We start from the raw sequence: 72,089 nt of genomic DNA, 5'->3' as shown, positions 1-72,089 counted from the left end.
ACTAAATCATCTGGACCTGAAGCTTTATTGGTTTATAGCTGACTGGATATATATTGTACTTGAGTGGCGGTAACAACAATCATGTCAGTCTCGCTACAACACAGATTAGCCTTATCTTCAGGATTAAACCTTATGAAGAATATGCTTAATTTATTTAACAATTTATACTGTCATGTAACATACATATGATGCACGTTTTGTAAGATCACTTACCTTCTTTACCTCTTTATCCTGTATTCATGGTGGCAGGGGGAATGAAAGGGTACACCCTGGACAGGGGGGCAATCCATCGCAAACTCCATGCACACAGAGACGGAAATCAAGCTTGGACGAGAATTGAACCCGGACCCTTGACGTGCAAGATGACTGTGCTAACCACTACACCACCGTGCCACCGATTTTTGTAAGACCTTTTAGAAAATTATTCATTCCCTTCCCATGTCTATTTAGTCACACCATATGAAAACAAACAAAATGTCAAATCATTAAATCAAATATGTTTATTGGGCTGATTGTCTAAAATAAAATGTTCAAGTGATGACATGACTTTCACACACACACACACACACACACACACACACACACACACACACACACACACACACACTCGCATGTGCACACACTCAACTGCATATACAGTAGAACCTTGTATTGCTAGCACAATTCATGCTTGTACATCAAAGCACTCATATATCAAGGTGAATTTAATAAAATGATTAATACAAAGAATAAAATAAAATAAATTAAACTGGACTTTACCTTTAAAAATAATTTTGGCTGTAGACACACACACACACACACACACACACCAGTTTACCGATAGAGACTCCTACTCTCATTAGCGTGCGGACACACACACACTCTCACTCTCATTAGCGTGCGGACACACACACACGCACACGCACACACACACACGCACACACACACACACCAGCTTGCATACAGAGCCAGAGAGAGCAGGGGAAAAATGCTTTATGTGCGCACACATGGTCACAGTGTTATAGTAAACAGTGACTATACGACACACCTACACTGCGACTGAGGATGGGAGATCCACAATCACTATTTTACAAAATCTTTAGTGCTACCAAATAAACATATAATATGTGTTTTATATTTTTTATTATCCTTGCTACTTTATTATTTCATAGAGGTGTTCATTATGTTTTAACAGGGAAACTACAATTTTATTATGAAATATTTAAATAAATAATTTAGGAGGACACATTATTTTTACTTAAAAAAAAAAAATCTAATATTCTTTGGATCACTGCATGTTAATTTGAAGTATTGTTGGCATTCTCCTTATAATGTGTATTTGTATTTAACATTTATAATTGCTAATTGATCAAATATAGTTCATACCTTTCTTCAATGAATATCTTATCACTATGGTAATATTTTTTTAGGGGGGTTTCATTTTATATATAACTGAAAAATAAATACTGCTATTAGATAATACAGAACAGTATTACATAGGAGTTAAATGTGTTATAGAATTTTAAAGTAATCAATTTATAATATAACAGTAAAATTCAGGAATATTATCAAAAGGAATGAAAAAAAACTTTTTAAGGAACAACACTGATTAATGTAGAGTCTGTCTGAAATATTTCTAGAGTTATGATTAATTTAATGCACCTCCTAAACCACACGTAAAACAGAGCATAAATAATTGGATTAATGGCAGAGTTAAGACAAAACAAGATTGATAAATACTGAAATGTTTCTATCTGTATTTCAATAACATTGCCCAATAAACTGTAAATAAAATATGGAAGTAAACACACCAGAAACACAGAGACTAAAATGCCGAGGACTTTAGCTGCTTTTCTCTCAGATTTCATTGAGTGTGAGGTGATTTTCTGTGTTTTAGTCTGTGTGTAATTATGAAGCTCTCTGATAGCAGTGGCATGTTTCTTAACAATCAAAAAAACCAGAGTATAGAATATGATTATGACAGAAAGTGGAAATATGAATGAAAATACAAGATCAATTACAGACCAAAACTCATTCAGAGGGAGAAAACACTCTCCAGGACAGTTTACAAAACTTTTGGCAATTCCATTAAAATATAAGAGTGCTACACTATAGACCAGCACTAGACACCAGTTAAAACCAATTATTAAACAGGTTATTCTCACAGAGACAATGTTCAGATAGAGAAAAGGATTTGAGAGAGCCAAATATCGGTCCACAGCAATCTGTGCAACGGTATAAATTGATATTGTGAGAAAACCACTAATCAACCAGTACAAGGTGCAGAAAACTCTCCCCAAAATCCAGCATGACTCAATAGTCCAAATTAAAATTGGAAGCATCACAAAAATGCCAGCAAATAAATCTGATACAGCCAGAGAGAGCACAAGCATGTTAGTCGGTGTGTGCAGCTGCTTAAAGTAAATAACAGAGATGATGACGAGCATATTTCCACACACTGTTAGCAGAACCACAGCAGTTGAACACACATACAGTAAGATATAAACTGCAGGAGATACAGATCTCTCTGGACAGGAGAAATGCTCACAGTGATCCGACTGGTTAAACTCTGTCACATTCATAAAAAAATATATTTCTCTAATCGCTAAAGAGTTTAAAGTAAATAGTAACTGTAATTTTGCATAATCAAATGACTTAATCAAATGGCTCAAGCAGCTCTGGTGGTTTTATATCTTAGAAATTATTTACACCTCCCTAATGTGAATGACAATATGATAGATATGATGTAATGGTGGTTGAAAGAAAATGACTCAGTTAATATCTCTATTGTGAGATACCTATTATGATTATATCAGATCAAATCATATCATAATGTCTGATTTTAACTACATTAAGCTTCCTCTTATGTTATCTTTGTGTTAACGGGTCGGTTTTACCTGTGTCTTTAATCAGCCATATTACCTCTAAAACAATTATTTATCATTTACTTTCTTACACTTCCTTGTCCCTTAAAATACAGTTTTTAATATTTTTGCTGTGACCCCAGGAGCTTTTACTTTAAAGAACCAAAAAAGAATTATTTAAATAAATAAAAGGTTGTTATGTTACCTATAAACTATTACTGATAGGTATTGGAACACATCTCTTAAATAAATTTGTTATATATATATATTTTTTTTTTATTATAATATTAAATACTATAGTAACATCTACAGTATGGTGTTATGGGTCAAATTTGACCCATATATATTTATTTAAAAAAAAAAGGGAAAAAGGTATTTTTTAAAAATAAGCTTTCCATTTATATTAAAGTTAACAAGTTAATCTCAAAACAACAAACAATCAAGAAAATCAAACCAATAGGAATGAGGCACTAGTTTAAAAAAAAAAATGTCTTTGTGTGCAAGAACATGCATGTGCATTTAGATGCATGTGTGGCAAAAAGTTCAATTCAATTCAATTCAATTTTATTTCTATAGCGCTTTTAGCTATTTTTATTGCCGCAAAGCAGCTTTACACAGTCAAAATAATTATGTAAGTTTGTATGAAATGTGAATTTGTATGAATCAAAATGGTCAGTTTGTCCCTGGTAAGCAAGCCGAGGGCGACAGTGGCAAGGAAAAACTCCCTGAGATGGTAATAGGAAGAAACCTTGAGAGGAACCAGACTCAACAGGGAACCCATCCTCATTTGGGTGAAACAGAAGGCAGTAAATGATCTGCATTGATACAGTGTGTAGGGTGGGAGGCAGTTCAGCTATAATAGCTGATGTTACTTGATGTTAATATGGAGTCCAGGTAGTTATTGAAGACCCAGGTAGACTTGTAAGAAGTTCCAGTCATGAACTATCGAACTGTCAAGTCCCCAGAGAAACAGTTGCCAACACCAGTCAAGGCCAGAACCATTTTCTAGGTAGAGAGAATCATCCCCAGACACCAGACGCATCCCAGAGAGACACACGGGGCATCCATGTGACGAGATCTTCAGCCAGAAGCGGGGCACCAGGATGGGTCAGACAGGTCCGGAGGGCAGAGGGAGTCTGGATCACTGGCAGCTCAGGAACGACATGTGTAGCTCGACAGAGAGAGAGAGAAAGAGTGAAAGGGGGAGACAGGAGGAGAGAGGAAAGAAAAAGAAGGGGAGAAAGAAAAGAAGAGGAGAGATGGCAGTTAGGTCACAGTCACACAATGTATAATGTGAATGTATATTAACTGTAGAGTGCAAGCAGAGACTCCGGCAGGACTAACTATGACATCATAACTAAAGGGGAGGAGCCAGAAGGAAACACAAACATGAGGGCTTCCTGACATGTAAAGCAAACAATCACCTCACCGTCAGCAAACCTGAGTGAGGAAGACAGCATCCAAACATACCAGTTCACCATAATACTCTACGTCCATGAGTCCCCCAGATCTGCTCCTTTACCTAAGGCTGATCTATTTATAAAAATGCTTGGCTAAATAAATAGGTTTTTAGCCTGGACTTAAACACTGAGACTGTGTCTGAGTCCCGAACACTATTTGGAAGACTATTCCATAATTTTGGGGCTTTGTAAGAAAAAGCTCTGCCTCCCAGCTGTATTTTTCATAATACGCGGTACTGACAAGCAGCCTGCATCCTTTGATCGAAGTAGGCGTGGCGGATCGTAAGACACTAGCAGTTCGCTCAGGTACTGCGGCGCGAGACCATTTAATGCTTTATATGTCAAGAGTAGTATTTTAAAATTAATGCGAAATTTCACAGGGAGCCAATGGAGTGAAGATAAGATAGGGGTGATGTGCTCATATCTTCTGGTTCTAGTGAGGACTCTTGCCGCTGCATTCTGGACTAGTAAGGCATTTGGACAGTAAGGCATTACAATAGTCCAACCTAGAGGTGATAAAAGCATGAACTAGTTTTTCTGCATCGTTTAGCGACAATAAATTTCTTATCCTGGCAATATTTCTGAGGTGAAAGAATGCTATCCTGGTAATATTATCTACATGTGCTTCAAAAAGTGACACTTTTAGTGTGTTCTTTGCAAATATATTTTTTTGCAGCAGAAGCAGAGTACGTTTGGCTTTTTGTCTTCATTGCTAGGGCAGACCTGACACCCCTTTCTTTAAGAATTAGGTAGCCTCAGTGGAGTTGTAGCTGTCTTTGTGAAAAGTGGACATAAGTATCACACACCAGTGTTTTTTTTTTTTTGGACAATATGAAACAACCGTGGTGGTGTCTTTTAAAGCAAATTTTGAGAAAGTGGAGCTCTGTCCTTCACCTGCAAAATTTTGGCAGGCAGCTTAGGTTTTCTTTTTTTTACTGTGCCCACCATGGTAAGTTTTCACCTGAAAAGTTCTTGTCCAAGGTCATAGCTAGTAAAGAAATTGTTCCATGTGATATTGTGACCCCGAGGTCCAGTAGTCATATCGAGGTTTTCCTTGATTTTTCTCAGGAATGCCACTTGCATGTTTGCTTGTGTAAATCTGCAGATTCCATGCATAGCTGGTTTTGTATCACCGGCTGGCAAAATTTTATGGCAAATTTTCCTGGCTTACTAGGCATGTACTTTCGGAAAGGCATTTTCCATGGAAAGGGAAAAAATGTTCATTTACTGTTACCTCTGGCCCTGGGTTGAACATCAGTGGAAGGAGCTGCACCCACCTTTCCCAGACCCCAGACATCCCTGTGGATTTTTCTCTAGTTTTTCTGTTGCCAAATCTAAGGACTCTTGATATCATTCGATATGACTAAAGTGACATTGTTGTCAAGAAAATATTTTTGCCTGTCTCCAATCCCAGAGACTATCAGTAGCCTCACTGCTGGATTTGTAAACACCAGCAAGAAAAAGAACACCAATATAAGCATCCAGGTATTCCTTATCAAAGTCATTCCACATGTCGCTATGAACCTTTTTTTCCTTCAATGTTTTTCATAGCAATCATGGCTTTCTTTAGTGACAATGGCATAAACAGATCAAAACATGTCTTGATGTCACTTACTCTTGTCACAGCAAACTTTGTGATTCCAGGAGTCATTTAGATAACATTTGCAGCAGCTGCCCTGCCAAGTCAGGTGGTACTGAACTCCAACAGATGTTACTACTTTTGGATTTGAATGTTTCAGCAGGAGTGAGTGCAGCTTCAGCATCGGTGACCTCCTCATCAGACTCATCAGATGTATCTGTACCTTCTGTTAGATACTCTACTGTACAATGTCTTCCTCCTCGGAAACCTGCTCATCTGTATCACTATGATGTTCTGTGTCCTCTGCCTTATTTCCAGAAACGATATGATCCAGAGCTTGGCTTACTGTAAAACTTCTCATTTTTTTGACTGCTGCAAACAGGAGATGTGTACTCTGCAAGTCAAACGCTAAACTAAATTTGTCTTATGCAAGCCTTACATGTCTGAAAATGTCTGTCTTTGTTTGTTTGTTTTGTCTGTTTAGGTAAGGGTACACACAGGCAAAGAGATAAGCCTTTTAAAGTGTGTTTATGATTTTTGTTTTGACCCTAACTATTGTTTTATAACCTTAAAATATACCAGGGTCAAAACTGACCCTACCAACACAAAGGTAATAATTTTTACCAGAGCATTTTATAAGTTTTACAATATTAAAAATATATATATATATTTAAATTAAATACAGTTACCTTTTAAAAAGCTACACTCGATGCTGCGTGAAAACGCTATGGGAACATCTTTCTGTGTTGGCGGTTGTGAAGCATGTGTGACGTCATCTGATGAAGCGAACCTGCAGGTTATAAATAGGAGTAAACCGGAAACATTCCTCAGATCTGCTAAAAGACTTGAGCACTGGCGGCACTGTGGATGATAGGGCATTTTTAGAATTACGCCGAGCCACAGACCTGTCCCTCCGTGCAACTTAGCAGACAGCCCATGCTATTGGCCATTCCATGGCTTCCATAGTTAATTCCGTTGCCACCAGGTTCAGGGAGGTGAGACTATATAAACAGCCCCTTGGAAAATTTCTTCCCTGCCATGCTCAAGAATCGGGACTGTCGGCCACCCAGTCTCAACCAGGTCCGACTCTTGCCAGGCGAGAGGCGCAGAAAGAGAGCGTTAGCAGTCGCACACCCCCTCGTAAAGACTGGGGAACGGCTCGCTGCCCTTCACTAAGAAGAAGTCACGCAGAATTCCTTTCAAGAATAAAATGTTTTCCCTGGCACCCCCAGGAGGTCAGTGTTCATCCTCCGCCACCACTGGTGTTTCGGGCAACACCGGTCTCCAACATGAGGTTAGCTCTTCGGTCATTTTCTGCCCTAGCATGGGATGCCAAACTCCTAATTCTTTCACATTTACTTTCACATTAACTTTTACAAGCTTGTTATCTACTGTTCCCTTTTAAAGGCTACACACGATGCTGCGTGAAAACGCTTTGGGACATATCTTGTCATGTTGCCGGTTGTGAAGCATGTGTGTACCAAACACGCCAAATTTTGGCTTATATAACCTCGGTCGGGTGCGTTCATCTGATGAGACGCACCTGCGGGTTATAAATAAGAGTGAACCGGAAACATTCCTCAGATTCTTTGTCTTCACTGACCTTGTTGTGTTGAGTGTGTCTGTGTTTATTATAATATGGCAGAGTTTAAACGAGATGTCCCTCAGTGTGTGATAATCCGTATCGGAAGGCGATCTCTACACTTTACTGCTTTGATTAAAGTGCTCGCACGTGCCCCGCATTGCTTGAGAAGCTCCGGGAGGCGGCACATTCCTGTGGCTTTAAACTCGTGTATCCGGCAGAGCTGTGAAAGACGGATTAAAAAAATCCTATCGCTCACTCCCTCGTTGGATCGGGAAATCACGCTACTTGTGAATGGGCAAGAATAAACATCCTCTCTTGCTTCCGCGGAGATATTGTTAACTTGGTCACCACTAGGTTCATGAGGCGACGTTATATAACAAGCGTTCGGGAATTCCTTTCCCGCCATGCTCAAGTGCTTAAGGAATGGAAACTGAAGTAGTCAGTCTGGGAGACCTACTGCTTAGGAAGGTTGGGGACCTCCACCTGGATGTGGATGGTTGTTCCATCACTCCATCCCCTGAAGTCTGTAACCTGTGCATCATCCTGGATCCTACTCTATCATTTCAGTCTCACATCAAAAGAATTACCAAATCTGCCTTCTATCACCTAAGGAACATCTCCAGAGTCAGGCCCTCACTCTCTGTTTCAGTAACAGAGACCCTCATCCACTCTTCCATCTCCTCCCGTCTGGACTATTGCAATGCCATCTTGTCAGGTCTACCAAACAAAGCCCTGGATAGACTGCAATACGTCCAAAATGCTGCTGCAAGGGTTCTAACAGGCACTAGGCCCTGGCACCACATCACTCCCATTCTCAAACAGCTTCACTGGCTCCCTATCAAATCCCGCATCAGTTACAAAGTCCTCCTCCTCACCTACAAATCTCCTCATGGACTGGCTCCCCACTACCTTACTGACCTCCTCCACCCCTACACCCCTCTGAGGTCCCTGCGGTCCTCTTCTGAGGGCCAGCTGATCGTCCAAAAAGTACCTTAAAACACATCTCTTCACAGGGGCCTTTGACCTCTAGTCCCCCCCCCTCCCCCACTTACATGCTTACATTACACACGCCCTATACTGTAAAGCGACCTTGGGTATTTTAAAAGGCGCTTTATGAAACTGAGATATTATTATTATTATTTCATGTAGTAGAGGTGGACCTCTCTGCCTCGCAAGTTCCGTTTGCTACTCTTTGACTCTTCCAGCTCCCCTTGGTCTGGACGACTTGGGCCCTGGATAGCTTTGCTCCCAGGAGTCTTGGCGAGGGTCCATCAACAGCGTTTCAAGATTCAAGATTCAATTCAAGATTCAAATAACTTATTAATCCCAGAGGGAAACTGCTTTTCATTTAAATTTTGTTTGTCACATACACAGTCATAACCAGTACGATATGCAGTAAAATGCTTGTACGACTGCCAGTGACCTTAAAAGGAAAATAAAAACTATATATAAGGAATAAATATTAATAAAAAGAAATACGAAAGAAAATTTAACTAGTAAAATAAACTGTACAAGTAAGGGCATAATAAAAATATTACAAAATATAGAAATATAGAAATATAGGAATATATATATAAACATTTTAAAGTGGCAATGGCTGTGCAAATATGCATGAAAAGTGTCTTGAGAAAGTGTCATGTGCAATGGTCAGATATATAAATATGTATTCAATGAATGTGTCCATGATTTTCCAGTCAATGTCAATGTTTAAAAAGATATTACTCCTATGTGGTGGTGTGATTAAGAGGCCTTATCGCCTGCGGGAAGAAGCTCCTCCTCAGTCTCTCTGTGTTGGCCTTCAGGGAGCGGAATAAGCTTTCCAGACCGCAACAGAGGGAACAGTCCATTGTTGGGATGGCTGAGGTCCTTCACGATCTTTCTGGCCTTGGTCCAGCACCGCTTGCTGTAGATTGAGTGCAGGTCGGGGAGCTTGGTGCGGATGATGCGCTCAGCTGATCGCACCACCCTCTGTAGAGCTTGTCTGTCCTGCATGGTGCTGTTTCCAAACCAGGTCGTGATGTTTTCCGTCAGGATGCTCTCTATGGTACGTGAGTAGAAATTCCTGAGCACCTTAGAGGGCAGTCTGAAGTCTCTCAAGCGTTTGAGGTGGTAGAAACGCTGCCGGGCCTTTTTCACTACGGTGTTAATGTGACAGGACCATGACAGGTCCTGCGTGATGTAAACACCGAGGTATCGGAAGCTGTCCACTCTCTCCACTGGGCTCCTGTTGATGATGGGGGTCTGGTAGTTCCTCTCCAGCTTTGTACTAAAGTCCGCTATCAGCTCCTTTGTCTTGCTGACGTTCAGGTGGAGATTGTTCCTCTGGCACCAGATTTCCAATCTCCTCCAGGTAGGCCGTCTCGTTGTTGTTTGTGATCAGTCCGACCACGACAGTGTCGTCAGCAAACTTAATGATGGCGGTGCAGTTGGTAGTGGCCACGCAGTCGTGGGTGTACAAAGAGTACAGCAGGGGGCTCAAAACACAACCCTGGGGGGCTCCAGTACTGAGAGTGAGTGAGGCTGAGACATGTCCGCCCATCCTTACTGCCTGTGGTCTGCCAGTCAGAAAATTGGAGATCCTCTGACACATTGATAAGCTGAGTCCCAGGTGCTCCAGCTTGGTGGTGAGTGTGGAGGAAATTATGGTATTAAATGCAGAGCTGTAGTCGACGAAGAGCATTTCAACATAATTCCCTTTCCTAGTGTCCAGGTGAGTGAGTGATGTGTGAAGGAGATGTTAGATTGCATCGTCTGTGAAACGGTTCTGGCGGTATGCAAACTGTAGTGGATCAAGTGTGTCTGGTAGTGAAGAGATGATGAAGTCTCTGACCAGGCGTACAAAGAACTTCATCACTAGAGACTTGTAAGTATTGAGACTTGTAAGTATTGCACAGTAATCTAGTATATGTATGTAATATTGTATTATTTTATGTAATCTTGTATTACATATTTTATTGGGAAGTAGTATTGCAGTTATCATATTATTAATATGGTAAGTGTTAATGTCCTGTTGTGTAACAGTTAGTGAAAAATCCACATACATGTGTGTATGAGTTACAGAGAAGAGTTGTAAACATTTATGGCCGTTGGGAGAAAGGATCTCCTGTGGCACTCTGTGGAACACTTGATAGCAATTAGTCTCTGGCTGAAACTGCTCCTCTGTTCAGCGAAGACACTGTATAGCGGGTGAGAAGGATTGTTCAATATGGATTGTACTTGGGATAGAATCCTCCTCTTCGCTACTACATCCACAGAGTCAAGCTCCATGCCTAGCACAGATCCGTCCTTTTTAATTGACTTGTCCAGTTTGTTCTCAGACACCTTAATGTTACCACCCCAACAGACCACAGCGTAAAAAATAACACTCGCCACAATGGTTTCATAGAACATCCGCAGAATGGTGTTACAGACGTTAAAAGACCTGAGCCTTCAAAGAAAGTACAACCAACTCTGTCCTTTCTTGTAGAGTGCCGTTGTGTTAAGTGACCAGTCAAGTTTGTTGTCCAGATGGGCTCCCAGATATTTGTATTCAGATATTGTATTTGTTTGTGCCTTTTATCAATAGCGCCCTGTTGGCCGACCAGAGTGTGGTTCTCTGATCTAATATCTTTCTTTAACAGCTCATCATGGGTGATTGCAATGAGGTGGGATCTTTTGTCTCAGGCGCAGGGGATAATATTTTATCCCCGGCCCGAGCTTGGAACCTTCACATTTGGTCCCTGAATGGGACCAGCTAAGTCAAGCTGGTCTTTCAGACAGCATAATTAAGACTATTCTAAGTGCTAGGGCTCCCTCTCCTAGAAGAGCTTATGGCCTCAAATGGAATGTATTTGAAAATTGTTGCTCTTCAGATTTACATCCACCGCATCAGCCAGTGGCGTCAGAGCAGAGCAGCTTTTAACTGTTTTGGGGCCGCAACTGGTGGAGCGGCTGCCACTACACTGGGTGAGAGATGCTATTGCCCTCTCCTATGAGGTGCGTGGGTTCACTTCGCCTCTATGAATCAGGGCTCATTCAACCAGGCGGAGGTATTTCCCTGCAGCAATTGTGTAAGAAGCAGGTAGACGCAGTTCACTGCCGAATAGCTTCAGTGCTGGGGTTTCGCCAGGAAAGTTGTCCTCGGGCTTGTGCCCTAGTGCTCTCAGGACTTACATAACTGCATTCTCACTGAAATATATTCCAAAAAGTTTCATAAACAAACCAACATGAACACCCTATTGTTTTTGAAGCCTTCTGTACTCCATCTTACAGCTTCGGAGCAGGAGAGACTTCACTTACTGTGTCCAGTACGTGCTCTTCAGATTTACGTCCACCGTATTAGCCAGTGGCTTAAGTCAAAGCAGCTTTTAGGGCTGCAACCGGGAGGCGGCCGCCACTACACTGGGTGAGAGATGCTATTGCTCTCTCCTATGAGGCGCGTGGGCTCACTTCGCACCTAGGAATTAGGGCTCATTAAACCAGAGGGATTTCCTTATCTCTTGCACTAGCAAGAGGTATTCCCCTGCAGCAATTGTGTAAGAAGCAGGTAGACGCAGTTCACTGCCTAATAGCTTCAGTGCTGGGGTTTCGCCAGGAAAGTTGTCCTCGGGCTTGTGCCCTAGTGCTCTCAGGACTTACATAACTGCATTCTCACTGAAATATATTCCAAAAAGTTCCATAAACAAACCAACATGTCAACCCTATTGTTTTTGAAGCCTTCTGTACTCCACCTTACAGCTTCGGAGCAGGAGAGACTTCACTTACTGTTTTCAGTACGTGCTCTTCAGATTTACGTCCACCGTATTAGCCAGTGGCTTAAGTCAGAGCAGCTTTTAGGGCTGCAACCGGGAGGCGGACGCCACTACACTGGATGAGAGATGCTATTGCTCTCTCCTATGAGGCGCGTGGGCTCACTTCGCACCTAGGAATTAGGGCTCATTAAACCAGAGGGATTTCCTCATCTCTTGCACTAGCAAGAGGTATTCCCCTGCAGCAAGTGTATGATGCGGAGGGTTGGTCCTCTCCGCACACATTTGTAAGATTTATAATCTGGATGTTCATGCTACTCCGGGCTCACATGTCCTCGAGTCAGCTGCCCAGACATACAGTAGTTCTGAGACCTTCTCGGCCTTGTGCGCACACTCTACACAACCTTGTTGGTACTCTCGCTCCCATAGTGTTTTCATGCAGTATCGAGTGTAGCCTTTGAAAGGGAACGTCTTGGGTTACTTTGCTGTAACCCTGTTCTCTGGAAAGGCGGGAACGAGATGCTGCGTCCCAATGCCGCACTGCCTACGTGACCGGATGTCCGTTCAGACAAATCTATCTGAGGAATGTTTCCGGTTCACTCCTATTTATAACCTGCAGGTGCGTCTCATCAGATGACATCACCCCACCAAGGTTATATAAGCCAAAATTTAGCGTGTTTGGTACACACATGCTTCACAACAGGCAACATGACAAGATAGTTCCCACCTTTTCAGGGAACAGGGTTACAGCAAAGTAACCCAAGACATTCTACTGGACCTCTAGGAAACTTTTTGGATAAGATGCACATGTTCTTAGGCTTTTTTTTCTCCAATAATACTCCTCTTACTGTTCTATAAGTTAACTTCCCAAACTCCAATCCTCTTTCCTTTTCCCTCTCCTAAACTCCTTCTCTTTAACTCTAAAAAGTTGCCCTCCCATGCACAAAGGTGGGAATTCTCTTATTTTCTGCTGTCACCTTTCCCAGTCACAAATATCACTACTATTCCTCTTTATAAATATGATCATTAACTCTTATCCTTTATCATCACTCTTCCTATTCTGTCTAAACTGTAGGAACTAGCAGGCCACTGAAAAGGAAGCAGTGAATCTGTCACCCTCCAGCAAAATGGTGCCATGCTGACAACGTGATCTCTCCTGGTTCAAAGCTCATCACTTTAGGGCATTGGATATGCATCAAATTCTGTCACTATGTCTGCATAGTCCAGACAGGATCATATTAACTTGTTGGTATTACGCACCAAGACCATCATACTGCTTCAGTTGCTCTTAATCTCTTTCATCATCCCCATATTAAGCATAGTGTGAAGTTAATAATAAACAACTGTTTTGGGTGTTCAGGCAAATGGTATTGGCTACTAAGTACCACCACACTGGAAGGAGACTTAATAAGGCTAATGTGACCATGTGGCAAGAACATTTGAGAACATTTTTTGTTACATACTCTCTATGTTGGTGAGAGGTAGCTTTCACAGGACAAGCGGCAAACTGGGCTACAGGTTTAAGATCAACTGCTGGTCTCAGTTTTACTCCCTCAGAGTGCCAGAGATACATTAATTCATTAATATAATTAATTATTAATAAACTATTTTACTGAATTCAATGTGGTATAACTAAAGAGACACTGGAGTCAAAAATAGTAAATTTTATCAAGATCTCAGAAAAATCTGTCTCATTGTTACATTATGGTACTTCCAAAACCTTTGAATACTTAGAAACAATGACAGGAATGACATTGACAAAATAAAGTTATACAGGTAATAAATATGAACTGACAAATATTTGGAATATCAAGGAATATTATTCACTCCCTGTTTCTCTTCGTATTATTCTCTCTCTCTCTCTCTCTCTCTCTCTCTCTCTCTTTGTGCGCATGCACTGGGTGTGAGGGAGTGTGCGAAAGGCTGTTTTGTGTCCTAGCAACTTTTCTGGAGACTGTTTATTTCTTTATTTTTCTTTAATCAGTAAATGTTTTTTGTGTAAATAAAAGTTTAAGGTGAGAGAGAGAGTGGGCGGGGCCCCATGGCCTCTGAGGCCAGTGTGGGGGAGCAGGTCGGGTGTGAGAACATCTACTCCACCTCCCGGATGAATAAAGCGGTGGTGGTGTTTGTAACCAGGGTCGACCTCGTGAGTGCACTGACTAGAAGTGGAATATGTGTGAGAGGAGCCGTAGTTAAAGTCATCTCTCTGTCTGTCCCTGCGGCGAGGGTGGTGATATCCAATGTGCCTCTGTTCATAAAGGACGAGGTGATAATGAAGGAGCTGGACCATTTTGGAAGTTTCGTTGGCCCCATGAGAGCTATCTTGCTCGGGTGCAGAAGCTCCAACATGCTTCTTGTTGCTAATATGTTTGCTAATAGTTTTAAACAATGAAGAACAGACAATAAATGTGAATTTTAAATGTAAAGAAGTGAACAGTGGCTATGCCGTCTTTGCCACCACGGAGCCGCTGAGGTGCTTTGAGTGCGGAGACGTGGGACACAAAAAACTGAGCTGTCCACACGGAGCCAATCAGCCAGAAATGGTCAGCCAGAGAACACCGGGAAGGCGGAGCTTACAGTGGGCTGCAGCGACACACTGCAGACACGACTTGATCAGGTCGGCCGTGAACACACCATCACCACCGCAGAGACACACACCGCACCAGGAGCTGATAACAACACCGACACCACTGTAAACTGTAATGTACAGATGTGGTCATTAAGACTGCGCGTGTTTTCCCGCGGGATGCCTCAATTTAGCGCGCGGCGCGCCGCGACTTGCCGTAAGCAACATTCGGGAATTTAAATAAATGTGTTGTGCTTCACTGAATATCCGCCAGATGGCGCATGGAAGGACTTTATTTAAACGCCGGACCAAATACTGTACAACGAAGAATTGTGTATAATTACTTAGTCTAAAACAATATTGTTTCCAATGCTGAAGCAAACATGAATTTTATTTTGCTTTACAACAAATATTTCATGATAAATGTGTGTATATGTGCTTCATATTTTTTTCATAATGATGAAATGAGATGCCCAAATTCGTGCTTTAAAATTCTCAATAAGTTTCTTATATATTTTTTGTAATGTTTTAACAGGGACAAAACAGTGAAAGACATGGCAATGTCACGGTTTACATGGTATTGAAATTAATTTAATTTCCTGATAGTAGGCTGATAGTCTTAACTATGCGAATGTCCTGATTCATGAATATGCCAACATATCTTATTTAAAACGTAAAAAATGTGTCGACATCATCAGAAGACATAAATGAACTATATATATTATATTATTAAGTAAATATTATTTTATGACCACGAGCTTCTTCTGGCATTTTATAATAATCATCATATTTGCTGTTTGTGTCCAGCATTTAATAATTATTTTATACATTATTTAACCACGGCTGGAAATAATAGCTGGAATGTGATGTGATTGTGAATTCATGACTGAAATAAAGCAGTTTGTCTTTTGTAAAGTACTTTCACTTAGTGTTGTACAGTATATACACCGCGACAGCGCGCGCAGTTACTCACTTCTCACCTTTCATGTAGGTCTGCTCGGACTAATTCGTTTTAAACCCCTCAAAAATGTGTGTGTATACAGCCCCAAACCTCTATCAGTTATTAAGAAAAAATGCCCCAGTGATTTCGAAGCTTCAGGAAATCTCCTGGCGCTCTGCGCATAACACCGGGCCAACTCATGTCGGAAAGAATTTATAAACGGGCTATTGTTTTTTTTACTCATAGTATTTGTTAATTTAATTTAAATGAGGTTTGGGCTCAGGACTTTGATTCGGCATCGTGATTCTCCCCTTTAACCTGGCCAGGGGTAGCTCAGTGGTTAAGGCATTGGACGACGGTTCGAAAAATCCTAGGTTCAAACCTCACAACCACCAAGTTGCCACTGTTGGGCCCTTAAGCAAGGCCCTTAACCCTCAACTGCTTAGATGTGTACTGAGATAAAAATGTAAGTCGCTCTGGATAAGAGCGTCTGCTAAATGTAAATTTACTCCATAGTTTTAATCAGCACTCAGCCGCATGCATGGAGTTTTCCAGAGCGCACCGGCAGAAGTAGACTAATGATTATGAACGCGTCGGGAAAACAGCAAGCAGACTGACTCTGACCATTTAAAAAAAAATATTGCGTTCATTTTCTGACGCGCTCAAGTTCACCAAAAACAATACAGAACAGCGCAGCTTATTTGCTTTCAAACATTTATAAAATCACGTTTTTTCGTTATTAAGTACGCTTAAATAAAAGTTGAGTCTTATTAAGGCATGTAGTCTTATATAGTTTTATTATATAGTTTTTGCACATTAATCAGAGTCCTCATCTGTTACATTTTTAAGGACAATAGTTTTTTTTCAGCCTGTCACAGCGTGCGCCCAAATCAATATCGCTCCTCGCTCTCTAGTTAGGCGGCCTCTCCTTCAGATATACGAAGAAGCGGGGCTGCGGAATTAAGCACGAATAGTGAAGAAGAGCTCTCCTTGCTAATGATCCCGGGTTCATCCGCGCTATAAAATACTCGGGGTTTGTTGGTTTACAGTGGATTTTACTATGCGGTGTGAATGAGACGCGCGCGCACAACGCGGAAGTGCGGCATGCAAACGGGGCAAATGGAACGCGCCCCAGAGACTTCAAAGAAGAGCAAGCGCGAGCGGACGGAGGCAGGAGCTGCTGTCCGCGGATGGCCGTCGTATTGATATTTTATAGCGCAGGGTAAAAACCCGGGATCATTGGCATGGATGAGCTACGTCCAGCTCTGTACCAGCATGTCATGTGGGCATTATAAGACTAAAAAGTGGCAGCTGGCACGTCTAAAAATAGACGCAGGTTAATTTTTTTATAGTCTAAATTAAAATCCTGTTTATCAATGCCTCCTATTTCTCATAATCCTATTGTTCTTTTAGTGTCACTGCGTGTGCTTACAATGCCAGACAACATTCAAATGCAATTTATTCACTCTCCCCAAGTGTGAATCAGCTGTTCTCACCTATACATATTAACCTATACGTTCTCACCTAAAGTGTTTAGGTAAAATTCCACCTATATAAGTGTGACAAATATGCAAAGAAAAAAAATAGGAAGGGGCAAATACTTTTTCATGGCACTTCACGTGTAGTCAGATTGTTCCACTGGGCTGAAACTGTAGCAGGTGGAGTTATAGCACTTTTCAAATCACACTTACTATACACTGATATTAATAACTTTAAATGATGAATTCTACGTTAATATGATCTCGGGCTTGCGCGGAGTTTAGTCCGAGATCAGGGAAGTACGTGATGTGGTGGAAAAAAGGGCAAATAGGCGGTTCTACACTGATTTGCTCCGCGGGCGAGAGTCCCTCCCTATATCGTGGTATTTTAGAGAATAACACCGGAATTTAGAGCACTGGCTGGGAATCGAACCCGGGTCTCCCGCATGGCGGGCGAATCACCTACCACTGAGCCACCAGTACCCGTCTGCATTGAAAGCGCCTAAAAACAATAAAACAATACTGTTATAGGCTAACGTCATACATCTTTGTAGTCCTTTTGCACACGTGCGTTACAATAATAATAATAATAATAATAAATTTGGAGAACTACTACTACTACTAATAATAATTATTCTGAATGAAAATGAAGAATAAATACATATCAGTTTGAGCTTGATACGTTTATGAGCTCTGTCGCTTGCCGTCAATGGGCGCCTAAGAGACATAACATTTTTGGCTTCAGTAGACACACAATACTTTAGACTAAAACACGACTGCCCCCTACAGGTATTGAAGGGCATTTTCACAGCTTGCCGCGCGCACTCGCGGAAAGTCGTGGGATCCCTTTTCCGAAAACGTGCGTTTTTAAAGACCAGATCTGTACAGTATCCACCGCTGACAGTGACCCTGCCCCCAACGTTGAGATGGAGAGGCACAGGAGCAACAAATCAGCAAACCGATACCGAAGAAAACACCAAAAGACAATTTCAAATGTCAAAAGACAATAAAATTGAATGAATGAACAATGACATAATGATGCACAAAAAGAAACACAGACACCCAAAGACAAGACCGCAGTTAAACTCAGGAAAAAAAAGAGGAGGGAAACCCATCACCAAAAGAAAAACACGCAGTCAAACGCTGAGTACAGCAGCACAGAACAGTGAGGAAGCAGGGTACAGCACAGCACACACACACACACATAGGCACAGGTACACAGACAGACATAGAAGAACAGGGAAAATGCTATAGGCACAGACACTCACACAGTGTGTGTTATAGAGAGCAGTTAAAATACATACAGAAACCTGATGTTAAAAAAAGATGCATAGTTAACGCACTCGCACCAAGGGCCAGAGCACCTAGAAAAAACAATCCTCCCTCCCCCCCCAAAAAATAGACCTAAAAACTGAAAAGAATTGTGTACAAAATTTTAATACTCTAGTGTATGCATGTGTATATGCATCTATAGGTGAATGTATGTGTACATAGGCATGTCTATAGGTATGTGTGTATGTATGTGTTTCAAATTATTATGCACAACAGAGTTAAAACATTTTATAGGTTGTAAAGAACTGAAAATAGGCTTTTGTTGAATTTGCAACATTATGAGGTCATATTTACTGAAATCAAAAGCTATTACATTAAAAACATCCTAACAGGGCATGTTACATCTTAACATAGGACCCCTTCTTTGATATCACCTTCACAATTCCTGCATTCATTGAACTTGAGTTTTTGGACAGTTTTTACTTGAATTTTTTGCAGGATGTCAGAATAGCTTCCCAGAGCTGCTGTTTTGATGTGAACTGCCTCCTATCCTAGATATTTTGCTTGAGGATGCTCAAAAGGTTCTCAATAGGGTTGAGGTCAGGAGAGAATGGTGGCCACACCATGAGTTTCTCATCTTTTATGCCCATCGCATCAAATGACACAGAGGTATTCTTTGCAGCATATAATGGTGCATGAAGATTTTGCATAAACTCTTTACTTTGCCGAGGTCATTTTCACACCTTCAGGGACCCTAAAGGGGCCTACGAGCTCTCTCCACATGATTCCGGCCCAAAACAAGACCCCACAACCTCCTTGTTGACATCGCAGGCTTGTTGGGACATGGTGGTTAACCACCAACCATCCACTTCTCTATCCATCTGGACCATCCAGGGTTGCATGACATTCATCAGTAAACAAGGCTAGTCTTCCTGTATGCCAAGGCCCACTGCAACCATTTCTGCTTGTAAGCATTGGTTAAGGGTGGCTGAATAGTAGGTTTATGCACAACTGCAAGCCTTTAAATAATCCTACACCTTGAGGTTTGCGGGACTTCAGAGGCACCAGCAGCTTCAAATACCTGTTTGCTGCTTTGTAATGGTCTATTTTGCAGCTGCTCTCTTAATCCGATGAATTTGTCTGGCAGAAACCTTCCTCATTCTGCCTTTATCTGCACGAACCTGTCTGTGCTCTGAAGCAGCCACAAATGTCTTAACAGTACAATGATCACGCTTAAGTTTTTGTGAAATATTTAATGTTTTTATACCTTGTCCAAGGCATTGCAATATTTCATGCTTTTCGGCAGCTGAAAGATCCTTTTTTTTGTTCCCATATTGCTTGAAATCTGTGGCCTGCTTAATAATGTGAAACAACCTTTTTCAGTACTTTTCCTTACATTGGGCTTATCTGCCAAAGTAATTATCACACATGTCTGAGATTCATCTCAGTGATCCAAAGAGCCCTGAGACACAACACCATCGATAAGTTTAATTTAAAACTAAACATGTTTATGACACTTACATTTAATTTTCATAATAATTTGGAACGAGGTGTGTGTATATATATATATGGCAAGCCGTTTAGGAAAATATTCATGAGAGAATTGAATGAAAAATCTATATATATTGAATGAAAAGTTTGAATATATTGAAGGGATTCTAAATATATTGAATGAAACTCGATATATATTGAATGAAACTCGATATATATTGAATGGATTTTGGATATATTAAATGAAAAGTCTAAATATATTGAATGGTTTTTGAATGTATTGAATGAAACTCGATAGGGTTAGGATAGAACCCACCAGGGGCGAAAGGACACTGGACCACTGCTACACAACGGTCAAGGACGGCTACAAGGCACAATCTTGTCCACCGTTTGGTAAATCCGACCACGCCGCCATCTTCCTCATGCCAAAATACAAACAAAGGCTAAAACAGGAAGTTCCGGTTCAGAGAAAGGTCGCGCACTGGACGGACCAATCATTGGCCGCGTTACAGGACGCACTCGATGACGCAGACTGGGACATGTTCAGAAACAGCTCCGATGATGACGTCAGCGTGTTTACGGAAGCGGTTGTGGGATTCATCGGGAAACTAGCGGACGATACCGTAGAAAAAAAGACTATTAAAACGTTTCCCAACCAGAAGCCGTGGGTGGATAAAACCATCCACGACGCTCTGAAATCTCGCACTGCTGCCTACAACACGGGACTCGCGTCGGGGGACATGGAACCATATAAGGCTGCGTCATACAACGTCCGGAAGGTGGTGAAAGAGGCGAAGCAGCGCTACGGGAGGAAACTAGAGTCACAACTCCAACAGAGTGACTCTAGGAGCCTGTGGCAGGGATTAAGGACAATAACGGATTATAAAGCACCAACATTCGGTATGATAAACGCAGACGTGTCTCTGGCAGACGAGCTGAACACTTTCTATGCTCGCTTCGAGGCTGCAGCTAAATTAGCTAGCGATGCTAATGCTAGCGGTGCTAACAGCTGCAGACAGGAAGTCACTGCCAGCACCGGAAGCGCGTTCATCATCACCGAGCATGACGTGAGGAGAGCCTTCAAGAGAGTGAACACCAGGAAAGCAGCAGGACCAGACGGCATCTCAGGCCGGATCCTCAGAGCCTGCGCAGACCAGCTAGCACCTGTGTTCACTGAGATATTCAACATCTCTTTATCTCAGTCGGTGATCCCCACATGCTTCAAAGAGTCCATAATTGTTCCTGTCCCAAAGAAACCTCATCCTGCTTCCCTCAATGACTATCGCCCTGTAACCCTTACCTCAGTAGTGATGAAGTGCTTTGAACGCCTGGTCAGAGACTTCATCATCTCTTTACTACCAGACACACTCGACCCACTACAGTTCGCTTATCGTCCAAACCGTTCCACGGACGATGCAATCTCTTATCTCCTCCATACATCTCTCACTCACCTGGACTCTCGGAGGAGGAATTATGTGAAAATGCTCTTTATCGACTACAGTTCTGCATTTAATACCATAATTCCCTCCACACTTACCACCAAGCTGGAGCACCTGGGACTCAGCTCATCAATGTGTCAGTGGATCTCCAATTTTCTGACTGGCAGACCACAGGCAGTAAGGATGGGCGGACATGTCTCAGCCTCCCTCACTCTCAGCACTGAAGCCCCCCAGGGTTGTGTTCTGAGCCCCCTGCTGTACTCTCTGTACACCCACGACTGCGTGGCCACTACCAGCTCCACCACCATCATCAAGTTTGCTGATGATACTGTTGTGGTGGGCCTGATCACGAACAACGATGAGACGGCCTACCTGGAGGAGGTTGGAAATCTGGAGAACTGGTGCCAGAGAAACAATCTCCTCCTGAACGTCAGTAAGACAAAGGAGCTGATAGTGGACTTCAGTACAAAGCAGGTGAGGAACTACCAGACCCCCGTCATCAACAGGAGCCCAGTGGAGAGAGTGGACAGCTTCAGATACCTCGGTGTTCACATCACGCAGGACCTGGCATGGTCCTGTCACATCAACACCGTGGTAAAAAAGGCCCCGCAGCATCTCTACCACCTCAGACACTTGAGAGACTTTAGACTGCCCTCCAAGGTGCTCAGGAATTTCTACTCCTGCACCATAGAATTCAATTCAATTCAATTTTATTTGTATAGCGCTTTTAGCAATTTTCATTGCCGCAAAGCAGCTTTACACAGTCAAAAGAATTATTTAAGTTTGTATGAAATGTAAATTTGTATGAATTAAAATGGTCAGTTTGTCCCTGGTGAGCAAGCCGAGGGCGACAGTGGCAAGGAAAAACTCCCTGAGATGGTAATAGGAAGAAACCTTGAGAGGAACCAGACTCAACAGGGAACCCATCCTCATTTGGGTGAAACAGAAAGCAGTAAATGATCTGCATTTATACAGTGTGTAGGGTGGGAGGCAGTTCAGCTATAGTAGCTGATGTTAATTGATGTTAATATGGAGTCCAGGTAGTTATTGAAGACCCAGGTAGACTTGTAAGAAGTTCCAGTCATGAACTATCGAACTGTCAAGTCCCCAGAGAAACAGTTGCCAACACCAGTCAAGGCCAGAACCATTTTCTAGGTAGAGAGAATCATTCCCAGACACCAGACGCATCCCAGAGAGACACACGGGGCATCCATGTGACGAGATCTTCAGCCAGAAGCGGGGCACCAGGATGGGTCAGACAGGTCCAGAGGGCAGAGGGAGTCTGGATCACTGGCAGCTCAGGAACAACATGTGTAGCTCGACAGAGAGAGAGAGAAAGAGTGAAAGGGGGAGACAGGAGGAAAGAGGAAAAAGGAAGAGGGGGGGAAAGAGAAGAAGAGGAGAGATGGCAGTTAGGTATGGTCACAGTCACACGATGTATAATGTGAATGTATATTAACTGTAGAGTGCAAGCAGAGACTCCGGCAGAACTAACTATGACAGCATAACTAAAAGGGAGAGCCAGAAGGAAACACAAACATGAGGGCTTCCTGACATGTAAAGCAAACAATCACCTCACCGTCAGCAAACCTGAGTGATCAATGAGAGTGAGGAAGACAGCATCCAAACATACCAGTTCACCATAATACTCTACGTCCATGAGTCCCCCAGATCTGCTCCTTTACCTATGGCAAATCTATTTATAAAAATGCTTGGCTAAATAAATAGGTTTTTAGCCTGGACTTAAACACTGAGACTGTGTCTGAGTCCCGAACACTATTTGGAAGACTATTCCATAACTTTGGGGCTTTGTAAGAAAAAGCTCTGCCCCCAGCTGTATTTTTCATAATACGCGGTACTGACAAGCAGCCTGCATCCTTTGATCGAAGTAGGCGTGGCGGATCGTAAGACACTAGCAGTTCGCTCAGATACTGCGGCGCGAGACCATTTAATGCTTTATATGTCAAGAGTAGTATTTTAAAATCAATGCGAAATTTCACAGGGAGCCAATGGAGTGAAGATAAGATAGGGGTGATGTGCTCATATCTTCTGGTTCTGGTGAGGACTCTCGCTGCTGCATTCTGGACTAGCTGAAGCTTATTTATGCATCTAGCTGAACAACCAGACAGTAAGGCATTACAATAGTCCAACCTAGAGGTAATAAAAGCATGAACTAGTTTTTCTGCGTCGTTTAGCGACAATAAATGTCTTATTCTGGCAATATTTCTGAGGTGAAAGAATGCTATCCTGGTAGTTTTATCTACATGTGCTTTAAATGAAAGGCTGGAATCAATAATCACACCAAGGTCTTTCACTGTTGCATTTGATGGAACAGAAAGGCCATCTAAAGTTACGGTGTGATCTAAAATTTTACTCCTAGCTGTATGCGGTCCTATGACTAGAACTTCTGTCTTATCCGGATTTAGCAGAAGGAAGTTAATTAGCATCCAATTTCTTATGTCCTGCACACATTGCTCAATTTTAGTAAGCTGTTTTTTCTCATCAGGTTTTGCTGAGACATATAACTGTGTATCGTCAGCATAAGAATGAAAACTAATACCATGCTTACGGATTATGTTGCCCAGAGGAAGCATGTGAAGGGAAAAAAGCAGTGGACCTAAAACTGAACCCTGCGGAACGCCAAACTCCACTAGAGAACATGCAGAATAATCACCATTTAAGTCTACATACTGATAACGATGGGTCAGATAGGATCTGAGCCAAGAGAGGGCTGTACCCTTAATTCCCACTACATTTTCTAATCTGTGAAGAAGAATAGCGTGATCAACGATGTCAAAAGCTGCACTGAGGTCAAGTAGTACAAGCATAGTTACACAACCCTGATCAGAGGCCAATAGAATGTCATTTACTACTTTAACGAGCGCTGTCTCTGTACTGCGATGAGGCCTAAATCCTGACTGATACAGTTCATGTATGCCATTTCTATGTATATATGAGCATAGCTGCTCCGCTACCATCTTTTCCAAAATCTTAGAGATAAAGGGGAGGTTTAATATTGGTCTGTAACTAGACATCTGACAGGGGTCAAGGTCAGGTTTCTTAATTATTGGTTTGATAACTGCTAATTTAAAAGATTTTGGAACATATCCAATGCTGAGTGAAGAATTAATTATTCTCAACAGGGGTTCTATTATTGCTGGTACTATCTGTTTAAGAAAATGTGTCGGTACAGGATCTAATATACAGGTTGATGAATTTGAAGAAGAGATGAGTGAAATTAGTTCATTCTCTTCAAGGGGAGTAAAGTATTCTAGGTTCTGATCTGACATGGCTAGATTAACATCTGCATCAATTACATTGTTCGGTTTCAAAACCTCAATTTTATGCCTAATATTTACAATTTTATTATTAAAAAAGTTCATGAAGTCCTCACTATTGCATGATGTTGTTGTGGAGATTTCTGCAGTGGTCTTATTTCTGGTTAATTTGGCTACAGCATTAAATAAGAATCTAGGATTATTTTTGTTATTTTCTATAAGAGTGGAGAGATATGTTGATCTAGCTACACTAAGAGCTTTTCTATAGTTCAGGATGCTCTCCTTCCATGCTATTTAAAATACTAGTAATTTAGTTTGACGCCATTTACGTTCTAATTTCCGAGCGGTCTGTTTTAAAGTGCGCGTGTGATCGTTATACCAGGGAGCAAGTTTCTTATCTCTAATAATTTTTCTTTTGACTGGAGCTACATTATCTAAGGTATAGCGAAATGTCGACTCTAAATATTCAGGCGCCTGATCGAGTTCTGTGGGGTCAGACGGTGATCTAATCAAAGTTGGGAACTCTGGGAGATTACTGATAAAACTCTGTTTGGTAGTTAATGTGAATGTACGTTTCATACGGTAGCGCGGCGCTGTGTGAACATTATTATTGTGACACACTTGAATTGAGACAAGATAGTGATCTGAGAGAACTTCAGATAGTGGTACTGTGAATAAATTTCTTATACTTAATCCAAATAATATTATTAAATCTAAAGTGTGACCTGCTTTATGAGTGGGTCCTACTACACACTGATTTACTCCTACCGAGTCCAGTATAGACATAAATGCAGTTCTCAGAGGGTCTTCTGGGTTTTCAAAATGAATATTAAAATCTCCAGCAATTAGCACTTTGTCTACAGAAACGACTAGATTTGAAAGGAAATCTGCAAATTCACTAAGAAATTCCAAGTACGGCCCTGGAGGTCTGTAAATGACAATTAGCGGGATCGACTGAGCTGACTTAATATAGTCAAATACAATTATGTTACTATAAAGAATTTCAAATGAATTGAATTTGTGTCCGTGTTTTTGTACAATAGTCACATTATCATTGTGAATAACTGCGACGCCTCCTCCTCTACCAGTTAACCGAGGCTGGTGTATGTAGCTGTATCCAGGAGGACTAGCTTCATTTAGAGCTACATACTCGTCCTGTTTAATCCAGTTTTCTGTTAAACAGAGTATATCAAACTCCTGATCTGTGATAATTTCATTAACTATAACTGCTTTAGATGCGAGAGATCTAATATTTAACAGTCCTAGCTTCAGATCAGAGGTGCCGGCTGCGCATTCAGTCTGATCCAAGTTTGTAGTCTTTATGTTAATTAAATTACTAAAACAGACTTTCTGAGTCTTTCTAAATTTGATTTTAGCTCGGGGAACAGACACAGTCTCAATAGAGTGAACCCTGAGTGACGACTCTATGCAGCTAGCAGACGGTTGGTTTATAGAGAGCATCCTGACGGGAAATATCACGACCTGGTTCGGGAACAGCACCATGCAGGACAGACGAGCTCTACAGAGGGTGGTGCGATCAGCTGAGCGCATCATCCGCATCGAGCTCCCTGACCTGCACTCGATCTACAGCAAGCGGTGCTTGACCAAGGCCAGGAAGATCGTGAAGGACCTCAGCCACCCCAATAACGGACTGTTTACTTTGTTGCGGTCTGGGAAGCGATTCCGCTCCTTGAAGGCCAACACAGAGAGACTAAGGAGGAGCTTCTTCCCGCAGGCAATAAGGTCTCTTAACCACAACCACGAACTAACACAATCTTTTCATAATTGATCAAATCAATCAATCTTTTTACATCCATAAACACTATGGACAATTACACGCTCACCTTACTTCATATCTACACTACATTTTGTACATCTTCATCCTGGACCATTGCACAAAGACACTTTAATAACTTTGCACACCTACCTTCACAACTACACTACATGTTTACGTTTACATCCTGGACCAGTGCACAAAGACACTTTAATAACCTCTGCACAAAGACACTTTCTTCTATGCATATTTGCACACCAGTACAGTATATTTTAATTTGTACAGTATATTTCTATTTTTATGCACATTATGTTTCTATTTTTATTTTCAGTTCTATTTTTTCCTAGTTAAATTAAATTTTTTTATTTAATTTCTATCGTATTCTTTTATTTATATTTATTTCTTATTTGTAACCTTTAATTCTCTTTTAGGGTCAATAGCAGTCGTATAATACATTTCACTACATTTCGTACTGTGTATGTGACAAATAAAATTTGAATTTGAATTTGATATATATTGAATGGATTCTGAATATATTGAATGGATTCTGAATATATTGAATGAAAAGTCTGAATATATTGAATGGTTTCTGAATAAATTTAATGAAACTTGATATATATTGAATGAAACATGACGTCATCGAAACACAGCGCCATCTTTAGGAGGAATGAGTGAGTCCGCGAGAAACTTGGTTGCTGCGATTATGAGAAATGCAGAGATGGTCAACACGTTAGTGAGTTTCATGTACGGCCCAAAGTCCATTTCTTCCTCCTTTCCCCGTCCGAGTACTTACACTAGTGTTGTATAAAGTGATGTTTGGTAGCGAGAGTGAAGACGGTTACACTCATTGATTCGTATTCAAAAACAAAGGCAATCAAGCCGAAGCAGTTAAGAGTCCAGTTGATGTGCAAACAACAGAATTAGGCATAAGGCGAGCTCCGTAACAGCTGACCGTAACAGCCTACTGTACTTTTACGACGAAACGCTGGGCTTAAATACAACACAAATTAACTGGGAAAACCAAACGCAGCTGTGACACATTAGGGAGGAAAAAGTAATAACAACACGTGGCGGGTTTAAACGTATTCGAATGTGGAAATCTGATATTGAGTGCGGCTTACGTTACCACTTTGGGCCGTACACACACTCACTAACGTGTTGACCATCTTTTCATTTCTCAGAATCGCAGCAACCAAGTTTCTCGCGGACTCACTTATCCTTTCTAAAGATGGCGCTGTGTTTTGATGACATCATGGTTCAATCAATATATTCAGACTTTTCATTCAATATATTCAGAATCCATTCAATATATATCAAGTTTCATTCAATATATATCGAGCTTCATTCAATATATTCAGAATCCATTCAATATATATCGAGTTTCATTCAATATATACAGATTTTTCATTCAATTCTCTCATGAATATTTTCCTAAACGGCTTGCCATAATATATATATATATATATATATATATATACAGTGGTGTGAAAAACTATTTGCCCCCTTCCTGATTTCTTATTCTTTTGCATGTTTGTCACACAAAATGTTTCTGATCATCAAACACATTTAACTATTAGTCAAAGATAACACAAGTAAACACAAAATGCAGTTTTTAAATGATGGTTTTTATTATTTAGGGAGAAAAAAAATCCAAACCTACATGGCCCTGTTTGAAAAAGTAATTGCCCCCTGAACCTAATAACTGATTGGGCCACCCTTAGCAGCAATAACTGCAATCAAGCGTTTGCGATAACTTGCAACAACTCTTTTACAGCGCTTTGGAGGAATTTTAGCCCACTCATCTTTGCAGAATTGTTGTAATTCAGCTTTATTTGAGCTGAACTGCCTTTTTAAGGTCATGCCACAACATCTCAATAGGATTCAGGTCGGGACTTTGACTAGGCCACTCCAAAGTCTTCATTTAGTTTTTCTTCAGCCATTCAGAGGTGGATTTGCTGGTGTGTTTTGGGTTATTGTCCTGCTGCAGCACCCAAGATCGCTTCAGCTTGAGTTGACGAACAGATGGCCGGACATTCTCCCTCAGGATTATTTGGTAGACAGTAGAATTCATGGTTCCATCTATCACAGCAAGCCTTCCAGGTCCTGAAGCAGCAAAACAACCCCAGACCATCACACTACCACCACCATATTTTACTGTTGGTATGATGTTCTTTTTCTGAAATGCTGTGTTACTTTTACGCCAGATGTAACGGGACACGCACCTTCCAAAAAGTTAAACTTTTGTCTCGTCGGTCCACAAGGTATTTTCCCAAAAGTCTTGGGAATCATTGAGATGTTTTTTTAGCAAAATTAAAAGGAGCTTCAATGTTCTTTTTGCTCAAAAGTGGTTTGCGCCTTGGAAATCTGCCATGCAGGCCGTTTTTGCCCAGTCTCTTTTTTATGGTGGAGTCGTGAACACTGTCCTTAATTGAGGCAAGTGAGGCCTGCAGTTCTTTAGATGTTGTCCTGGGGTCTTTTGTGGCCTCTCGGATGAGTTGTCTCTGCGCTCTTGGGGTAATTTTGGTCGGCTGGCCATTCCTGGGAAGGTTCACCACTGTTCCATGTTTTTGCCATTTGTGGATACTTCTCTGTGTCAGGTAGCTCCTATTTAAGTGATTTCTTGATTGAAACAGGTGTGGCAGTAATCAGGCCTGGGGGTGACTACAGAAATTGAACTCAGGCGTGATAAACCACAGTTAAGTTATTTTTTAACAAGGGGGGCAATCACTTTTTCACACAGGGCCATGGAGTTTTTTTTCTCCCTTAATAACGTAAACCTTCATTTAAAAACTGCATTTTGTGTTCAATTATGTTATTTTTGACTAATAGTTAAATATGTTTGATGATCAGAAACATTTTGTGTGACAAACATGCAAAAGAATAAGAAATCAGGAAGGGGGCAAATAGTTTTTCACCCCACTGTATATATATATATATATATATATATATATATATATATATATATATATATAATGTATAGTATGTATGTGTGTGTAAATATGTATATACATGTATGTGTGGCCATAATATTTGTACATTGTCTCAAAATAAAGTGTGTTAAAACTCAAAACTCTCTCTCTCTCTCTCTCTCTCACACACACACACACACACACACACACACACACACATGGTGTAATGGTTGCTGTCTTACTGTATGGTAATCTAAAATAATTATTTATAAACTTTTTAATTTTGTGAAGCTGCTTTGAGACAATGACCATTGTTAAAAGCGTTACTGTATATAATTAAAATTAATTTAATTAAAATATTTTTAGATTCTCCTTATAATGTAAATTTGTTATATAATAATATTAATAATAATAATAATAATAATAATAAGATTCTGTAATAAATATAACACAGCAAGCATATTACTTTCTATTCCATAAGACATTAAAAAATAAATTTAGCTAAAAGATGATAGTATACATCATATTGAGGTGCATTTTGTTTTAGAAAGTTAGTTTATTTAAGTAATAACAGCAAAAAGAGTGAAAAAAAATAATTTTTAAGAAAGAACATTAATTAATGCCGAGTCTATGTGGAATACTTGCAGTGTTACAATTATTTTAATGCATTTTCTGAACCATGGATAAAACAAAGCATAAATAACTGGGTTGATGGCAGAGTTGAGACAAAACAAGATTGAGACGTTTTGAAATGCTTTTGTCTGTAGTTCAATTATACTATCTAAAAAACTGTAAATAAAATATGGAAGTAAACATAACAAAAATACAGACACTAAAATGCCGAGGACTTTAGCTGCTTTTCTTTCAGATTTCATTGAGTGTGAGGTGATTTTATATGCTTTAGGTCTTGTGTGATTATTAAGCTCTCTGATAGCAGTGGCATGTTTCTTAGCAATTACAAAAACCAGGGTATACAATATGATTATGACAAAACATGGAAATATAAATGAATATACAAAATCAATTATAGTCCAAACCTCATTTAGGAAAATAAAACACTCGCCAGGGCACATTACAGAACTTGTGAAGTTTCCATTAAAATATAGGACTGCTATGGTATAGCCCACAACTACGCACCAGTCAAAAAACATTACAACACAAGTCATTTTTACTGATACAACATTCATGTAAAGAAATGGATTTGAAAGAGCCAAATACCGATCCACAGCAATCAGAGCAATAGTATATATTGATATTGTAAATATTCCACCAATAAACCAATAGATGGTACAGAAAACTGTCCCAAAAATCCAGCATGACTCAATAGTCCAGATTAACATTGGCGGCATGACAAAAATGCCAGCAAAAAAATCTGATACAGCCAGAGAGAGCACAAGCATGTTAGTCGGTGTGTGAAGCTGCTTGAAGTGAATAACAGAGATGATGACCAGCAGATTTCCACACACAGTGAGAAGAACCACAGCAGCTGAACACACATACAGTAAGATATATAGATAAGATACAGATCTGTCTGGACAGGAGAAATGCTCACAGCGATTAAGCTGATTAAACTTAGTTAGGTTCATAAATACAGCATTTCTCTAATGCTAAAAAAAATAAATAAAACTATGAAGTTATGCTTAAATGATTTATGGCTCAACAAGCTCCTACAGTTTTATAACTTAGATAAATTGATCACGCCTCCCTAATTTGAGTGACATCATCATATATGATGTAATGCCTTGTTGAAAGGAAAGGCCTTTACTAAATAACAATAATTTCTGCATTTCATGTGCTTTCGGAGAAATTAAATAAAGTTTCTTTCATATGAAGTCTATTCATGTTCACATCAATTTGCAATCATCAGTTACAATCACGTGTATATATATATACACACACAGTGGCTTGCAAAAGTATTCGGCCCCCTTGCACTTTTCCACATTTTGTCACATTGGAGCCACAAACATGAATCAATCTCATTGGAAACACGTGAAAGACCCATACAAAGTACATAATTCCAATTTTTTTTTACTAATAAATAACTTAACAATAACTATTAACAATAATAACTTTTTATTAGATGAAGGTAGGAATGAGTGTGAAAATATGGGATGTTTGATATAGTGGCGTGGGCGGGGCGGCGGCTGACGACCAGCATGCCTTGCGGGGATGTCGGTGTATTCACTGTGATGGGGAAAGGTGTTTTGGTTAGTGGCTTCGGCCCTGTTTGTGTGTGTGAGTGTATGACGTGTGAAATGTGCTCCAGTTCAGGCTGACGCTGAAGTGGATGTGGGCTCCTGAGTGAAGGTGCTGCTCATGCCTTACATGCTGTGTGCTAAATAAAGTACTCCCAGCCATTGCACTGGGCAGCAAATAAGATCACTCCTCTCTCCAGCATTCTTCCCGGCGTAGAAACGCCACATTGGTGTCAGAAGTGGGATGGAGAGTAATGGGTTCAAGCGCACAATGGAGGACCTTCTGAAAATCCAAGCGGGCCGCCGAGTAGCGGAGCGACTACTCGCGAAGAGGAAGCGCTTTCCCGACGGCGCTAAAGTGAGCACACCACGGCAACCAACGCGGAGCGGCGAGGTGAAAATCCCGGCGCTGGATCTCGGGGCGGAGGCTGGCGCTGCGCAAGCGCCGGAGCAAGAGAGAGCTCCGTGCGCCGTTAGCCGGCAAAGCGACCTGCCGCTGCGCGAGGCCGAACGCGCTGAGCCCATATCGGCGGTACATCACAGCGGAAGAGCCGAGCGACCGCCCGCAGCTCAGTGGCGCTCGGTTCGTGAACCTAGCCGGGGACAGGGCTACCCGTCGCAGCTAGGCAACGAGCAACTCTCCGACGTTTCGCGGCGAGGCCGAGGCACGGGACAGCGTACACCAGCAGCCGCAAGACTAGCGCCGGGAGGACGCGTGGTAAGCCGCGCTGGGCTCTATATCGACTGTGTGCTGGATGGCGTCTTACTGCGGGCGCTCGTGGACACCGGCTCCACTGTTTCGCTGCTGCGCTCTGGAGTACTGGGGCAAGGCGGGTGTGTTTGCGGATGGCCTGATCCTGCCTTCAACATCTGCACCGTTGCTGGGGGCTACGTAAGGGCGTGTCGCACAGCGCGAGTCCAGGTGGGTGGACGGACTTATTCCCACGGGTTCGTTGTGGGGAATGTCGAGGAGGACTGCATTTTGGGGTTGGACATTTTGGGTAGATGGGGTGCGGTGCTGAACTTGTCCAGCGGAACTCTTCGTGGTAACTTCGGGGTAGCCAGGTTGCTTGGACCCAAACCACAGCCGGACAGGTTAGCAGCACACACCCGGGGGGCGGAACTTCCAAAAGCAGACCGAGCGGGAAATCTGCGCGCTAACACCGGCACTTTACCTCGCCGGCCGGGCAGCAAAGCGCGTGGCCGGTACTGCGAGCAAGTGGAGCGCCGTCGCGACGTAGAACACTCGACGCAGGATGTTCCCCCCGTGCGGTCCTCCAGGCCCTCATGTGGTGGGGCAGTGTGGCGTGGGCGGGGCGGCGGCTGACGACCAGCATGCCTTGCGGGGATGTCGGTGTATTCACCGTGATGGGGAAAGGTGTTTTGGTTAGTGGCTTCAGCCCTGTTTGTGTGTGTGAGTGTATGACGTGTGAAATGTGCTCCAGTTCAGGCTGAAGCTGAATTGGATGTAGGCTCCTGAGTGAAGGTGCTGCTCATGCCTTACATGCTGTGTGCTTAAATAAAGTACTCCCAGCCATTGCATTGAGCAGCAAATAAGCTCACTCGTCTCTCCAGCATTCCTTCCGGCGTAAAAACGCTACAATATTAATCAAAAGCTGGCTTTATTCTAAGAACGTTGGTGAACAAGGAAAATTGGCAGTGAAAGAGGCGAAGCAGCACTACGGGAGTCACTGCTCCAACAGGGTGACTCTAGGAGCCTGTGGATGGGACTAAGGACAATAACGGACTATAAAGCACCAACATCCGGTATGACGAACGCGGAAGCGACTCTGGCAGACGAGCTGAACACTTTCTATGCTCGCTTCGAGGCTGCATAGCGGCGCTAACGGCTGCAGACAGGAAGACACTGCCAGCACCGGAAGCGCGTTCATCATCACCGAGCATGATGTGAGGAGAGCCTTTAAGAGAGTGAACACCAGGAAAGCAGCAGGATTGGACGACATCTCAGGTGGTATTCTCACAGCCTGCGCAGACCAGCTAGCACCTGTGTTCACTGAGATATTCAACATCTCTTTATCTCAGCCGGTGATCCCCACATGCTTCAAAGAGTCCATCATTGTTCCGGTTCCGAAGAAACCTCATCCTGCTTCCCTCAACAATTATCGCCCTGTAGCCCTCACCTCAGTAGTGATAAAGTGCTTTGAGCGGCTGGTCAAAGACTTCATCATTTCTTCATTACCAGACACACTGGACCACAGTTCGCTTACCGTCCAAACCGTTCTACTGATGATGCCATCTCTCATCTCCTCCACACATCACTTACTCACTTGGACACTAGAAAGGGGAATTATGGTAAAATGCTCTTCATCGACTACAGCTCAGCATTTAATAAAAAAATTTCCTCCACACTCACCACCAAGCTGGAGCACCTGGGACTCAGCTCATCCATGTGTCAGTGGATCTCTAATTTTTTAAATGGCAGACCACAGGCAGTAAAGATGGGCGGACATGTCTCAGCTTCCATCACTTTCAGCACTGGAGCCCCCCAGGGGTGTGTCCTGCTGTACTCTTTGTACACATATGACTATGTGGCCACTACCAGCTCAACCACCATCATTAAGTTTGCTGACGACACCGTGGTACTGGGTCTGATAACTGATGACAACGAGACGGCCTACCTGAAGGAGATCTGGAGAACTGGTGCCAGAGGAACAACCTCCTTCTAAACGTCAGTAAGACAAAGGAGCTTATAGTGGACTTCAGCACTAAGCAGGAGAGGAACTACCAGACCCCCTGCTCAATCTACAGCAAGCAGAGCTGGACCAAGGCCAGGAAGATCATTAAGGACCTCAGCCATCCCAACAATGGACTGTTCCCTCTGTTGAGGTCAGAAAAGCGATTCCGCTCCCTGAAGATCAACACAGAGAGACTGAGGAGAGACTTACATTGTATATTCTGTATAGTCTGTCCAGTCATGTTATTTTATGTTATTTAATTTTTTTATTTTATATTTTATTTCATTCTTCTTAGTTAAATTTCCCTTCTTTCATTTTTTATATTTATTTCCTTGTTTTAAGGTCTTTTATCTTAAGGTCACGAGCAGATGTCACAGCATTTTACTGCATATCGTACTGTGTATGACTGTGTATGTGACAAATAAAATTTGAATTTGAATTTGAGAATTGGTAGCATGAACAGAGGTAATGAAAAATTACAGTACATGCTTCACTCTGTGATGCAACAGTCTGGTTGGTATGATACAATTGGGTTTAGCACCTGGACATCCCTTTCAGACAGCTTCATATTGCATCCACAGTTACTGTTGGAAGTGGTTTGTCCTTCTTGGTGGTATGCTGACATTACCCTGGATACTGTCGCTCTTGATGCATCACAAAGACCTGCTGTCTTGGTCACAAATGCGCCAGTGAGATGCACACCAACAATTTGTCCGCTTTTGAACTCTGATATATGAATATAATGTTGTGTGCATTGCAATATTTTAAGCAAAACTGTGCTATTACTCTGCTAATTAAACCTTCACACTCTGCTCTTACTGGTGGAATGTGCAATCAATAAAGATTGGCCACCACGCTGGGCAACCCTTACCGGAAATAAAATATGGCAATATATTGTAAAATATAATGCAATATATTAAATAATACATTTCCATTTATAAGAAACTAGTGCTTATATGTATTAATGTATTGCAATATATGAACGAACCATATATGGATATTGCAATGCAAACAAAAGCGATTATATTTATATTTATAATTGTTTGATTAAAATTAAATTGGCAAATGGCAAACTTACTTTAAATTCAGTACAAATGTCATTACCAATAATGAAATAAAATAAAAGAGACAAGAGAAAAAAAAAAAAAAAAAAAGAAGTGAAGCAACGAGATAATGTTTGTGCTCAGTGATTTCTGTATACACTTATCATTTAAGGCCAATTCTATTTCTGATTATACATTTATGACTCAAAGTTAAACTTTTTCTCATGGCCAACCCAATTAAACCTAGAGTACATGTAATTTCTAATAAAGACATAATTTCTCAAACATCTTCTTACCCTCCAAATGTGTAAGTCGCCAGTGTGTTAGAGAAATATGCAGGACATTGCCAGGCCTCGGTGTCAAGTCAGCAAAACTGACCACTTGACCAAGCATCATTCATCCAGACCTTTAGGGGGTGGCGCCTACTTTGTGCCTTTTTTCAGACCTTTAGTGCACCGCCTACTTTGCCTGCCGCAGATAAAAATTAAGAAGACAAATGCGGCCAGTAAAGTAGGTTTTACTTTTTTGGATCAAATTTAAAATTAATTACAGCAAGCAACCAATTTTCCCTTTAATATTTTTATCTTCTTTTTGACAGATTTTTTTTTTTTCACAGGAAGATTGTTACAATGCTGTGGACTTTATGTAACTCCTGTGTAAATCATACTTAATGTCTTGGTTGTGTGACATTTTGTATCAGTATCATTTAGGCTCTTGATTTGCCCGATTTTGCTGGTGTCTGGTATATTGTGTTAATTGTGTAATTTATTATACAATAAAAACTGTATATTGTAGTTTGCACATACATTTCCTTTATGTATTTATTTTATTTTAGGCATTCGCTTGATTTACAAATTAGTGGTATTAGTAAAGTGTAAATTTTTAATATTGTTAACCTGCTGGTTTTAATGTTGTGGTGGACAGAGATCAGTATGGACACTGACTGGTCTCAGGTGAGGTTTGTTGTGGCTCATCATATGCTGTTAATTAAGAATTTTTTATTTGTTCAATAAAACTATAAAATTTCTTATGTGTCTCTTGTGTTTCATGCATAAGCAAATGAGCCATAAGCATATTGCATAAGCATATTATAAAGAAATAGATGTTTCATTAAATTCAATATACTGTAGTGTATATATTGATATAGACATGAAAAGACTATAAAAGTAAGTAAACAATGGGGTTAGCACACAACCTTTCAGTGTGCCAGTATTTTCAGGATTATATTGGATGAGATGTACTGTAGGGCCTAGCTGTAGTGTGCTGAGTGTGCTCTCATAGGGAACTAAGCTGTTAACTTACTATATAACATCTAATTATATAGTAATGGCTCAGCTGGTACCGTATGTTAATGAACTGACCTATAGTCCAAAAATTACATATGTGTTCTGGCCCTCTAGATGGCGAGTCAGGGCTGTGTGGACAATTAGAGAGATGGCATTATCTGTATATCTAGTCTGTAAGTGAACTGATTTAGGTCCAGGGAGAAGTAATGTTGTAAGTAATGTTGGCTTTGATGCATGATAGGACCAGTCTTTTAAAGTACTTTATTGTTGGTATTAGAGCTATTTTTCAAGTATCATTCATATTGCTGATGTTTGTTTTCTTTGGCACTGGAACAATGATGGCTGGCTTAAGCTATGCAGGTATGCATTTCTATTGTCAGGGAAATCACAAACTGATCAGCAATGTTCCTGAGCACCTGTCTGGAAACTCTGTCCAGGCCTGCAGCTTTAAGTTACGTTAAGCCTTTGTCACATAGACATTACAGCATAGTGAAATTCCTTCTTTGCATATGCCAACGCAACTGAGGTCAGCCATGATACATAAAGTGCCCCTGGAGCAAATAGAGTTAAGGGCCTTGCTGTAAACAGTGACAACCTGGTAAAGCTGGGGATGCTTTAGCCCTCTGAGCCACCACAGTGCACCCACAGCTTTACGTGGATTAATCCTCTGTACATCATAAAATTATACAGAAAAGTATTAACTCTATTTTGAAATTCTTCAAATCTATGTTCTGGCCCAAATTAATAACTTTTAGTTGTTTATAATAAAATCATTTAATTGAGTTCACATTAAATATCTTAACAGAAATAATAAAACTAATCCAAATTCAATACAAATGACCTCTTCTAACAATTACTGCAGTCTCAGAATTATTCAAACCCCTGTATAAAATCCCCCTATTACAAAATTTGTAAAACAGGTGTTCTCTTAAGCACACCTGATGCTATTATTGTACTGGATTGCTGTACTGGATTTAGAACACATAAAATACCTGGAATTTCTAGAGATTCGTTAATGGAGGCGTTTGTCAAGAGTGTTGTCCACAGCATTAAGAGAAGAAACCACTGACTAATAAGGACAAGAATATAAAAAAAATCGCAATGGTTTTAAATGTTCCTACAAATACAGTAAGTGCATACTTAACACATAGAGGTCTCCATGCCCACAGCTCCACTACTGACCATAAAACACAAGAAAAGTCCTATAAAAAACACAAAAGTTTTAGAATTCTGCTTAGTGGACTCATGAAACAAAACTTTAACCTTTTGACCTATAAATCATTATGTGTGAAGCCGAAAGTATAACCCTGTCTACAGTGAAGCATGGTAGTTACTCGGAAGTGCTCTTGGGCTGCTTTGCCTCTTTTGGCACTGGAAACCTGCACAGTGTTGAGGGAAGATGGTTTCAATCAAGTATATGGAAATCCTTAAAGAAAATGTCATGCCATCTGTAAGAAAGCTGAAATATTGCATCATTGGGCCTTCCAACAAGGCAGCCCAAGCAGATTTCAGTGTCCCCCTAGACTGGGTTCCATTACAGTTGCCTGACTGTAATCCAATGAAAAATAGTTGGTTGTTTTAAAAAAAAAAAAAATGCAGTAGCAGAACCCAAACCCAATAATTTTAATGAAATAGAGGCCATTGCTTATAAGGAATGGGTTAAGATCTCACACTGAGGGACCTTAATGTCTGGCTACACATCAAGGTTGCTGCGAGTCATAATAGCTAAAGGAGACTCTTTTCTGTCGACCTTATTGCATCTGTTTATTTTTCATGCATGCAAAATGTAGGTTTTTCCCCCCTTTTTTGGTATTTTTGTATTATTTTACATAATACGCTGCTGAATTTGATTGGAATTCAGAAATGTCTTTCATAAAAGAAACAGATAGATACTGTAGATAGATAGATCAAAAGATAGAACTAGTCTTCCTTCTTTATTACTTCATGAAGCAATATTTTTACTTTAAAGTGTGTTTATACTTCATTTATTTATTATTGTAGGCTTTGGGAGAAAATTTAATACATAGTATCTCTTTAAAAAAAGATTTTATAATACTGTTATTTTTTTATTTATTCGTATTATATGTCTATCTTACAAAAAGCAAATATTGATCTTAGCTAGTACAGTATTGTTTGCATTAAAAGAAGAAAAAAAAGAAATTTTAGGAAAGAACATTGATTAGTGCAGAGTCTATTTGGAATATTTGCAGTGTTACAATTAATTGTATGCACTTCCTGAACCACGGGTAACACAGAGCATATATAAGTGGATTAATGGTGGAATTAAGACAAAACAAGATTGAAACTTTCTGAAAGGTGTTTGCCTGTAGCTCAATAACATTGCCTAAAAAACTGTAAAGAAAATATGGGAGTAAACACATTATGAACACAAACACTAAAATTCCAAGGACTTTAGCTGCTTTTCTCTCAGATTTCATCGAGTGTGAGGTGATTTTCTGTGTTTTAGGGCGTGCATGATTATTAAGCTCTCTGATAGCAGTGGCATGCTTCTTTGCAATCATAAAAACTTGAGTATACAATATGATTATGACAGAAAGTGGAAATATAAATGAATATACAAAATCAATTACAGTCCAAATCTCATTTAGGGAAATAAAACACTCACTAGGACACATACCTGAACTTGTTAAGTTTCCTATATTAAAATATATCGCTGCTATGTTATAGCCCATCGCAAAACACCAGCCAAAAAACATTACAACACAAGTTATTTTCACAGATACAATGTTCATGTAAAGAAAGGGGTTTGAAAGAGCCAAATACCGATCCACAGCAATTAGAGCAATAGTATATATTGATATTGTAAATATACTATTAGTAAACCAGTAAATGCTACAAAAATCTTTTCCAAAAACCCAGCATGACTCAATAGTCCAGATAAACATTGGTGGCATTACAAAAATTCCAGAAAGGAAATCCGACACAGCCAAAGAGAGCACAAGCATGTTAGTTGGTGTGTGAAGCTGCTTGAAGTGAAAAACAGAGATGATGACGAGCAGATTTCCACACACTGTTAGCAGAACCACAGCAGCTGAACACACATACAGTAAGATATAAACTGCAGGAGATACAGTTCTCTCTGGACAGGTGAAATGCACACAGCGATCAGACTGGTTAAACTCTGTCAAGCTCATGAATATAGCATTTTTCTACTGTTTAAAGTAAAAGTATAATTGTATAAGTTGATCATTAAATAAGACATGGCTCAGCCAGCTCTTGTCCTTTTATACTTTAGAAACTGATCACACCTTTCTTATTTGAGAGACAGCATGAAGGAAATGATGTAATGCCTTATTAAAAGCCTTGCTGTACGGCCTTGTTGAAATTACACTAATTATTAGCAAAACGTTGTCTGCATATGTCATATATTACAAGTTAAATAAAATAAAAGTAGAATAAAATAGAAATAGGGCGGCACGGTGGTGTAGTGGTGAGCCTTGCACCTCCAGGGTCTGGGTTCAATTCCCGGCCAGGCTCGATTCTCGTCTCTGTGTGCATTGAGTTTGCATGTTCTCCCTGTGCTTGGTGGGTTTCCTCCGGGTACTCTGGTTCTCTCACACATTCCAAAGACATGCAGATTAGGCTAATTGACGTTCCCAAATTGCCCGTTCTGTGTGTGTGTGTGTGCCTGCAATGGCTTAACACCCTGTCTAGGGTGTACCGTGCCTTGTGCCCATGGCCTCCTGGGATGGGCTTCAGGCCCTCTGTGACCCTAATACAGGATTTCTGTTCTGATCTAAATAAATTCACAATATACAGTATTATATATATATATATATATATATATATATATATATATATATATATATATATATATATATATATTTTTTTTTTTTTTTTTATTTACATTTGGGGTTTACCTAAACACCACTCAGCTTGCTTATGAGATGGTGCTGACTGATTATGGGGTGCAGAAGGAGACTCCGGAACATTCTCCTGCATTTTCTTTGTTGAGACTATTGTTCTCCTCGAAGGTTTCTGAAGTGGCACGCTTTTACAAACTTAAAGCAAAGTGTATATAATTACCAAGTTAACCATTCCATAAACAAACATTGTTATTTATTTTATAGAATATCATTAACTGATGCCCCTAAAGTTACATGTTCTGGTAACTACTATTAAACACTTCTTCTTCTTCTTTGTCTTTGGGCTGTTCCCTTTCAGGGGTCTCCACAGCAAATCATCTGCCTCCATCTAACCCTATCCTCTGCATCCTCTTCTCTCACACCAACTAACTTTATGTCCTCTCGCACTGCATCCATAAATCTCCTCTTTGGTCTTCCTCTAGACCTCCTGCCTGGCAGTTCCAACCTCAGCATCCTTCTACCGATATATTCACCATCTCTCCTCTGAACATGTCCAAACCACCTCAATCTGGCCTCTCTGACTTTATCTCCAACTACTGTTAAACACTGAACACTACATTAAAAAAAACTTAAGTAACTGTAGATCAAGTAACATTAACTTACTATTTATTAAAAAAGAGAATAGTAAAAAGTAACTTTATATGTCAAACTACACTGGTTAACTTAGGACCAGCCTAATAATAAAACTGTAGCCAGCTGACTGATTTATACCTTCAAAAAACAAACAACAACATCCAACCTTACTAGTGATACTTACCTAGACATGCAAATCCACATGCTAAACCACAGATAGAATTTGAATTCCTTTTGCACCTCTATCTGAAGTATTGTTTGTCTACAGAAGCTGAAAATGTGTATCTCTCTTAGGCGCCTTTTGACAGCAAGCGACAGAGTTCATAAATGTGTCGAGCTCAAACTGTAAATACTGATATGTATTTATCCCTAATTTTCTTCTCTCCTTTAATGATATTTTGTTGACTGCGTTTTCTACATTCAGCATTATTAGTAGTAGTTGTGCTCCGAATAATAAAAAAAAAGACGAGGTACAACAAAAAATACAAAAATGTATGATGTTTACTTAAACCAATATTTTTTAATTGTGTTTATGCGCTTTAAATAAAGGTCCTTCTCAAAAAATTTGCATATTATGTTACGACCCAGTCTAGGGTTGGGCCGCACAGCGATATTAAAGGTGAATGAATAATGGTAAGCTAAAGAAGGAGTGTGGTACTGTTTCAATTCAAAAACGAAACACACGTAATGGATTGAAAATTATATATTGAAAAAGGTACTATACAAAATAACCGGTGTGAACTTCAGGGTGGACCAAGGCCAAAACAACAAACAGAAGAACTGATTAAGGAAAGCTCTAACTTCCCTACAAAAGAAAACAGAAATAAAACACAATTTGCTAACCTAACTCCCTATCCATAAACAGTTAAGAAAAAAAACCCTCCCACACCCAACAAAAAAATGGCAGCCACACCCCTACAACCGGTGAAAAAAGAAGAAATATATACATAAAAACACTAACACTTTACACAGAGACTAGACATTTACTTACATACAAAAGATACTAAGTTTTACAGACTGACTAAACCCATAGACCAAATAAATGAACCAAAAATCCACACATCAACCACCAGAAATAGCAAATACAACAGACAAAGAATATGCTGAGCAGTCAAAAGCCACCCCAGCACTGGCTTCTGGGGTGGTTAAATACTGTCGGCCAATGATGATGTCATCGGGGCGGAGACAATCACACGAGCCGAGGAGGAGAGTTGCAAGTCCTGGACTGGAATCAGGAAGGGACTGACCTGCACACATGAGACAATACATATATACACAACAAAAACAACCTGCCCCCCCAGCAGGTTGTAACAATTATGATAAAGTTCATTATTTTCTGTAATGTACTGATAAACATTAGACTTTCATATATTTTAGATTCATTACACACAACTGAAGTAGTTCAAGCCTTTTATTGTTTTAATATTGATGATTTTGGCATACAGCTCATGAAAACCCAAAATTCCTATCTCAAAAAATTTGCATATCATGAAAAGGTTCTTTAAACAAGGTATTAACCTAATCATCTGAATCAACTAATTAACTCTAAACACCTGCAAAAGATTCCTGAGGCTTTTAAAAACTCCCAGCCTGGTTCATTACTCAAAACCGCAATCATGGGTGAGACTGCCGACCTGACTGCTGTCCAAAAGGCCAACATTGACACCCTCAAGCAAGAGGGTAAGATACAGAAAGAAATTTCTGAACGTATACACTAAACAATAAACACTGCCCTTTGCAAAGTGAAAGTGAGTTGCGCATTTTTATTATTTTTATCTATTTTATGTTTTCCTAGGGAAATTAAATTTAGGCAGAGATGTCCGCTCTGTCGTGTTTATTCATCTAAAAACCTCCTACAGTATTTGCCAACAGTGCACAGAGTTTGATAAATTCACACCTATCAGGAATGAAAGGTGAGAAGAGATTCCACAGAATCTTCTGACACAATGCTTGCTCTGAAGGACTATACTCGAATATATAGAGAATATATATCAGAATATAGAGAATAAGAATCATATTTACAATAAAACAGTTAATTAAATAATAAAATTATATCAAATAAGGACTTTATCTTAAAGCCAGACCAAATTTATCATTCACTGCTGAAGTAGTTAAATATGCTTATAAGGTTACATTTTAAAAGTACAATTGCAAGTAAACTCTCAACTGCATGTAATGTTGAAACTTATTTGCATTGAATTTAAGAAAAGTAAATGTTAACACAGTGAGCCTTTATATTTTCTCATGTGTTACACACGCATAGCCAGAAAACTCTGGATGTGCTTCAGTAAAAGTGGGTTTGCCACAGTGTAATAAAACTATATAGGATACATAGCCTTTATAAGACTCTACTTTTATTAAAGTGCACTCACAATGACAACTAAATATTATGATTTTGTAAAATAATGAAAGTAAACAGGGTGCACCATTCTGTGAACTTCTGTATAGTTGTACGTATATCTGTACAACAACTAAGGATACTTTTGCCTCACAGATGTGAAAAATATATACTTATAGAAATTGAATTGTCTGCTTTTATGTAAACTAAAAGAAAACAAATTTAAGATTATGTAATTCGTATGAAATGTGAATTATTGGTACATTTACTGCTGTGGAGATGACATGATAGCAAGATCACATGATTACCTTCTTCACTACAGCTGAAACCAAAGACATCAATTTATAAATGAATTATTAAAATGGCCAGAGTCAGTCTCCTTGCTGTTTTTCCCAAAACATTCATAATCATTAGTCTACTTCTAAAACCTAAAACACTTTTCGCATAGGAAATAATTCCTAAAGAATAGGTTCCCCATTCAACGGCTACGTGGAAACCCTATGGTAACATCTTGTCATCTTGCCTGTTGTGAAGCATGTGTGTATCAAACACGCCAAAATTGTACTTATATAACCTCGGTCGGGTGACGTCATCTGATGAGACGCACCTGCAGGTTATGAATAGGAGTGAGCCGGAAACATTTCTCAGATTCTTTGTCTTCACCGACATTGTGCACTTATGCATGTCAGCAGGTCAGGCCGGTACTTCCTTGCACACCATGACGATTTTGCAGGCGTACCAGGCTGATCTACTAAATGATTTGAGCACGAGCGGCACTGTGAATCAGGAAGCATTCACAGAATTACGCCTGACTACTGACTACTGACTTGTCCCTACGCGCGACTAAACAAACAGCAGGTGCTATTGGCCGTTCTATGGCCTCCTTGGTGTCCGCTGAGAGACACCTATGGCTAAATCTGACAGGCATCAAGGATAAGGATCAAACACTCCTCCTTGATGCCCCTGTCCCACCCTCCGGCCTATTTGGCGAGGCTGTTAATTCCGTCGCCACCAGGTTTCGAGAGGCTAGGCTATATGAACAGGCTTTTGGGAAATTTCTCCCATGCCGTGCTCAAGAGTTGAGACTGTCGGCCACCCAGCCTCGACCAGATTTGATTCTCACCAGGCAAGAGGCGCAGAAGGAGAGCATTAGTAGCCGGGCACCCGCCCGTAAGGACTGGGGTACAGCTCGTCGCCCTTCACAGGCCGCTTCTAAAAAATCAGATTGCCGCGCTGCTTTCTTTTCAAAAAAGAAGTCCTGGGGGACCAGGTCTTTCAGCGTGAAAGCTACAGTACTGCCAGGCATATCTCTCTGGGTGTTAAGGACTGTAGATAAAGGCTACAGGATTCAGTTTCCTCATCGCCCTCCGCGTTTCAACGGCGAGGTCTCCACTTCCATGAAACCGGAAAGTGCGCATTTGCTGAAAGAAGTTGCTGGGGAATGGGGCCATGGAACATGTTCCCCTACCAGACAGTGAGTCATGCTACTACAGTTGGTATTTCTTGGTTCCAAGAGGAACGGGGGGCTGCGTCCAATTTTTAGATTTCGCGGGCTGTACCGCTACTTAAAATAAATGAATAAATACAACTTCAAAATGTTGACTGTCAAAGTGATTGCTCTCAAATCTTATCAAGCAATTGATTTGTGACAATCGATTGAAGGATCGACTTTCATATAAAAATATTGCCACAACACAGGAGGTTCCGGAGGTTCGCTTTCGGGGGTGAAACTTACCAGTATCAGGTCCTTCCATTTGTTTAGCTCTCTCACCCGCACATATATAAAATGCATGGATGTAGTTCTGGCTCTTACGACTCCAGGGCATCCGTATTTGAATTACATAGATGACTGGCTGACCCAGTCTCAGTAGCTAGCGCTTCGACATCAGCATGTTGTCCTAGCTCATCTTTGTTTCTAGGATTGAAACCCAAAAGTCAAATCCATCCTCAACACCCTTAAGGAAATCAAGCTAGACCAGAAAGTGACCATCACTTTTAGAGATCTTCTGCACATGAGAGCATTTCAGTTGTGGCTAAGACTGGGGATTTTACTCTAGGGCCAATCCCCAATAAGGGTTACGCGACAGGTGCTTCGTACCCTTCCTGTGTGTTTCAGACCCCGGTTTCTGAGTCCCACTCTAAGTTTGTCCTGTCATCGCAGATGCTAACCACAGACGCTTACCTCACAGGCTGGGGTGAGGTCTTAGATGACCGTCCAGCCCAAGGGAGCTGAAGAGGCCTTCTTCTAATGCGGCACATCAATTTCTTCTAAATAAGGGCTCTATTTCTGGCCCTAAGCACTTCCCCCAGCAGATGAGAGGCTATCATGTCCTAGTGCGGGTGGACAACATTATGGCAGTCTGATATATTAATTGCCAGGGGGGCCTGTGCTCGCGTCGCTAGTTAGCTAGCGCACCAGGTTTCTCTCCCTCAGGGCGATTTACATACCAGGGCATATGAATTATGAATCTGGGACACACGGAGAATGGACGTTCGGTCCCTCAAAGGGACCAATTAAATCATGCTGGTCTTCCAGCCAGCGTAATTAAGACTATTCTAAATGCTAGGTCTCCCTCCCCAAAAGAGCTTGTGCCCTCAAAAGAAATGTTTTTGAAAGTTGGTGCATGACGAAGCAGATAGACCCAGTCCACTGCAGAATTGTTTCAGTGCTGGAGCTCCCCATCTTGTCTAGACTTTGCCCCTGGGCTAGTCAGGGCCATTTTGCATTCTTACTGAACTATCTCTTGAAAGTTCCATTCTCAATATGCACCCTATTGTTTTGAAGCCTTTTGTCCTCCGCCTTACAGCTTCGGAGCAGGAGAGACTTCACTTACTGTGTCCAGTACGTGATCTTCAGATGTACGTCCACCACATCAGCCAGTGGCGTGAGTCATTTTTTTTTTTCAGCAGAGGTTCTCATTATATAATTAGTGTAACAGACTGCAGGTGCACTTACAGGGCCGCTGCCCTCCGCCATCACAGTGAAGCACTTTCTCCTGCAGGTGTGTTTTGTATTCTACAAGACTCACTGGGAGCCGGTATCGAAGACGTCCACTTCCCTGTTCCACAGTGATTAAATTTCAAATTTTTTAAAGGCTGATATAATTCAAATAATTATTAATTTAATTTGCTCCCATATAATAATGTCTTCATTTAAGAGACAACCTTTTATAATCCTTGCACAAAACAGCCTGTGTGCTGTGCTCATGCTTCCTTGTGATAAACCTCTTTGTCTCACTGAGATGTTATGAGGCAGGGGCAGTAGACCCTTATACTGTACTTTATAGTACATCAAAGTACAAATGTCCCAATTCTACTAACAATTATGTTTCTCTTTTCGCACCCTAATGTAAAAACAGGGCAATTTACTTAGCTGCGATATTTGCCAGTTGATTTCATCATATATTTGCAAAAGAGCTCACTCTGTGCTTACTAAGAGGCTGTTCCTGTTACATTTTTTGCATACTCAAATGTGTTATTTAAATAGAAATGCATAAGTGTACTTGTAATAAAGAGCAAACCCATCACAGCACTTGGATATTGTGACACATTGTGTTTTTTACCATGCATATCCATTCTGCAATATAAATTTAAAATGGCAGTTTACTGACAATAAAATGACACTGTACTATTATTGGTGTTATGTGGTTTGTATCCCATAGAGATGTTATGATTAAAAATAATTTAAAAAAAACAAACAAACAAAAAAAAAAACCATGCACAGCAACTTACACAGCCACAGGCTTGATCTTATTTGTCCTTTTGTGCATTAGACAATGCCTTTGCTTATGGCAGTGTGGCATTTTTGTTCATTCACCTCAAAATAAATGACTCAGTAATCTTATATACACATGCTCGCCATTATTTCATTAAACTATTCAGTCCCTCCATATTTAAGGTTGTATTTATATTATATTATCTGGCTTAAATGGTATTCCTGGCAACAATCCCTTTATTCAGACTTTTCATCTATGGCAGGACCATGCAGATACATTTAGAGGGTCAATCAAACCGAATTTCTAAAACCATGTACTAAATTTTATTTTGAGCATACAGTAACTTGTTGAATTATAGTAACCATACATGCCACATGGCTGCAGCTCGGTGCCTCTCTCTTTCACGCCAGCGCCTATCTTCTTGTCTGCATATGGTCTAATACACTTCACACAATCTAGGAACAAGACAAGTCACCATTCTAATCTATTCTAATAATTATCTTCTATAATTAACGTTTCCTTCACATAATTTACTTATAAGCCCATCTCTAGTATCAGAAGTTTTTCAGCTCATCTGAAAAGGAGCATCACTATCTTGGGCAGGTGGTGTTGTCTTATGTTTGATGATGGCCTGCTGCTTTTCTGGAAGTGGCAATGTGTAAATTTGTATTGGTAAAGATAAAATAGTAATTAAAATTCAAACATTAATTATGTTAAATGTTTAAGTAAACATTTAAGTGTTTATTACTGCAACTGTGTATAACAAAAAATACAAATGAACCATACACAGTTCTATTTTAGTTTTAATCTTTCTCTACTCTCTTTACTTATGAGATTAATTATTTATTTTTTTATAAATATTTTTTTTTTACAAAATCAGAAATAAAGCACACATAAAGCAATTCACAGTTAAAACTGTGTAAATTTTGTGTGAAAAGTAAATAACAAAGGTTTTAAATAATGATTTATTTATGCTTTTCCTTTGCTGCATAACTGTACCATTAGCTGGGACAGGCAAGTCTGTAAAAATACATATTTTTTTGGAAAATACACCAAGAGATACTCATATAATACCGTGTGAACCCCACTTACTGGCAGCTAAAGCTCTTGCTAAGTATTTCTTAGAGAAGAATATCATACAAGAAATGATCTTCTGCTAAGAGTCTCCCAGCGGCAACCCAGCAACTAAAACCCTGTTAGCCAAATGTAAAATGTTAAATGTCGTTGATTATGTGATTTTAACTGACTGATAACAGTTTACAATAAATAAATAAATTAATTAATTAATTAATTTTGGACAACAAGGCTAACGGGGGCAGAGGCATGAGTTTCCTTAAAATGCTTTTTAAAAACTGGTATATTATTATGCTGGTGTAAATTGACCTTGGGTTTAAGAAAGTTTGTGTGTACTGTAAAAAAAACCCTAATTCAGCTTTCAATTAAAACACTTTACTTAACTACTTGTAAACTAAGGATGAAATCTGTCTTTATATTTGAATTTTGCTCATGTACAAAAAAAAAACATTACCCAATTAACATTATACTGTATAGTTTTTATTATTACATGACGCTATTCCATTTTACCAGAAGAAAATATTAATAATATTAGAGTTTCATAGAAATATTTGTATTGTATTGTATTTGTAGTATTCATGACATTCTTAACATTCATTGATATTCATCATTTATATTTACGTGGTAAGTAATTTAATTATTCTTTTAAGCTATAAATCCTGTCATTTTTTGTAGTAAATTATTTTATTACACTGTTGTTCTTGATTTCTTTTCCAAATAACTAAAAAAAAAAAAAAAGTTGCTATTAGAAAATACAGTGCAATAATCCATCACACTAGACTTAAAATGTAACTTTAAATTATTATAAGAGTGAAAAAGACTTCTATAAAAGAACATTAATTAAAGCGGAGTCTGTCTGAAGTATTTGAAAACTTATAATTATTTTAATGCACCTCCTAAACCACGGGTAAAACAGAGCATAAATAACTGGATTAATGGTGGAGTTTAAAGAAACCAAGATTAGGAGTTTCTGAAAGGTTTCTCTCTGTAGTTCAATAACGTTGCCCAATAAACTGTAAATAAAGTATGGAAGTAAACACATTATGAACACAAACACTAAAATGCCGAGGACTTTAGCTGCTTTTCTCTCAGATTTCATTGAGTGTGAGGTGATTTTCTGTGTTTTAGGTCGTGTGTGATTATTAAGCTCTCTGATAGCAGTGGCATGTTTCTTAGCAATCACAAAAACCAGAGTATAGAATATGATTATAACAGAAAGTGGAAATATAAATGAATACACAAGATCAATTACAGACCAAACTTCATTTAGATAGAGAAAACACTCTCCAGGACACATTACAGAACCAGAGAAGTTTCCATTGAAATAAGGGACTGCTATGCTGTAGCCCACCACCACACACCAATTTAAAATAATTACAACACGAGTGATTTTTAGAGAGACAATGTTCATATATAAAAAGGGCTTTGACAGAAACAAATAACGATCTACAGCAATCTGTGCAACAGTAAAGGTTGATATTGTAAAGGTAAAACTAATCAGCCAGTAGATGGTGCAAAAAAAAATCCCAAAAATCCAGCATGACTCAATAGTCCAGATTAACATTGGTGGCATTACAAAAATTCCAGCAAGTAAGTCTGACACAGCCAGAGAGAGCACAAGCAGGTTAGTCGGTGTGTGAAGCTGCTTGAAGTAAAAAACAGAGATGATGACGAGCAGATTTCCACACACTGTTAGCACAACCACAGCAGCTGAACACACATACAGTAAGATATAAACTGCAGAAGATACAGATCTCTCTGGACAAGAGAAATGCTCACAGCGATCAGACTGATTAAACTCTGTCAAGTTCATAAACTCTCTATTATTTTTTCAAATCATAATAATAATAATAACTGTTAAAAATGTATAATAAATCTCCCAACCAGTTCAGGTGTTTTTATATTCTGCAAATTGATCACACCTCCCTAATTTGAGTGACTGAATGATAGGTATGATGCAATGGCTTGTTTAAAGGAAAAGGTTAACACTAAACATAGTGTTTTGCATGCAGTCATATAAATCCAAATACCGTGGAACCTTGGATTACGAGCATAATTTGTTCCGGAAGTGGGCACGTATTCCAAAACCAATTCCTAGTAAACCAAATTGAATTTTCTAATAAGAAATGATGTAAACTTAAATTATTTATTCCACAGCTCAAAAAAAAATAACATAAAAATAACTAACACAAAATATTAAGTAAAAATAAAACGAATTAGCCTACACTTAAAAAAAAGTAAAAATAAATCCAGACAGATAAGTGTTTCCTTTTATGTGCGCAGGCGCCGTGTGTGTGTGCGTGTGTGTGTGTGTGTGAAGCCCTCCCACATTAGAGAGAGTGTGTGAACCGGCACTGTGCCAAATTACTCGCGCACACACACATAAGAGAGGCTGAGGAGAAAAAAAAACTTTTAACCTTCTAATAAACATTTATTACACAGTAAACCTCTTATTTGAATTTCATATAAACACACATTAATGGAAAGACTGTTTGGTCGGAAAAATTAGCAAGGAATATAACTAATGGCACTCATGTAAGCACCTAATGATGGAATCACTTCTGTAAAGTCAAACAAACAAATGAACCTGCACTTTACCTTTGAAAAGAATCGCGACAGAGCAGTGTTTCTGCGAAAAGCAGAGCATGTGTTATTGTGTGTATATGAAGCAGAAAGGGGGTGCTTCTCTCTCTCTCTCTCTCTCTCACTCACACACACACACACACACACACACACACACACACTTACTTAAGGCGAGAGAGAGAGAGGTTTGAGGTTTTTAACACACTTTATTGTGGAACAATAAAGAAAAACCTGTTCTACATTTTTTCTTATCTACATACATATACATACGTGCATACACACACACACACACATACATACACACACACACACATACATACACACATATATATATATATATATATATATATATATATATATATATACAACTTTTATTAAAACACCCACTAAACATTCCTGCTGTCAGCATGCCAATTGCACGCTCCCTCAATGCTTGTGGCATCTGTGGCATTTTGCTGTAAGACAAAACTGCACATTTCAGTGTGGCCTTTTATTGTGGGCAGTATAAGGTACACCTGTGCACTACTCATGATGTCAGATCAGCATCTTAATGTGGCACACCTGTGAGGTGGGATGGATTATCTCAGCAAAGCAGAAGTGCTCACTATCACACATTTAGACTGATTCGTAAACAATGTTTGAGAGAAATGTTGTAAATATTGTGTATCTGGAATGAATTTTAGATCTTTAAGTCCATCTCATGAAAAATCGGAGCAGAAACGAAGGTGTTGCGTTTATATTTTTGTTGAGTGTAATAAGAAAATATACAACAACACAATGTAAGACGTGTCCTTGTCTGCCATCTTTATGCACAACCTTAGGCCAATATGTACGAAAGTTTATTAGTACACGCATGTGTTTTTTGACAGCTACCTTACACACACACACACACACACACACATGTATATTCAATTCAATTCAATTCAATTTTATTTATATAGCGCTTTTAACAATGGTCATTGTCCCAAAGCAGCTTCACAAAAAAAAATTAAAGATTTTTTTTTTTTTTTTTTTTTTTTTTAGAAAAGAAAAGAAAAGAAAAGAAAATATTTGGAAGTGTGATAATAATGAAATGAATGAATGATGAATGAAATGTCTCTGATGAGCAAGCCAAGGGTGATGGTGACAGTGGCAAGGAAAAACTCCCTGAGATGGCAATAGGAAGAAACCTTGAGAGGAACCAGACTCAACAGGGAACCCATCCTCATCTGGGTGATAACAGATAGAAATAACATCAAGTGTGTTGTGCAGGTGAAAGTTCAATATATCAGAAGTTGTGTAGATTCAGTTCAGCAGTAGGTGCAGAGGGCAGATGGGGTCAGGATCACTGGAAGCACAGGAGCAGGATGTGTAGCTCCAGCCATCATAAAGCAGAATCTAGCTGGAGCAGGTCCTTCTCAAGATGCCTTAGAAACCTCGCAGGGTTGGCCTTTGTCTACTGAAGCTGGCACAATCTCCAGATGTCTCAGGATGGGTAGAAAAATACAGAAAAGATGGAGAGAATTAGCGTAGTTGCCATTCAGGATAGGTGTACTGGAGTATGAGGTTATGGGATGAGTTACGCGTATGGGATGAGTTACGCGTATATATATATATATATATATATATATGGAGAGAGAGAGAGAGAGAGAGGAAAAAAAAACAGGCATGAAGTGCTTTTCTTTATACTCTTCTTTTGTTTTACGCCAGACCCAGACAGTGTTTTTGTTTTTATTTGTTTTTTTGCCAAAAAGCTCAATCTTAGTCTCATCTGACCACAACACACAGTTCCAGGTGAAGTCCCACTAAACTCCAGACATTTATGTTTGCAATTATAGGTATGAAAGGGCTTTTTTTCTTTCCTAGGCGTGTCAAGATAAACATGGGCCTTGTTTGTCAATGTTCCAGTTGTTTTAAACTTCTTAATGATTCCACTGACTGTAGGTACGGGTGAATTTAGGTGAGTGGCTATTTTCTTGTATCCATTACCTGACTTATGGGTCGACACACATCTGCCTTACTTATTTAGAGGGAGGTGTTCTCTTGTCTTTCCCATGTTGAAGAGTGCATAAGAGAAATGCGCCTCTGAGTCATGTCATATTTAAACCACAAGCTGAATAGAAAGTCGTAAATTATTTATTAAAAGTTTTTAGATACTCTGATCACCTTTTTAAACTACAGTAAATATGAAAAAATGCTCCAATTACATTTATTTTATGAAAATTGTTGGGGGTGCCAATAATTGTGTCCAGGTGATTTTTATAAAAAAAAAAATATATATATATATATATATATATATATATATATATCTTTTTAGTTATGTATTTTTGTTTTATTCACTTAAGTAAGGGTTAGATTTTTCCACAATTTTCAGGTTGAGATTATGCTTCTACAATGAAAAAAAAAATTAAAAGCCTAAGAACACATCCTAAGCAGGGGTGCCAATAATTATGACCAGTACAACTTTATAGTATAGTAGTATAATTCACATTTCCTTTACATATCTATAACAAATATCTTATTGCAATATTTTATCGATTTCTATTCCAGGAGTTAAAAAAAAAAAAACTTACCTTTAATAGTACATTATGATATACATAATGGGGTTGAAATGTGTTATAAGTTATTATATTCCTTAAATTATAATAGCAACATTTAGGTGCATTATTGAAAGGAGTTAAACAGACATTTTAATAAAGCACATTAATTAACGCAGAGTCTGTTTTGAATATTTTCAGTGTTACAATTAATTTCATGCATTTCCTAAACCACGGGTAAAACAGAGCATAAATAACCGGATTAATGGTGGAGTTAAGACAAAACAAGACCGAAAATTTCTGAAAGGTTTCTGTCTGTAGTTCAATGACATTCCCTAAAAAACTGTAAAGGAAATATGGGAGTAAACACATTATAAATACAAAAACCAAAATTCCAAGGACTTTAGCTGCTTTTCTCTCAGATTTCATTAACTGTAAGGTGATTTTCTGTGTTTTAGGTCGTGTGTGATTATTAAGCTCTCTGATAGCAGTGGCATGTTTCCTAACAATCACAAAAACTCGAGTATACAATATGATTATGATAGAAAGTGGAAATATAAATGATACAACAAGATCAATTACAGTCCAAACCTCACTTAGAGGGAGAAAACACTCTCCAGAACACATTACTGAATTTTGATTATTTCCGTTAAAATAAAGAACAGCTAGGCTAAAGCCCATGACTACACACCAGTCAAAAACTATTACAACACGAGTGTTTTTTACGGACACAAAGTTCATGTAAAGAAAGGGATTGGAGAGAGCGAAATATCGATCCACAGCAATATGTGCAACAGTATAGATGGATATCGTAAGGAAACAACTAATCAGCCAGTATATGAGGCAAAAAACTTTCCCAAAAATCCAGCATGATTCAATAGTCCAGATTAACATTGGCGGCATTACAAAAAAGCCAGCAAGGTAATCTGACACAGCCAGAGAGAGCACAAGCATGTTAGTCGGTGTGTGAAGCTGTTTAAAGTGAAAAACAGAGATGATGACGAGCAGATTTCCACACACTGTTAGCACAACCACAGCAGCTGAACACACATACAGTAAGATATAAACAGCAGGAGATACAGATCTCTCTGGACAGGAGAAATGCTCACAGCGATCAGACTGATTAAACTCTGACAGGTTCATAAACACAGGTATTTCTTTAAGGTTTAAAGAAAAACAATAACTGTAAATAAGTTATAATGAAATGACTCATGGCTCAATTGACTCTGGTGTTTTTATACTTTGGAAATTTATCACACCTCCCTACTTTAAGTGGAAACATGATAGATATGATGCAATGCCTTGTTAAAATGAAAGGCCTACACTAAATATCAGCAGAATGTGCATAAAATTTTATTTTCTTTTAACTGCATTGTACGGACCCATAGGATGACCTTTGCTGTCCGTCAACTTAATTGAACACTGTTGTGCATCCATTCATATGAAATCAAATACATCAAGGTATGAAAGATTAAACAGACCTGAAGTGCAGTGCCAAATTCATCAATAGCAATAATTGTGTTTATAAGAAATGAGCCAATTGAAAATATTGTCTTCAATTGTAAACATTACTGGCCTATGTCAAAAAATCATATATCAACTATCAAACATAATAAAGACCATGTTAAGCATGGGCATGTAAGGCTGGCAGGGCAAGTGGGTCATGTGACCACTTACTGTATATAAGTGGCGAGTTGAATTCTGAAGTGTATATAGCTCTTCTTTTTGCAAAATTTTACTGTATTGTAGTAGAATTGAATAAATGCCTGAAATAGAGGGGAAGCAACACAGGAAAAAAAATAAATTAATGACTTCCAGATATGTAGATGGACAGTAATATTAGTAACAGTAATAGATTAAACAGCATGATGTGACAATAAGATGATTAATTACTTATTGTCACTAGTTAGTAAATGTTAATAATAGAAGGAAGAATGAACACAATGATATTAGCTGTCATCACGATCCACTGCAGGGTCTGTTCATGACATGTTTTATGTCAATTTTCACACTAATTAGAAATACAACTGCTCATGGTGCTCTTGATAGTCTCTCTGTAGAATATGCTTAAAATGGAATGGAAGGTGGCGTCCCTCAGCCTTTACACAAAGCAGACACACTGCTGAACTTTCTTAGCTATAGAGCTAAGGACCAACTTAGCTTTGCCACCAAACTACACTAAGGACCTGTACTGCCGCAAGTGATGCAAGGGGCAGATCTGCCGGAAACTGCACTGTGCTATTCTGAGCAGGCTGATAAGGGCACGCCACAAAACAGGAGCCATCAAAGTTCAGATGAAGGTGGTCTCCAACAATCAACACTTTACTCTTATTGTTATGTCTACAATTAGAAACAGGTTGCTGGCTCTGCACCAGTTAAATGAATACAGTATCATTATTCTAATTGCTAATAACACCAGCCTTAGTTTCCTTAGAAACATGGCAAACATAACGTGGTTTGAACTGTTGATTGATGCACAGTTGTTAGTCAGCAGAGTGAACAGCAGTGGACTGAACACATAGCCCTGGGGGTCCCTGCACTCAGGTACTGGAGATCTAAACTCACTTAAGTCTCCCTGTAGGGAAGTCTAGGATTTAGTTTCAGAGGAAAGTAAGTCCTTAACACTAGAAGCGCCGAGCAGCGGTCATTTGACCGCAAGGGGGTAAAAAAAAAAAAAATACTTCACACTCGATCAAATTCCAGGACCCTCCTTTCATGACTTTTCCTAGTTCTGTGAGCTTAATCACCCTGTATGCTTACATTTTCAAAATCGCACCAGTAAAAGCCAGTATAAAGCTATTTTGTTCTTATTTATGTGAAATTGCTGACAGCTGCGGCGCAGTCATGCCGTTTCCTGCCTTTTCCAACCTGCGATTCTCATTTCTCTCAGCAGATGGCGCAAGGGATCACGCCAACTATCTATGCCTCATTCAGTGCGTATATGTATCTATCTCAGGTTTCATTCCATATATATATATAACCGAAGCAAACACCACGATTATGCCTCGTTTTGTTCAGTGTTGCTAGGCAACGAACCACGCGCCTAATCGGCAAATTGTTTCACTGCTTATGCTCATGTAATAAAAGCGAGGGAAATGTGGAAGTGATGTGTGGCCACTGAATGAGAACTAAACTAAAGATTTTGGTAACTACACTGAGTGTAACATCTGCATAGTGACACTAAACAGCTGAACAACTTCACTTTTCCGTTTACCTCTGAGAAACGAAAAGCTGTATTTTATTTGTTTATATTTAAAATGTTTATAAAAGTACATGAAGTTTGGGAAGGCTTTTGGGCTCATGCTCAAGAGTCGAGACTTTCAGCCACCCAGTCTCGACCAGATGGCAGGCGCAGAAGGAAAGCGTCAGCAGCCAGGCACCCCCTTGTAAGGATTGGCGCCGCCCCTCACAAGCCGCCTCAAAGAGATCAGACCGCAGCACTGTCTTCTTTTTAAAGAAGAAGTCCTGAGGCTCATGTGCGCAGGACCACGGGGGTGACCCCCCGCCGGTCCCCGCCTATAAGAAGGTGCCCTCCCTGGCACCCCCAGGGGGTCAGTGTTCAGTTTTTGCCACCTTTGGTGTTTCAGACATCACTGGTCTCCAACAGCACATTAGTCCTTCGGTCATATCCTGCTGCACTCCAGGATGCCGAACCACTAACACCCCCTCATGCAGCCAAAGTGCTTAAACTTTTGCCCCTTTTGGAGAAACTGGCAGCGTGAAAGCTACTGCCAGCCATATCTCCATGGGTGTTAAAGTCTGTAGAAAAAGGCTACAGGATTCAGTTTGCACATCGCCCTCCGCGTTTCAACGGCGTGGTCACCACTTCCGTGAAACCGGAAAGGGCGCATCTGCTGACAGAAGTTGCTGGGGAAAGGGGCCATAGAACATGTTCCCCCTACCAGACAGAGAGTCAGCCTACTACAGTTGGTATTTCTTGGTTCCCAAAAGGGACGGGGGGCTGCGTCCAATTTTTTGATTTCCGCGGGCTGAATCGCTATCTAAAAATAAATAAATACAGCTTCAAAATGTTGACTGTCTAAGTGATTGTTCTCAAATCAGTGATTGATTTGTGACAATCAATGTGAAGAATGCATACTTTCATAAAGAAATATTGCCACAACACAGGAGGTACCTGAGGTTCGCTTTTGGGGCGAAGCTTACCAGTATCGGGTCCTTCCATTTGGTCTAGCTCTCACCCGCATGACTGGCTGGCCCAGTCTCAGTAGCTAGCGCTTCGACATTAGGATGTCGTCCCAGCTTATCTTTGTTTCTTAGTATTTAGACTCAACGCCACGAAAAGCGTGCTCTTTCCTGTTCAGAGGACAACATACTTGGGTGTTACATGGGATTCGGTCGTAAGGTGGGCACAGCTGTCTCCCGCTCATCTCGAATCTATTCTCAACACCCTGAAGGGAATCAAGCTAGACCAGAAAGTGACTGTTCATCACTTTCAGAGATCTTTAGCTCTCATGGCAGCTGCATCCACAGTGATACCTTTGGGCTTTCTGCACATGAGAGCATCTCAGTTGTGGCTTAGAATCAGGGGATTTCACTTGAGGGCCAATCCCCAATAAGGGTTATGCGCCAGGGACTTTGTATGTGGTTCAGACCCTGGTTTCTGACTCTGGGTCCCACTCTAAGTCCGTCTTGTCGTCGCAGGATGCTAACGACAGATGCTTTCCTCACGGGCTGGGGAAGCATCTGTCTCGCACGGCATATCAATTGCCTCGAAATGATGGCTCTATTTCTGGCCCTAAAGCACTTCCTCCAGCAGTTGAGAGGCTACCATGTCCTAGTGCGGGTGGACAACACTACGGTAGTCCCATAAATTAATCGCCAGGGCGGACTGCGCTCGCGTCGCTTGAATAAGCTAGTGCACCAGGTTTTGCTTTGGGCACAGGACAAGCTCCTGTCCCTCAGGACGATTTACATTCCAGGGCATATAAATGTGAAAGCAGATGTGCTGTCAAGTCAAGCTCTGACACATGGGAAATGGAAACCCCACCCCGAAGTAGTCAGTCAATCTGGGAGAGACTTCATGTAGCAGAGGTGGACCTCTTTGCCTCGCAAGAAACAGCAAATGTCCCCTTTACTACTCTCTGACTCTTCCAGCTCCCCTGGGTCTGGACACTTTGGCCCGTACGTGGCACAGATTATGCATTTATGCATTTTTCCCAATAGCTCTGCTCCCAGGAGTCTTGGCGAGGATCGTCAACAGGGTTTGCGCCTCTTACTGATAGCGCCCCATTGGCCGACCAGAGTGTGGTTCTTAGATCTAATATCGCTCCTCGACGGCTCACTGTCAGTAATTCCAGTGAGGAGGAATCTTCTGTCTTAGGCGCAGGGGACAATATTTTATCCCCGGCCCGAGCTTTGGAACCTTCACATTTGGCCCCTGAACAGGACCAACTAAGTCAAGCTGGTCTTCCAGCCAGCATAATTAACACTAAGTGCTAGGGCTCCCTCCACTAGAAGAGCTTAAGCCCCCAAATTAAATGTATTTAAAAGTTGGTGAATGATGAAACATGTAGACCCAGTCCACTGCCGAATTGTTTCAGTGCTAGAGTTTCTGCAGTAAAAGTTGTCCTCGGGCTTGTGCCCTAGTACTCTCAGAACGTACGTAATCGCTATTTCAGCCTGCCACATTCTAATTGATGGGGTTCGTGGGATTTATCTATCATGCTCTAAGGACTAATTAAGATGCCTTTCGAACCACTAGAGTCAGCGTCTGTCAGGTTTCTGACTCTTAAGATGGTTTTTCTATGGCCATTACCTCTCTGAAGAGAATTGGAGATCTGCACGCCTTGTCAGTCTACCCATCCTGCCTAGACTTTGCCCCTGGGTTAGTCAGGGCCATTTTGCATCCTTACCCGAAATTTCCATTTTTAACCATGCACCCTGTTGTTCTTGAAGCCTTTTACAGCTCCGGAGCAGGAGAGACTTTATTTACTGTGTCCAGTAAGTGCTCTTCAGATTTACGTCCACCGCACCAGCCAGTGGCGTAAGTCTGAGCAGTTTTTTAGTTGCTATGGGGGCCGCAACCGGGGGGCGGCCACCACTACACAGACCCTGTCACATTGGCTGAGAGATGCTATTGCCCTCTCCTATGAGGCGCGTGGGCTCACTTCGCCTCTAGGAATTAGGGCTCATTCAACCAGGGGGATCGCCTCATCTATTGCGCTGGCAAGAGGTATTCCCCTGCAGCAAGTGTGTGATGAGGCAGGTTGGTCCTCTCCGCACACATTTGTTACATTTTATAGCCTGGATGTTCTTGCTACTCCGGGCTCACGGGTCTTCGAGTCAGCCTCCCAGAGATAGTTCTTCTTCAGCCTTTGTGCGCTTACGCTACACAACCTTGGGGTCCAGACACTTGCAGTGCGGCGACAATGGTACTCTCGTTCCCATAGCATTTAAAAGAGAACGTCTCGGGTTACTTTGCTGTAACCCTGTTCCCTGAAAAGGCGGACACGAGATGCTGCGTGCCAATGCTGCACTGCCTACGTGACCGGACATCCCTCCTGACAAAATCGATCTGAGGAATGTTTCCAGTTTACTCCTATTTATAACCTCCAGGTGCATCTCATCAGATGCGTCACCTGACCGAGGTTATATAAGCCAAAATTTGGCGTGTTTGATACACACATGCTTCACAACCAGCAACACAAAAAGATGTTCGCATAGCGTTTTCATGCAGCATCTCGTTCCCGCCTTTTCAGGGAACAGGGTTACAGCAAGTAACCTGTTTCATTAGAGAGGTTAAAAATCTATTTTCTCTCTCTGCTCAAGGCTCAGTCTGCTCTTTGTGTCTGTGTACTTGCACGTCATTGAACACCATGCCACACACACTTAGACCCCTCCTACTTTTGCCTTCACAGACACACAGACATACACACTCCTTCTCCCTGCTCTACACAGAAACACTGCTCTGTCGCCATTCTTTTCAAAGGTAAAGTTCAGATTCATTTGTTTTATTTTTTACTTTACAGCAGTGATTCGAGTGTCATTAGAGAGATTTCTTGTTTATTTTTCCAATAAAAGTGTTTCTGTTGTGTGCACTCATGTGAAAAGAGTGGAGGAAGGGTAAGTGTGTTAGACGAGAACGGGGAGAGTTGAGCTTACTTCAGATCACACACACATACACAGGGCCGCACAAATGAAAACATTTATCTGTCGGGATTTACGTTTTCCTTTTTTTAAAAAGTAAAGTGCAGGTTAATTTGTTTTATTTTTACTTAACATTTTGTGTTAGTTATTTTTATGAATTAATTTATTTGCGTTTTGGAACAAATAATTTGAGTTCCCATTATTCTTATATCGATTTGGTTTAAAAGTGTTTTAAAATACAAGCCCGCTTCCAGGACGAATTATGCTCGTAATCCAAGGTTCCATTGTACTAATTAGGTGATTTCTGAAAGCAATTGGTTCCACTGGATTTTAGTTACTGGTTTCAGAGTAATCACATTAAATCCCAATAAAGTACATATACATTTGTGTTTGTAACATAACAAAGAGGGGTATGAATACCTTTCATGGCTCTGTAATTCGAACCATTTCTTTAATAGACATTTTACAAGAGTGTAATTTCTATAAATTTTTGATCTGATTAATCAAAAATAAATCTTACTTTTAGATACTATTGTAGTGTACATCATTTTGGGGCCAAAATGTGTTATAAAAATGTTAAATATTTATAGTACAACAGCAATATTTGTGAACATTATTAAAAAGATTTAACATTTAAGAAAGTACATTGATAAATGCAGAGTTTGTTTTGAAAATTCGCTGACTTATAATTAATTTAATACACCTCCTAAACCACGGGTAAAACAGAGCATAAATAACTGGATTAATGGTGGAGTTTAGACAAACCAAGATTGAGATTTTCTGATATGTTTCTCTCTGTTGTTCAATAACATTGCCCAATAAACTGTAAATAAAATATGGAAGTAAACACATTATAAACACAAACACTACAATGCCAAGGACTTTAGCTGCTTTTCTCTCAGATTTCATTGAGTATGATGTGATTTTCTGTGTTTTAGGCCGTGTGTGATTGTTAAGCTCTCTGATAGCAGTGGCATGTTTCTTGGCAATCACAAAAACTCGAGTATACAATATGATTATGACAGAGAGTGGAAATGTAAATGAATAAACCAGATCAATTACAGACCAAACCTCATTCAGAGACAGAAAACACTCCCCAAGACACATTACAGAGTTTGTGAAGTTTCCATTAAAATGTAAAACAACTAAGACATAGACCAGAACTACACACCAGTTTAAAATAACTACAACACGAGTGATTCTCAGAGAGACAATGTTTATGTAGAGAAAGGGGTTTGAGAGAACCAAATACCGGTCCACAGCGATCTGAGCAATAGTATAGGTTGATATAGTAAAGATGCCACTAATGAACCAGTAGATGGTGCAAAAAAAATTTCCAAAAATCCAGCATGACTCAATAGTCCAGATGAGCATTGGCGGCATTACAAAAATGCCAGCAAGGAAATCTGACACAGCAAGAGAGAGCACAAATGTGTTAGTTGCTGTGTGAAGCTGTTTAAAGTGAAAAACTGAAATAATGACAAGCAGATTTCCACACACTGTTAGCAGAACTATAGCAGATGAACATATGTACAGTAAGATATAAACAGCAGGAGATACAGATCTCTCTGGACAGGAGAAATGCTCACAGCGATCCGACTGGTTAAATTCTGTCAGGTTCATAAACACATGTATTTGTGCAATGGTTAATGGTTATATTATTTATACAATGTATACTTAAATGACACATGGCTCAACCAGTTCTGTTGTTTTTATATCTTAGAAAATGATCACACCTCCCTAATTTGAGTGACAGAATGCAATTCCTTGTTGAAAGAAAAGGCCTATACTAAACATCAGCAGAATGGTTTCCTCATCTCATGTGCTTTTACCTGAACTGATGGAGTGCCTTCGCTTTCTGTTAAGTTAAATGAAGTGTTTGCATTAATTCGTATAAAAACAAATGCATGAATGTATGTTACTGTACACACAACAAAAAAGTTTATAGTTAATAGTTAATTATCATTTTCCGTTATTAGGTAAAAAAACAATTCAGTATTTTCAAAGATACCTTGAAAAGTAATTTATAAATAACATCACAGCAGAATATTTGCATATCTGTAAAAAAGCAACATATATCATTACAGTTTTTAGGTGGAAAATAAAAATAAAATCATAATATACATGTAACAACCTGATTTACATTGGATATTGGTACTGTTTTTTCTTTTTTTTTTTCTTTGAGGAATATTAAAGAAAATATAATTAATTTAATGTAAATGAGCATTTAGAGCATTGGGAGTTTGGTGTGCTAAATGCAGACTGAGCTTTCTGGGTAACATGTGCAACATGTGCTTTGTGTCTATAGACGCAGGTGACAAGTGAATGAAGTTTTTATTGCTGCTGCATATTCTGCTACTGCAAGGATTATTAGGAACACCACACTAATACGGTGTTTGACCCCCTTTCGCCATTTAATGAATGACTTTGAAATGCAACTGATTTATTTTGGCCGCTGTTGTTTTGTGGCAGTGAGCACTACAGGAATAGGCCTTCTGGTAGCCTACCTACTAAAGCACAATAGTTAAATTTAACCAGAACTGTCAGAAAAGGGTCCAGAGCACAATTAGATGCTTTCATCTTTCTCACAATGACCTCAACCTCTTGCTGAGCAATATTAGAGACGCAGCTAAAAGATTGCAAATTTCCTGGCTGTGTGTCATCCAGCAAGACAGGTAGTGCAAAGGAATGAGTAGAGATGAGCGGGTATTATCAACTTTTTTTCATCCAAATGATGTTATTACAACTCTGTAGCTTTCAAATGAGATGGAAATTGTGGTTTCAGGAAGCGATTAATAGGACAGGGAAGTTGCTTGGAATTTCTAGAGCTATTGTTAATGATATTTTGTTAATGATATTTAGGTAAAACTTTGATCTTGCAGCTCTCAAGGGTCTTGCATAGGCCCTCTGATTCCCTCTGTGGACTTGCTTATGAACAATAAGTCCTGAGACCTATAGATGTCACTCAAGGACATGCCCAGCTGTCTTCATCTTTTGCAATTTACAAGTATACCAGAGAGGTGAATCTAAAAACCAGTCTATTCTACAGCTAGAAACACTACTATTGATTATTGTTTACGTTTTGTGTGTAGCGCGTTTATTTTTCTATGTGTATGGATATCTTCGCAACTGGTGTCCGTACATACAACAGCCAGACACTTTTCAACCTAAATAACCTGGTTAATGATATCGACGATGAGCTGCGGGAAAAGCTACGTGACCTTGGCTTGCTGCGTGAACCAGGCCTCGAAGCCTCGGCCTATGGGATCAAATTTCCATCAAAAGTATTGCGGTAACAGATCTAAAAATAATAAGCGTAAATAAAAGAAAATGAAAGACTCTTAAAATTATAACACACAAAAATTAAAAATAGATGCAAAGTCATTTAGAAAAACAAACAACGCGGTCACGGGTCGAAAAAAAATTAGCGCAAATTCCAAATGTAAACCCATTACAAATTATATTGCACAAAACTGAAACACGAATTCAGCATTTTTCGAGTCACAAACAAAATCAGGTTTTCCGCTCATATTTAAATTTTTTGTGTGCTTATGCTCCTTTCCCTTTTGCTCACGTTCTCATGTTTTGCGCTTGCGTTTCAAAACTTTGCCGACAGAGTTTGATGTAAATTAGGGTGGGCTTCAGTGTCACCATTGGTTAACTAGTCCGAATTGACAGCTGCTCCTCTAGCCAATCAGTCGAAGGGGGAGATTACGTCACTCCAGCGCGACTCATGACTGTGTACAGGTGTGAAGATGGATAGCCCCCGTCAGCTGGCAAATGCTGGACAGTCTCAGGTAATTGGCCTTAATTGTTTTTTTTGGGGGTTCCCGATACATTTCTTATGTGCGTTATAAATATTTTCTGCAAGCTTTATGTTGTACCGAGTATCAAATAATTGATCACTTTTATTTATTTTGGTATTTTTACTTATTATTTCATGTATATTCTTAGGCAGTGACAAGGCTGCTTTTAGAGAGACTCTTGTCACGATTACAGGAAGTCATGCAGCGCTTGCCTCTGGACCTGGATTATTTATATTTTATTTGCACAAATGATTTGACATTGATCACTTCACATGCAAGTCGCGAACATGTGCCTCACGAGGTAATGCAGTGCCTTTCAAACCTGTGTTCTATTCTTTCTAATTGCCTGGACACAAGACGTACCCTTTCAGTTGTTGTAAATGAAACTGCTGGACCAACGGGACGTCCCAAAATCACTGTATCTGAACAGCATCTCAGACGATTGATAGAAGTTGGTCTGACTGTATCTTGCATTTCAAAACTGATTGGCATGTCAACACCAACCGTGGAACGTAGAATGCAAGAGTTTGGTATTAGTGTGAGAGGAACATACAGTCAATTGACTGACGAGGAGTTAGACAACCTTGTGGTTGCAATCAAAACAACATCACCACACTCAGGCTACAGAATGATGAGAGGACACTTGAAAGCTCGTGGTCATCGAGTCCAGTGGAGCAGAGTCTGGGATTCTATGAATAGAGTTGATTCAGCTGGAGTCCTTGCTAGATTGTCACAACTTGGACATGTTGTGAGAAGATCATATTCAGTTAAGGCTCCTCTATCCCTCATGCATTTGGACACCAACCACAAGCTGATTAGGTACTGTAGGTTAAAATATTTTTGTAGACAATATTTGTACAGCAAGATATGTTATTCTGTTATTAAAACTGTTTAGGTACCTGTGTGCATAAGAGGTTTTCTTTTTTTATATTCAGATATGGCTTAGTAATATTTGGGGGCATAGATGGCTACTCAAGAAAGGTTAGTGGTGGATCTTTATTTGTGTGACCTCTGTGTGTACCATATGTGTGATACAATCATGAATTAATTGTGTAAGATGGCAGTAACTTAACTAAATTATTTTATCAGACCATGTATCTGGGGGCCACAAACAACAACAAAGCAGAGACTGCTCTAGGTTTCTTTCTCGAGGCAGTAGAGAAGCATGGAGTTTCTTCACGGTATGTATGCACATTTTAGTCTGTATGTCTGTCCTTATTAAATGTATTGTCTCAATGTGTAGGGTAAGAGCAGACCAAGGTGTGGAAAATGTGGACATAGCAAGATGGATGTTCACTGTTCAGGGCTGTGGCAGGGAAAGTTTCATTTCGGGGAAGAGCGTTCATAATCAGAGGTAATTTTGTGTTACGTTAGTGTAGGTAATGTATTTGTTCTACTTTTTGAATTATAAATGACTAAGAAATAAGGTTGTTTTTGTCTCTTACATTTAGGATCGAACGATTGTGGAAAGACGTGTGGATGTCGGTTTCAAATGTGTATTATGATGTTTTACATAGTTTGGAAGAGAGTGGTTCTCTTGACCCATCAAACAGCCTTCATCTCTTCTGTGCACATTATGCTTTTCTTCCTCGCCTCCAAAGAGACCTAGAGACCTTCACTGATGCATGGAATGACCATTCCATCCGTACAGAACAAAATCTTTCCCCCAATCAGCTGTGGGAAATAGGACTTGTACAGAATGCAGTCAATGTTTCATGCGACATGGAGGTATGACTAATGATTTTATACAAAAAAAAAATTTTTAAGCACAACACAATGTATGTTATGTCTATACTGTTCATGTTGTTGTTTTCTAATTCAGGACCTCAACATTTTTGTGCAAGACAGAACTTACACACTGGAGGAGCAGAATGTTGGAGTAGTGGTCCCTCAGGTGGAGTGTCTGCTCTTCTTCTTTGTCTTTCGGCTGTTCCCTTTCAGGGGTCGCCACAGCGAATCATCTGCCTCCATCTAACCCTATCCTCTGCATCCTCTTCTCTCACACCAACTAACTTCATGTCCTCTCTCACTGCATCCATAAATCTCCTCTTTGGTCTTCCTCTAGACCTCCTGCCTGGCAGTTCCAACCTCAGCATCCTTCTACCGATATATTCACAATCTCTCCTCTGAACATGTCCAAACCACCTCAATCTGGCCTCTCTGACTTTATCTCCAAAACATCTAACGTGGGTTGTCCCTCTGATGAACTCATTCTTAATCCTATCCCTCCTTGTCACTCCCAAAGAGAACCTCAACATCTTCAGCTCTGCTACCTCCAACTCTGCCTCCTGTCTTTTCTTCAGCGCCACTGTCTCTAAGCCATAGAGCATCGCTGGTCTCACCACTGTCCTGTACACCTTTCCTTTCATTCTCGCTGATACTCTTTTATCGCACAACACACCTGACACTTTTCTCCACCCATTCCAACCTGCCTGTACCCGCCTCTTCACCTCCTTTCCACACTCTCCGTTGCTCTGGACCGTTGACCCCAAGTACTTAAAATCCTGCACCTTCTTTACCTCTGCTCCCTGTAGCCTCACCGATCCTCCTGGGTCCCTCTCATTTACACACATGTATTCCGTCTTGCTGCGGCTAACCTTCATTCCTCTGCTTTCCAGAGCATACCTCCACCTCTCCAAATTTTCCTCCACCTGTTCCCTGCTCTCGCTACAGAGCACAATGTCATCTGCAAACATCATAGTCCATGGGGACTCCTGTCTTACCTCATCGGTCATCCTGTCCATCACCAGAGCAAACAAAAGGGGGCTTAGAGCCGATCCTTGATGCAGACCCACCTCCACCTTGAACTCTTCTGTCACACCTACAGCACATCTTACCACTGTCTCACAGCTCTCATACATGTCCTGCACCACTCTAACATACTTCTCTGCCACTCCAGACTTCCTCATACAATACCACAGCTCCTCTCTTGGCACCCTGTCATACGCTTTCTCTAAATCTAAAAAGACACAATGCAACTCCCTGTTACCTTCTCTGTACTTCTCCGCCAGCATCCTCAAAGCAAATACTGCATCTGATGTACTCTTTCTAGGCATAAAACCATATTGCTGCTCACAAATGCTCACCTCTGCCCTTAACCTAGCTTCCACTACTCTTTCCCACAGCTTCATTGTCTGGCTCATTAGCTTTATACCTCTATAATTGCCACAGCTTTGCACATCTCCCTTGTTCTTAAAAATTGGCACCAATACACTTCTCCTCCAAACATGTACTCACGTGACACTATTTAAAATCTCCAGTCTTTCACAATATTTAAAACACCAAAACAAAGTTTATTCATTAATTATATTAGGCATTTTAGTGTAAATATTTTTATTCTTTTTATGTTAAATCCACATTTGCATGTTTATGTTAAAGCAAGGAACTGAAAAAATATTTAGCTTGAAAGAATAAAACAATTATATTAATGTATTGAATCAGTTTCACACAAAATCCAATAAACCGTTTCTGTATGTAATAATTATTTTTGTTACATTATGATAACTACTGTATGTTCTTGTCTAATGTTCACTACATACTGTAGGTGAATTAAATTTTTAATTAACGAACATGAACATTTTAAATGACAGAAATGAAAGGGATTCCTGTGATATTTAGTTTAGTCTTTGTGCTGTCACTCAAATTGGGAAGGCGTGCTTTATTTCTAGTGTATAAAAGCACCAGAGATTCCTGTTTTATTTAAAATTTTGCATTCGTTATAAAATGCTGTATTCATGAACCTGACAGAGCTTAATCACTCTGATCGCTGTGAGCATTTCTCCTGTCCAGAGAGATCCGTATCTCCTGCAGTTTATATCTTACTGTATGTGTGTTCAGCTGCTGTGGTTCTGCTAACAGTGTGTGGAAATATGCTAATCATCATCTCTGTTTTTCTTTTCAAGCAGCTTCACACACCAAGCAACATGCTTGTGCTCTCCTTGGCTGTGTCGGACTTCCTTGTTGGTATTTTTGTATTGCCACTAATGTTAATCTGGACTATTGAGTCATGCTGGATTTTTGCAAGAGATTTGTGCACAATCTACTGGTTAGCTAATAGTCTTCTTACAATATCAATCTATACTATTGCTCAAATCGCTGTGGATCGCTATTTGGCTCTCTCAAACCCTTTTCTCTACATGAACATTGTCTCTGTGAGAATCACTTGTGTTGCTGTTGTTTTAAACTGGTCTGCAGTGGTGGCATATATCTCAGCAGTCCTATATCTCAATAGAAACTTCACAAGTTCTGTATTGTGTCCCGGGGAGTGTGTTCTCCGTATGACTATGGTTTGGACCATAATTGATCTTGTATTTTCCTTTATATTTCCGCTTTCTGTCATAATCATATTGTATACTCGAGTTTTTGTGATTGCTAAGAAACATGCCACTGCTATCAGAGAGCTTAATAATCACACACGGCCTAAAACACAGAAAATCAACTCACACTCAATGAAATCTGAGAGAAAAGCAGCTAAAGTCCTCGGCATTTTAGTGTCTGTGTTTTTGGCCTGTTTACTCCCATATTGTATTTACAGTTTATTCGGAAATCTTATAGAATTTCAGTCAGTATCTTTTCAGTTTTTTTTAATTATGGTTTATCTTAACTCCACAATTAATCCATTTATTTATGCTTTGTTTTACCCGTGGTTTAGGAGGTGCATTAAATTAATCCTAACTCTGCGAATATTTCAAATTGACTCTACATTAATCAATGTTCTTTCATGATATTTTTTTTTATTATATTAAAGTGCCTTAAGTTAAATAAGTTATTTAATTTTTTTGCTGAAAAAAGTATGGTAAAATCTATATATTATAAAAAAATGTTTTTTTATTTATCTATATTTTATATAGGGCTTATGAAAAGCCTTTAATAAATTGCAATTTTTTTAACTGAAAGTTGCCTCAATTCATGTTCTTTCATTAGTAAACATTTTTTGACTTTGTGATATGTCAAAATATTGCTTATCTGAGCCAAACGCTTCAGGTTGACTTTAATAATGTAACCTTAAACACGTATTTAAAAGTTTAGTGTTTTATTGCCACATGCACAGTAAAGGAACATGTTCCCTTCATACCCATACAAAAAATGCCCCCCAAATAAGTGTCACAAAATCAAAGATAATAATAAAATAAAATGAAATAAATATAGGTACACAAAAAACAGATAAAGAAATATTAAACACTGCTTTTAAAACCAGAATAAAAGGATATGTTAATGTATATTCTGTAAACCGTGTGTAAATTCTGGCAAAGTGTGGCATTTCACACATTGCCGCAAATAGAGCGCTTATTTAACAGGTATCAATGTGTGTTTGTTATATTTCTGGGAAAGAGAAATCTCTTATAAATCTCTCACATCGGCGCGCGCGTTCATCTGACTTTTAGTCTAACCACGGCAAAGTGAAAGAGTGCAAGTGCGCGCCGTGGGTTCACGCGAACATTTTACATTCACTAAAAGCCTTATTCATAAACACATTTCGGGCATTCACACACATGCATTGTGCTATGTTGTTGGTACACACTTTTACTTTTTCCCTTCTAATCTCCCCTTTAATCAAAATGCCCCTAATATGAGCCGACTCGAGCAGCTTTGTTTCATAAAGAGATGCGACATATACTTTTTTAAACACTGCATTTTTTTTAAAAGAGAAAGCTCGCGCGATGTAAGCAGGTTTAATTATTGATAATTAAATAATAATTAAATGGTGGTCATAAACAGAAAAAAAAAACAATATTATTTTACTTTTGATCAATATTATCATGTTATCGAATGATTATTTGAAACTGAAGCCCTTCGTCATGCCACGAGTCATTTTATCATACAAAGATCATTAAGTTGTGCTCAGACCACTAAGCATCTGTGGATTCAAAAATTTACATTTTTACCGTTTTTTAATCACTGGAATGGAAGAGATAGAAAGTTCCCTTATCATAACACACCTTGGATTGTTTTTAATCGCTCGATACACAGCCATCTAAAATAAAGAGGCTCACATCGGTGTGCGTTTCGTACAGCGCCGCAAAGACAGCGCTTATTTAACACAACTAAATGTGTGTTTGTTAGATTTCTGGGAAAGAGAAATCTTTTATAAATCTCTCATATCGGCGCGCGCGTTCATCTGACTTTAGATCAAAACTTTGCAAAGTGAAAGAGCGCACTCTTGCACCGCGGGTTCATGCGAACGTTTTACATTCACTAAAAGGCTTATTCACAACCACATTTCAGCCATTTACACACATGCATTGTGCTATTTTGTTGGTACACACTTTCACTTTTCATCTCCCCTTTGATCAAAATGCTCCCGATATGAGCCGACACGAGCAGCTTTGTTTTAGTCAGAATATTCCACTATCATAAATGTTCCTTTGCGCCACCTGGCGGTCATTTCACAAATTACTTTGAATTGCGACTGATTTATTTTGGCTGTTGACGTTTGCCGCGACAAAGTGCGCGGCAGTCATAGACATTCCCCTTGAGTAACCACTGTAATGTATTTAAAGCTTTAACTAACCATACAAAATGATTGTAAAATATGTGAAATTTAAAAACAGTTGTATTAACAAAATAGAAGCTTAATCAACTTGGAACTATCAAAACAAAACACATGCATTCAAACATGCAATTGTCAAAACTATCCTTTAATCTTTTTGTTGTATAACTAAAAGGGCGAGCCAGAGAGAAAACACTGACATCTTCTTGAGATGTAAAGTGACAGATCACTTTACTGTCAACAAACCTGAGTGATCAATGAGAGTGGGGAAGACAAAATCTAAACATACCAGTTCACCATAATAATTTAAGTCCATGAGTCCCCCAGAATCGCTCAGATCTGATCGTACATGATATATGGTATATAACCACACCATACACTCTAACCTGAGTCTGGTAGGCAAATTATAGTGGGTCTAGGGAGGGTTTTACCTATGAAAAGAAAAGTATCTTGCATATATGTTTATATTATATATTTATATATTTATTAAGTATATATACACACACACACACACACACACACACACACACACACACACATACATATATATATATATATATATATATATATATATATATATACAGTGGTTACTCAATCGGAATGTAGGTTCTACCGTCGCCGTGCTCGGCGGTACCGTTTGGTGTTTTGGCGGTTACCTTTGTGCGTTTGCTGGCTTTTACCGCTGAGTGGCGATATATCACTACAGACTGACGCCTCATGCCTTAGTTCATTCTCTGCTGGATTAATAAGACACGGAGTTTTAGAACTGCACGTAGTAGCGGATAAAATCAAGTTAAACATTGTAGTTAAACAAATTTATAATCACAGAACTAAAATGACGATACAAATGTAGAATTCTAATTAAATTAAATCTTATTAGGATCAAATTTAAACAAAATAAATGTTAACACAGTAAGCCTTTAGATTTTATCACGTGTAATTAGAAAAGACGTGTGTAGGGTTCTGTGTCGTCTTATATCTTGTGTTCTTTAAATTTATAGTAGATTTATTAACTAAAATAAATGACCATAAAAATTATAACATTGTCAGGACGTTCTACTGCATCAGCTGATGTTGGTCAATCAGCCCTGCTTGTGTTTGTGCGTTATTATAAGAATGAAATGCAGTAGACTGTTATGATCTGTAACGGGTTCGACCCATGTTGCACGGGCGGCACCATTAAGCACGGACACGAGGCGAGGTCTTACGGGAAAAGGGTAATTTATTTAGGTAAAATGGGGAAGGAAAGTGTTGAAGGAGGGAGAAAGGAAAGAAAGGGATAAAGGTTGTGCATGTGCAATTCCGGGGGCTGTGCCACACTGGCATGCGGGCACACAGCTGACGCTAAGTGTTGGTGCGCGGAGTGGCAGAACTGAGCATGCGGAGGCAGCGCTCCTGCACACTCCCTTGTGACGGCGCTTCTCCCGCTGTCGATGGC

General features: G+C 39.8%; 7 protein-coding genes across 7 annotated transcripts; 1 reads left to right on the top strand and 6 right to left on the bottom strand.

Annotated features, from left to right (window-relative positions):
• Positions 1 to 1,571: 1,571 nt before the first annotated feature.
• LOC128541500 (trace amine-associated receptor 6-like) lies at positions 1,572 to 2,561 on the bottom strand. The gene has a single exon (XM_053511957.1). The coding sequence runs from the start codon at positions 2,559 to 2,561 to the stop codon at positions 1,572 to 1,574; it is 990 nt and encodes a 329-aa protein (XP_053367932.1).
• A 27,379-nt stretch (positions 2,562 to 29,940) lies between these two features.
• On the bottom strand, positions 29,941 to 30,927 carry LOC128515651 (trace amine-associated receptor 13c-like). The gene has a single exon (XM_053489748.1). The coding sequence runs from the start codon at positions 30,925 to 30,927 to the stop codon at positions 29,941 to 29,943; it is 987 nt and encodes a 328-aa protein (XP_053345723.1).
• A 7,796-nt stretch (positions 30,928 to 38,723) lies between these two features.
• On the bottom strand, positions 38,724 to 39,716 carry LOC128517301 (trace amine-associated receptor 13c-like). Its single transcript, XM_053491016.1, has one exon. It carries the CDS (start codon positions 39,714 to 39,716, stop codon positions 38,724 to 38,726), a length of 993 nt encoding a protein of 330 aa, XP_053346991.1.
• Positions 39,717 to 48,972: 9,256 nt separating this feature from the next.
• Positions 48,973 to 49,962, bottom strand: LOC128541486 (trace amine-associated receptor 13c-like). Its single transcript, XM_053511933.1, has one exon. It carries the CDS (start codon positions 49,960 to 49,962, stop codon positions 48,973 to 48,975), a length of 990 nt encoding a protein of 329 aa, XP_053367908.1.
• Positions 49,963 to 53,401: 3,439 nt separating this feature from the next.
• LOC128541478 (trace amine-associated receptor 13c-like) lies at positions 53,402 to 54,391 on the bottom strand. Its single transcript, XM_053511924.1, has one exon. It carries the CDS (start codon positions 54,389 to 54,391, stop codon positions 53,402 to 53,404), a length of 990 nt encoding a protein of 329 aa, XP_053367899.1.
• Positions 54,392 to 60,988: 6,597 nt separating this feature from the next.
• On the bottom strand, positions 60,989 to 61,984 carry LOC128516093 (trace amine-associated receptor 13c-like). The gene has a single exon (XM_053490391.1). The coding sequence runs from the start codon at positions 61,976 to 61,978 to the stop codon at positions 60,989 to 60,991; it is 990 nt and encodes a 329-aa protein (XP_053346366.1). The 5' UTR covers positions 61,979 to 61,984.
• Positions 61,985 to 67,895: 5,911 nt separating this feature from the next.
• On the top strand, positions 67,896 to 68,885 carry LOC128516500 (trace amine-associated receptor 13c-like). The gene has a single exon (XM_053490558.1). The coding sequence runs from the start codon at positions 67,896 to 67,898 to the stop codon at positions 68,883 to 68,885; it is 990 nt and encodes a 329-aa protein (XP_053346533.1).
• Positions 68,886 to 72,089: the final 3,204 nt, after the last annotated feature.

The sequence above is a fragment of the Clarias gariepinus genome, chromosome 2 (genome assembly GCF_024256425.1).
Source record: "Clarias gariepinus isolate MV-2021 ecotype Netherlands chromosome 2, CGAR_prim_01v2, whole genome shotgun sequence".
In the NCBI taxonomy this organism is placed as follows: domain Eukaryota; kingdom Metazoa; phylum Chordata; class Actinopteri; order Siluriformes; family Clariidae; genus Clarias; species Clarias gariepinus.
The sequence above is the reverse complement of the archived record's forward strand: the minus strand, read 5'-3'. Positions and strand labels throughout refer to the sequence as shown.

Bases quoted from the DNA above. Each gene is read 5' to 3' on its own strand.
- LOC128541500 (XM_053511957.1), bottom strand. From the start codon at position 2,561: ATGAATGTGACAGAGTTTAACCAGTCGGATCACTGTGAGCATTTCTCC.
- LOC128515651 (XM_053489748.1), bottom strand. From the start codon at position 30,927: ATGAACCTAACTAAGTTTAATCAGCTTAATCGCTGTGAGCATTTCTCC.
- LOC128517301 (XM_053491016.1), bottom strand. From the start codon at position 39,716: ATGAGCTTGACAGAGTTTAACCAGTCTGATCGCTGTGTGCATTTCACC.
- LOC128541486 (XM_053511933.1), bottom strand. From the start codon at position 49,962: ATGAACTTGACAGAGTTTAATCAGTCTGATCGCTGTGAGCATTTCTCT.
- LOC128541478 (XM_053511924.1), bottom strand. From the start codon at position 54,391: ATGAACCTGTCAGAGTTTAATCAGTCTGATCGCTGTGAGCATTTCTCC.
- LOC128516093 (XM_053490391.1), bottom strand. From the start codon at position 61,978: ATGAACCTGACAGAATTTAACCAGTCGGATCGCTGTGAGCATTTCTCC.
- LOC128516500 (XM_053490558.1), top strand. From the start codon at position 67,896: ATGAACCTGACAGAGCTTAATCACTCTGATCGCTGTGAGCATTTCTCC.